This window comes from Schistocerca nitens, chromosome 6 (assembly GCF_023898315.1).
Source record: "Schistocerca nitens isolate TAMUIC-IGC-003100 chromosome 6, iqSchNite1.1, whole genome shotgun sequence".
In the NCBI taxonomy this organism is placed as follows: domain Eukaryota; kingdom Metazoa; phylum Arthropoda; class Insecta; order Orthoptera; family Acrididae; genus Schistocerca; species Schistocerca nitens.
In genome coordinates this window covers 483,928,294-484,000,382 of record NC_064619.1, presented here as the reverse complement: position 1 = coordinate 484,000,382, position 72,089 = coordinate 483,928,294, and the positions used below count along the sequence as shown (strand labels likewise).

The 72,089-nt window shown below is 43.0% G+C and overlaps 3 non-coding genes across 3 annotated transcripts; all 3 read left to right on the top strand.

Annotated features, from left to right (window-relative positions):
• Window positions 1-70,566: 70,566 nt before the first annotated feature.
• Trnal-caa (transfer RNA leucine (anticodon CAA)) lies at window positions 70,567-70,641 on the top strand. Its single transcript has one exon. It is a non-coding gene; the product is annotated as a tRNA-Leu (tRNA).
• A 226-nt stretch (window positions 70,642-70,867) lies between these two features.
• Trnal-caa (transfer RNA leucine (anticodon CAA)) lies at window positions 70,868-70,942 on the top strand. Its single transcript has one exon. It is a non-coding gene; the product is annotated as a tRNA-Leu (tRNA).
• A 226-nt stretch (window positions 70,943-71,168) lies between these two features.
• Window positions 71,169-71,243, top strand: Trnal-caa (transfer RNA leucine (anticodon CAA)). The gene has a single exon. It is a non-coding gene; the product is annotated as a tRNA-Leu (tRNA).
• Window positions 71,244-72,089: the final 846 nt, after the last annotated feature.

Below are 72,089 nucleotides of genomic sequence, written 5' to 3'. Positions count from 1 at the left end.
GAAGTGCTATGTAACAGCTGCAGTTTTTTCCCCATTTGTTAATGAATTACTGTAGATATTAATGAGTTTTGTGATGTAATGAGATTTTGGTATTAGCGTCATGGTAATGTACGAAGTGCCGTTACTGAGTTGATTGCACATGGCGCAAACAAGATGATGTTCCGTAAAATATCAAAATTGTCTCAACAGAAATGATATCATAAATCTGGGCGAAAGTGAGAGGGAATTACTCGTGCAATGGTCTATGTCCCCGCCGCACGTCCTGAACCAGTCCCTCATAACATGTCCATGGTGACTAGGACCATTGTCCTCCTCGTGTTTGTTTTCGTAAACATGGAAAAGAAAAACATGACACGACTGCAGCCTGTTCGGTGGATATTTGGCGATTTATTATTGTTGTAATTATTATTACATAATTTACTCGTCACGCCTGTACAAAAGAGCATCATCGCATCGACTGCACTCTTTGACAATATTTCATCTTCCATTACATAGAGGGCTCTGATGTGAATTTTACTCATTACGGAGAATGGCAAATGCATCGGTTTTAGACAAAGAAGGCTGGCCGGAAAATGTCAGAGTCCAATATTACGAATACCTTATGAGTACGTGTTGTGGAACAACTCATCCAGTGGAATTGTGGAACTTAGAAATTGTTTTTGTTTGCTGGAATAACTGATTTATTCTGCATTAGCTGCTAACATTGATTGACAATCTCGTATACCCTTCATCCCTCCTTAGCATTATAGGTGTATCTGAGATGTGTATTCCCAAAATTGTTTAGTATACACCGCTTTCTTGTGTAGGATTCACCCTTGTGCATGGAACTTTAAGTACCTACAATGGTGTTTGAGTAATTCCGTTAGTTCCCTTAATTGAACGGTGGAAACGGAAAACACCTTAATTTCCATTTTTTCACAAAACGCGTTTTGAGACTAGTTATTTGTAGCATGTCATTGGACAGGTGCCAAACCACCGAGAAAGTGTTTCAAACATACGTTACTAGACGGGGCATGGCCTTTGTGCCAGGCTTTGCTTGCCTCTGGAGTTAAAAGGCTCTGAGCACTATGCGACTTAACTTCTGAGGTCATCAGTTGCCTTGAAATTAGAACTAATTAAACCTAACTAACCTAAGGACATCACACACATCCATGCCCGAGGCAGGATTCGAACCAGCGACCGTAGCGGTCGCTCGGTTCCAGACTGTAGCGCCTAGAACCGCACGGCCACCACGGCCTGCCGGAGTTAAACATTCAGCAGATATGAGAAGTGATTTTTGCTGATCCTAAATCAGGATGGCGATATGGAGTTTTGTACCTGGAAGTGCACCACAGAAATTAAAACAAGGATAGCAATGGCAAAAGAGGCGTTTTATAAGAAAAGGAGAATCTTCTGCAGCGGTCTGGACAGAGAACTCAGAAAGAGACTCATAAAATGTCTTGTATGGAGTGTTCTTATATATGGCGCTGAAACATGGACTATGAGGAAAAAAGACAGATAAAGGCTGGAGGCTTTTGAGATCTGGACTTGGCGGAAGATGGAAAGAATAAGATGGATGGACTGAGTAAGAAATGAAGAGGTACTGAGAAGAGTGGGAGAGAAAAGACAGTTACTAGATGTAATAAAGAGAAGAAAAAGAAATTGGATTGGGCATATATTAAGAAATAATGACGGACTGATACAAACAGTTTTAGAAGGTTATGTAGAAGGGAAAAGGAAGCGAGGAAGGAAGAGATTCCAGATACTGGATGACATGATGGACGGCACAACATACAGCAGCCTTAAGAAGGAAGCAAGGAAAGCGTTTCTGAAGAAGAGAAATTTGTTAACATCGAGTATAGATTTAAGTGTCAGGAAGTCGTTTCTGAAAGTATTTGTATGGAGTGTAGCCATGTATGGAAGTGAAACATGGACGATAACCAGTTTGGACAAGAAGAGAATAGAAGCTTTCCAAATGTGGTGCTACAGAAGAATGCTGAAGATAAGGTGGGTAGATCACGTAACTAATGAGGAGGTATTGAATAGGATTGGGGAGAAGAGAAGTTTGTGGCACAACTTGACTAGAAGAAGGGATCGGTTGGTAGGACATGTTTTGAGGCATCAAGGGATCACAAATTTAGCATTGGAGGGCAGCGTGGAGGGTAAAAATCGTAGAGGGAGACCAAGAGATCAATACACTAAGCAGATTCAGAAGGATGTAGGTTGCAGTAGGTACTGGGAGATGAAGAAGCTTGCTCAGGATAGAGTAGCATGGAGAGCTGCATCAAACCAGTCTCAGGACTGAAGACCACAACAACAACAACAAGAAGGAAGCAATGGATCGCAGAAAATGGAGAGGCAAAGGACCTGCTACTATAGCAGATAACTGATGATGATGACCTTCGTCCTCCCAAACGGAAGCCTAGTGTGACTACACTAGGTACAACTATGCGCTTTGTCGCGAGTGATAGCTTAAACGCAGGTTCAAAAGCCATGAGATACCTCGTGATATCGTATCGGACCACCTTTTGCCCGTCGTAGTGGAGCAACTCCACATGTCATGACCTCAACAAATCATTGGAAATCCTCTGCAGAAATAATGAGCCAAGCTGCCTCTATAGCTGTCCATAACTGCCAAAGTGTTTCCGGTGCAGGATTTTGTGCACCATCTGACCTTTCGATTATGTCCCACAAATGTTCGATACGATCCTTGTCGGGCAATATGGTTGGTCAAATCATTCGCTGGAGTTCTCCAGAATGTTCTTCAAACCAATCGTGAACAGTTGTGGTCGGGTGACATGAGCATTGTCATCCATAAAAATTTCAACGTTGTTTGGGAACTTGAAGTCCATGAATGGCTTAAAATGGCCACCAGGTGGCCGAACATAACCATTGATCGATTCAACTGGACCAGCAGATCCATTCCATCCGATGTAAACACAGCCGACACCATTATGGAACCGCCACCAGCTTACACAGTGACTTGTTGACAACTGGGGCCATGCTTTCGTGAGGTCTGCTCCACTCTCGAACCACCGTCGGATATTACTAACTGAAATCGAGATTCATCTAATCAGGTCACGATTTTTCAGCTGTCTAGGGTCCAACCAATATTGTCAAGAGCCCATGTCGTGATGTTGTGCTCTTAGCAGAGACACTCGCGTCGGTCTTCTGCTGCCATAAATCATTAACGCCAAATTTCGTCGCATTTTTCTAACAGCTATGTTCGTACTAAGAGTTTGATTTCTGCTGTTATTTCACTCAATGTTGCTTGTCTGTTAGGAGTGACAGCTCTTCACAAACGCTGCTGCTCTCGGTCGTTAATAAAGTGAAAGTCGCTGCGTTATCCGTGATGAGAGGTACTGCTTGAATTGTGGTATTCTCGACACATTCTCGACGCTGTGGATGGCGAAATATTGAATTCTCTAACGATTTCTGAAATGGAATGCCCCATGCGTCTGGCTCAGTGTCTGTTGATTCCCGTGGTGAGGCTACAATCGCCTTGGAAACCTTTTCTCATGAGTCATCTGAGTACAAATTACAGCTCCACCAATGCAGTGCCCATTTATACCTTGTGTATGCCATATTACCGCCATATGAACATGTGCATGTCGCTATCCCATGATTTTGTCACGTCAGTGTAAACAAAAGTCAGTCGGTGGGGATTGCACGTCATGCCCAAAAAAAAAAAACTAAGAAATTTTATTTGGTTCCAACGTTAAAATCGAAGCGTCTTGTGACGCTTTACAAAAGTTATAAACAAAATGCATAGTGTAATCGTACATACCAAACCAGACGCACTGTCTGCCCAATATAAGCAGTATCGTAGGATCCGCTAGTGATTTTATACTCGCAGCTTTGTTAATTTGTTCTGCTTATTCTCAACACATGTCCTGCTAAACTGTATTGAGTTTCTTGCGTGTCTACAAACGAATTTGTGCATGACTGGAAGGGGATTTAGCCGGTCGGAGTGGCCAAGCGGTTCTAGGCGCTACAGTCCGGAACCGCGCGACCGCTACGATCGCAGGTTCGAATCCTGCCTCGGGCATGGATGTGTGTGATGTCCTTAGGTTAGTTAGGTTTAAGTAGTTCTAAGTTCTAGGGGACTTATGACCTCAGCAGTTGAGCATAGTGCTCAGAGCCATTTGAACCATTTTTTGGAAGGGTATTTAGACCGTCACCCTGCCCAATGCGAGTCCAGTGTGACTATGCTAGATACATTTACGCAGCTTGTTTCAATTGATAGCTTAGCGCATGCAATTTTTCCATGGACACGTTGTAACTTTGCGTTGCACCTCAGTTACAGGAGCTTCAACCGTGGGTGAATCTGCGTGATGGTGCGCCGCCACACTGAGGTTATTTGTTCGCCAAGTCTTGGATGAATCCTTCCCCGCCAAATGGATCAGTAGAGACGCACCAACATCGTGTCCCCCATGTTCGCCAGACGTATAATCTCTTGACTTCTTTGTGGGGTTACGTTAAGGATAAAGTATTCAGTTCACCAGTTCCTTATGTGCAGAACTTCGCTGCATGATTACAAAATCCTGTAGAGGCGGTGGCGGAAGATACGTTGGCCAAGATATGGAAAGACACTGAATATCGCAGCCGGCCGCAGTGGCCGAGCGGTTCTAGGTGCTACAGCCTGGAACCGCGCGACCGCTACGGTCGCAGGTTCGAAACCTGCCTCGGGCATGGATGTGTGAGATGTCCTTTAAGTTAGTAAGGTTTAAGTAGTTCTAAGTTCTAGAAGACTGATGACCTCAGAAGTTCCATAGTGCTCAGAGCCATTTTTGAAATGAATATCGCCTTAAATTCTATCGGTAACAAGCAGAGCACATGTCGAAGTGTATCCATAAAAAAACCTTATCAGTTGGCTTACCACTTGCCACAAGCTGCTTAGCTGTATGTAGCAGAGTTTCTTGGTAATAAATTTTTGTAATCAGTATATCAGTTGTGGTATGCGTACGGTATAGAGACCAAAGATACAGTTGACTGCAGGTAGGTTTTAAAAGCTGTAGCTGCGTTTCACGTGGTTTTCCACGCAGAAAGCCCGCCCTTTGACACAGTGCCGGCAGTCTCAGCTGTGTGGGAGAGACTCTGTGGGATCTCTTGAAGGCGATGTTGCCGCGCTGTCGCGTCTATTCGGACGTGCCCGAGCCCCCACAGAGCAGGAAGCCGCTAAGCTCGCCCGCTTTGATGTATCGACACCTGCGCCGACCTAAGAAGCTCACGGGCCCCAAGAAGCGGTGCGGGGTGACCTCTTTCGCATCTGACTCACCCTTGCGAGTCGCCTCGAAGCGAGGTGAGCGGCTGTTCCCCTCGCGCCGTGACAATTAGGCCGCGCTGCGGATGAACGCCTGCGCGGATTTGGGGAGACCAGTCGAACGTTTTTTCCACACAGTTCGCCTCAGTTATGTTGGTTGCACAAAGATCCCAACGTGTAGATGAAGAATGTATCGGACTTTTTTGCTGAGGCTCTCGAGCGAAGCTGGAACTCGCTCCGTTTCTCACGTTCAGCTGTTGCTACAGACCTTGAAAGACCTTTACAGAAGCAAAATTGTACACAAAAGGAATCACGTAATTTTCCCATTTCGAAGCCAGAAACCTCGCAAAAAAATTAAAGTACGCCTAGAGCATTCCAATACCTATATCTACATTTTTTGAGACACAATCTGACTTACGAACAGCTCTAACAAGAGTAGTGTTCGATTCGACTGACCAACGCTCGCCCGCTCGGAAAGCCAGAGAGGGGGGAGAGCGCTAAGCCAAAACAAAGCTTTGGGGCCTGATGCATTTCTGTAAGAAAGAAGAGTATATTTCCGCTGATTGTCTTTGCTGTACCAATCCTATTTGCTGTGCCTGATGCCACCGCGGAAATTGCAACATATTCATGAATAAGCAGCCAACTATTTGTGACAAGGAAGAATATAAATGTCGTAAATGTTGCTGGCGCTCATTTGACTTGCATCACTACAGCTGTTCTCTTCGGATCCTGCCTGACCACACTCTCGGAAATCGCGACGTATTCGTAAAAAATTTGCCAAATATTGTAGAACAGACTTGTATTACATTAATGATAACGCCACAGAAACTGAAAAAAGTACTATCCCAAAGCATGACACTTCCTTCCACTCTCTAACTCGACCACTATATCCATAAGACCGTGGCAAATGCATGCCATTGTGAACGTTATTATTGTTCATAATGGATATCCTGAGGTCTTTCACAACCGTTTCGTTATGACCTGACATTTAATGTGCCGAGGTAACATGTTTATAATAAATCTTCAGTGTGCCGTTGTCTTGAAACAGCATACTGCCATAATTCACAAATCAATACGGCGTATCCAAAGTTGTTGAAGGTACGAGTACGGGAAAGACCATCAGCGGAAAAATACTCCTTTCTGAGAGAAATGCATCACGCTCCAGCGTCTGCTTAAACCAAACACCACTGCTACCTCATACCAGCCATTCGGTAAACTCCTATGTAAAAGCACCTGTCTCTCTCCGTAGGTAAATCTCTCTGCCCTTCTGCCTAAGCATCCTATCTTCGTAAAACTGCCCTCGCGGACTAAAAATACTCCATTTAATGACGAGAAAATACACTTGTCTCACACATTTAAACCGGACATACAGAATTAAAACACAGGGTTAGGACATTGGGAAAAGGGCTAGGATAACAAGGCATAGATGCCATCATGAAAGATATAAAAAAAGGTAAACATGACTCTTTCCCTTCTTTGAGGTTCGCTTCCGTTACATACAGGAAACTTCAGGCTTCGAAAACTCAGCAACAACACAACAAAGTGAGACGAACAGATGGAATGGAACCAGCGGATCCCTTTCAACCTGCAACAAAGTATTCCACGCGTTATGCATATGACGTAACCTGGTATGTTTCCGCGTAAAGGATTTCCACAGATAGGATGAGTTTCCCGAAAGTCTCCGAACACGATCGTTGTCTGATATCCTTACTGTAATGAAATATGGGATGTATCCCAGCTCAAATCATGGCCGAGTGGAACCCCGCTTAAAATAAGTAACCCAGACAAAAAGAAAACGCAACGTAAATACAGTTTAACATCACCTCAAGCCTTGATAATGACCTCAAATCGTTGGGTCAAATTTTACTGATACAAGACATGGTTAAAATTGTTAATTATTTATTAAAATGGCCATGGAACTTAGTCGCCCAAGAACACACTAATCCCACTTTACACTGTCTCTATCATAAAAAATGACCTCACTTCGATTAAGAAGAGAATCCACAAGTTTCTCCACGTATTCCATAGCCACCTGCAACCATTCACTGATGTTTAGATCCGTAGAGGTACCATGTTGCGGGGAAGTTGACTGCTACGGTATACGATTCCTTGCAGACACATTAGGCTATCCACGCTGATACACAAACATATCTGGCAGCATCATTCTTGGCGTGATAAAGGACACGTTCAAACACGATTCTTTTATTCGGCAATTTCGTGCTCATGATTTTTTTATTAATTTTATCGCTAATCTAATATATGCTGCTACTCACTGCTTTCGTCTTCCTTCGGTTTACTCTCAATCTACTCATTAACCTGTTCATTCGAGTCAACAGCTGTAATACATCAATCTTTCGTTAAGGAGTATAGTAATGTCATCAGCCACTCTTTTTATTGATATTCTTTTACCCTGAATTTTAATCCCGTCTTGAACCTTTATTTTCTTGTTTCTTCGATGTATAGAGTGAACAACAGGTACGAAAGGCTGCGTCACCATCTTAAACTCTTTTTAATCCTAGGGCGTCGTTCTTGACTTCCATTCTCGTATATCCCTGATGATCCTTCTACTTATTGTATATTACTCCTCTTCCGTTATAAAGCACTCCGTCTTCAGGCCACAAGTAACCCATCGGGACCATCCGACCGCCGTGTCATCCTCAGATGAAGATGCGGATAGGAGGCGCGTGTGGTTAGCACACCGCTCTCCCGGTCCTTATGATGGTTTTCTTTGACCAGAGCCGCTACTATTCGGTCGATTAGCACCTCAAATGGCACCACGAGGCTCAGTGCACCCCGAAAAATGGAAACAGCGCATGGCGGCCTGGATGGTTACCCATCCAAGTGCTGGCCACGCCCGACAGCACTTAACTGCGGTGATCTGACGGGAACCGGTATATCCAATGCGGCAGGGCCGTTACCTCTTTCGTTATAGCATACTATCATTGTTCTTTCAGAATTTTGAACATCCTGCACCATTTCACATTGTCTGAAGCTCTTTCTAGATCGACCAAGCCTGTGAACATAACTGAATTTTTCTTACATCTTACTTCTATTTTCAATCGTAACGTCAGAACTGGTCCTCTGGTGCTCTGGTCCTACATCCAAGCTGACTGTCGTCTAACTGATCTACAGTTTTCTTTCCCATTTTTCTGTTTATTATTTTTGTCAGAAACTTGAATGTGTGAGCCGTTATATTGACTGTTGCGATAGTTGACGCACTTTTCTGCTGTTGCTATCTTCGGAATTGTGTGGAGAATATTTTTCCCGAAAGTCTGTTTCTACACACCGACTTGAATATTTGCTTGGTTGCTACTTCTCCCAATGATTTTAGAAACTCCGAATATTAATATATATTCCATATTCACGATGTACTATCGGCGGAATAGCGATCACCACAGTACTGAAAAAGTACATGCTTAAGTCAATAGCCGCAATTTATTTATCTTGCAGTTTATTTATTTTTTCTTCGGACTATCGTTTTCTGTACACGGTACCATACTCAGGCCGTCCCCTGGCACGGAATCGTCACACTCGAAACACCCGGGAAGCGAGCGTGGCAAATGACTGGCAGGGGATGGTCAGAGGATAGTACTGCCTACCGAAAATGATAGCCGGTAGGCAAAACAAGTAGACTGCAACTGTAGACTTATACTTTTTGAGAGTTATCTATATTTCTATCTTATTCAGTCGCAAATATACCAAATTTTCTAGAATCTGACTGTGGATACTGGATTTCCTATTTCGTTCGTATGTATCCTTCCAATTATCTTGTCGTCAGACTGTTCTTCGCGTACGTAAACGTCCTCAGTATACTCTTCCACCAGTCTGCTCTCTTCTGTGCCTTTAATAACGGAATTTCCATTCCTTAATTGACACACTTGCTTTTAATTTTACGAAATGTTATTTGACTTTTCTTTAAAATCCGGTGACAATTTCTTTCTCCATTTCTTCACTTTTTTGCTGTATCCATTTCGGTTTGGCTTCCGTGCATTTTCTATTTATTTGGCTCCTAGGTGACTAATATTGTTGTATTCCTGTTCTTTTTCCTGAACATTTTTGTACTTCCTTCTTTCGTCCGTCGATCAGTTGAATTATTTCTTCTGTTACCAATGTTTCTTCACAGTTACCTTTCTTGTACTTTTTTTTGTCTGTACGACTTTGTGATTCCTGTTTCCCGAGACGTCCATTCCCCTTTCTGAACTTCCTGTTGTGGTATTCACTATCGCAGCATCTACTTTCTTAGAGAACTTCAAACACATCTCATCACTCTTCATTACTTCAGAAGGGACGGCCCATGCATAGTGATCCCCCACAGTAGTGTGGTACACCTATAATACGTCGTCGATTGGTGGTGCCGTAGCTCGGTGGAATTTTTTATTAAGTCCTGCTCATGTGCCAAGCATCAATTGAATATCTGGTGAGGTGACGTGTGGTTTTGAAGCTAACGGAAAAAAGTCGGTTTTGTGAAGAATTTGAGAAAGGTAAGATCAGTTTTATTGTATCAATAAATCCGATTTACTTGGGATGACTATTATTCATAGTTAGCATTTTCGTTATCTGCATCCTTAAGTCGCCTCTATGCTATGTTTTAAAATGTGTTAAACCTCTTGTATCCATCTTTCCTTAGCCTGAGAGCGTGTGCGTCAAAATGGTCTCCCTTTTCTTCAAGGGGACCACTTCATCGCAAACATATTGAAACGTATGACAGAAACTTTCTCTTTCAGATAACTCTTAAATGGATAGGAATCAACCTCGCAAGACTACACAACAATGGTAGAGTCCAACAAAAATGTGGCACGTTATTAAAGCAGTGAAATGTAGTAAAACGGGCTGTAAGAAATCATGTAAAACATTTAGTCTATTCAGAATGACATTAAAGATATGAGTCAACAACTTAAATCAAAACGCAACGGAACACAAAAAAGTTCTTGGTTCCAAACGACCATTTTCACCCATGAAGAACAGAAGGAACTGAAAATGGAAACAATATTATTTGGCCTAACATTTCAAAAGCCTTGCTTTTCAACTAGCTGAGAATAACAAAATCAAACATCTTTCCAACAACGGATCAGGTCTTGCTGGAGAACATTGGTTCTGCGAATTCAACTCCTGTGGTGTGGTGATAGCAGATTAACCTTGATGTGTTGGTTGCAGAGGCTGTTAATACAGATTGGTTGCTTGATTGCTTGTTTTGGGGGAGGGAACCAAATAACGAGGTCATTGGTCCAACGGGTTTGGGAAGGATGGGGAAGGAAGTCGGTGGTGCCCTTTCCAAGGGACCATCCCGAAATTTGCCTCAAGCTATTTAGGGAACTCACGGGAAGCCTAAATCAGAATGGCCGGACGTGAGTGAGAACATCGTACTCACGAATGCGAGTCCGATGTGCGAGCCACTGTGTAATCATTTACAAAAACATAACACATTAAAAAGTTTATTTACACCTGGTACATACAATAAATGAGCTATACGTAACTTTATATAGCAGTAGCTTCTTCCGTGGCGCTGAGTTATGTGAACTGAAAATAATGGTCTGTATTGTAACAGTTAGTCTTCATTGTTGATACACTTGATGTTCTCTGAAAATTAATAACTTTTAGTAGTGACATGCTACGCCGATACACTGCCCTCACTGCAGTCTTCCGTATAGATGCACTGAATCTGGGGACGAGGTTCTGAGTGTTGTTGTTGTGGTCTTCAGTCCTGAGACTGGTTTGATGCAGCTCTCCATGCTACTCTATCCTGTGCAAGCTTCTTCATCTCCCAGTACCTACTGCAACCTACATCCTTCTGAATCTGCTTAGTGTATTGATCTCTTGGTCTCCCTCTACGATTTTTACCCTCCACGCTGCCCTCCAATGCTAAAGTTGTGATCCCTTGATGCCTCAAAACATGTCCTACCAACCGATCCCTTCTTTTAGTCAAGTTGTGCCACAAACTTCTCTTCTCCCCAATCCTATTCAATACCTCCTCATTAGTTACGTGATCTACCCACCTTATCTTCAGCATTCTTCTGTAGCACCACATTTCGAAAGCTTCTATTCTCTTCTTGTCCAAACTAGTTATCGTCCATGTCTCACTTCCATACATGGCTACACTCCATACAAATACTTTCAGAAACGACTTCCTGACACCTAAATCTATACTCGATGTTAACAAATTTCTCTTCTTGAGAAACGCTTTCCTTGCCATTGCCAGTCTACATTTTATATCCTCTCTACTTCGACCATCATCGGTTATTTTACTCCCTAAATAGCAAAACTCCTTTACTACTTTAAGTGTCTCATTTCCTAATCTAATTCCCTCAGCATCACCCGGCTTAATTTGACTACATTCCATTATCCTCGTTTTGCTTTTGTTGATGTTCATCTTATATCCTCCTTTCAAGACATTGTCCATTCCGTTCAACTGCTCTTCCAAGTCCTTTGCTGTCTCTGACAGAATTACAATGTCATCGGCGAACCTCAAAGTTTTTACTTCTTCTCCATGAATTTTAATACCTACTCCGAACTTTTCTTTTGTTTCCTTTACTGCTTGCTCAATATACAGATTGAATAACATCGGGGAGAGGCTACAACCCTGTCTCACTCCTTTCCCAACCACCGCTTCCCTTTCATGCCCCTCGACTCTTATAACTGCCATCTGGTTTCTGTACAAATTGTAAATAGCCTTTCGCTCCCTGTATTTTACCCCTGCCACCTTCAGAATTTGAAAGACAGTATTCCATTCAACATTGTCAAAAGCTTTCTCTAAGTCTACAAATGCTAGAAACGTAGGTTTGCCTTTTCTTAATCTTTCTTCCAAGATAAGTCGTAAGGTCAGTATTGCCTCACGTGTTCCAACATTTCTACGGAATCCAAACTGATCTTCCCCGAGGTCGGCTTCTACCAGTTTTTCCATTCGTCTGTAAAGAATTCGCGTTAGTATTTTGCAGCTGTGACTTATTAAACTGATAGTTCGGTAATTTTCACATCTGTCAACACCTGCTTTCTTTGGGATTGGAATTATTATATTCTTCTTGAAGTCTGAGGGTATTTCACCTGTCTCATACATCGTGCTCACTAGATGGTAGAGTTTTGTCATGACTGGCTCTCCCGAGGCCATCAGTAGTTCTAGTGGAATGTTGTCTACTCCCGGGGCCTTGTTTCGACTCAGGTCTTTCAGTGCTCTGTCAAACTCTTCACGCAGTATCTTATCTCCCATTTCGTCTTCATCTACATCCTCTTCCATTTCCATAATATTGTCCTCGAGTACATCTCCCTTGTATAAACCCTCTATATACTCCTTCCACCTTTCTGCCTTCCCTTCTTTGCTTAGAACTGGGTTTCCATCTGAGCTCTTGATATTCATACAAGTGGTTCTCTTCTCTCCAAAGGTCTCTTTAATTTTCCTGTAGGCAGTATCTATCTTACCCCTAGTGAGACAAGCCTCTACATCCTTACATTTGTCCTCTAGCCATCCCTGCTTAGCCATTTTGCACTTCCTGTCGATTTCATTTTTGAGACGTTTGTATTCCTTTTTGCCTGCTTCATTTACTGCATTTTTATATTTTCTCCTTTCATCAATTAAATTCAATATTTCTTCTGTTACCCAAGGATTTCTATTAGCCCTCGTCTTTTTACCTACTTGATCGTCTGCTGCCTTCACCACTTCATCCCTCAGAGCTACCCATTCTTCTTCTACTGTATTTCTTTCCCCCATTCCTGTCAATTGTCCCCTTATGCTCTCCCTGAAACTCTCTACAACCTCTGGTTCTTTCAGTTTATCCAGGTCCCATCTCCTTAAATTCCCACCTTTTTGCAGTTTCTTCAGTTTCAATCTGCAGTTCATAACCAATAGATTGTGGTCTGAATCCACATCTGCCCCAGGAAATGTCTTACAATTTAAAACCTGGTTCCTAAATCTCTGTCTTACCATTATATAATCTATCTGAAACCTGTCAGTATCTCCTGGCTTCTTCCATGTATACAGCCTCCTTTCATGATTCTTGAACCAAGTGTTAGCTATGATTAAGTTATGCTCTGTGCAAAATTCTACAAGGCGGCTTCCTCTTTCATTCCTTCCCCCCAATCCATATTCACCTACTATGTTTCCTTCTCTCCCTTTTCCTACTGACGAATTCCAGTCACCCATGACTATTAAATTTTCGTCTCCCTTCACTACCTGAATAATTTCTTTTATCTCGTCATACATTTCATCTATTTCTTCATCATCTGCAGAGCTAGTTGGCATATAAACTTGTACTACTGTAGTAGGCATGGGCTTTGTGTCTATCTTGGCCACAATAATGCGTTCACTATGCTGTTTGTAGTAGCTAACCCGCACTCCTATTTTTTTATTCATTATTAAACCTACTCCTGCATTACCCCTATTTGATTTTGTATTTATAACCCTGTAATCACCTGACCAAAAGTCTTGTTCCTCCTGCCACCGAACTTCACTAATTCCCACTATATCTAACTTTAACCTATCCATTTCCCTTTTCAAATTTTCTAACCTACCTGCCCGATTAAGTGATCTGACATTCCACGCTCCGATCCGTAGAACGCCAGTTTTCTTTCTCCTGATAACGACGTCCTCTTGAGTAGTCCCCGCCCGGAGATCCGAATGGGGGACTATTTTACCTCCGGAATATTTTACCCAAGAGGACGCCATCATCATTTAATCATACAGTAGAGCTGCATGTCCTCGGGAAAAATTACGGCTGTAGTTTCCCCTTGCTTTCAGCCGTTCGCAGTACCAGCACAGCAAGGCCATTTTGGTTAATGTTACAAGGCCAGATCAGTCAATCATCCAGACTGTTGCCCCTGCAACTACTGAAAAGGCTGCTGCCCCTCTTCAGGAACCACATGTTTGTCTGGCCTCTCAACAGATACCCCTCCGTTGTGGTTGCACCTACGGTACGGCCATCTGTATCGCTGAGGCACGCAAGCCTCCCCACCAACGGCAAGGTCCATGGTTCATGGGGGGGAGGTTCTGAGTATGGGTACTGAAAACGCAGCACCGTCGCAGGCAGTGAATTCATGTCAATTTAGCGTCCTCTGGTGGCGTGTGTGCACGGCGCTCCCCGTCGGAGACTGAGCGGCGGAAGAGCCAACTCGCCTGGCACAGCGCTGGCCATGTGCAGGACGATTCTTATTAACGTTTATAAACCTCCGAAGAGACGTAGATGACGCTGCGACAAGTAATTCAATATTGTGGTCATGGCGTCGCAAATGTCAGGAAGTACCACAAAAATGGATAACGTATACTGAAGTACCAGATGACGTACCTCGCCGCACGTCCGGTGTTTGAGAATATCGGTCTGTCGGACATCATCCCAAACCGAGTCAAGTATTCCCGTCGGTGTGGCACTTGCGTAAGCGTCTGACTTCAGCGCTTGTAGTTTAGGGTTCGCTACTTGCGTATGGCAGGCAGTATTTTTTCGTTGCGTTAGACAATTATCTGTTTACAGTGATGTAAGATTATTTATTTCAGCTATCGCTTTCAATTTCTACTTTGAATTATTGAAAAGTACAGTACGAAAAAACCTTCCCTACTCTGTTCAAAAATGGTTCAAATGGCTCTGAGCACTATGGGACAACTTCTGAGGTCATCTGTCCCCTAGAACATAGAACTACTTAAACCTAACTAACCTAAGGACATCACACACATCCATGCCCGAGGCAGAATTCGAACCTGCGACGGTAGCGGTCGCGCGGTTCCTGACTGTAGCGCCTAGAACCGCTCGGCCACCTCGGTCGGCCCGTATTCTGTCACAAATAAATGAGTGTAAATTTCTAAATTGCGTCGTTACGAGTAAATGACGTACGTTGTCTGTACAAAATGTCTATAAACACAAAAAGGATAAAAGGAAAGAAACACAAACTAGAAACAACTTTTACATGGTTGCAGCGAGGACAATAATTTTGTAATATGTATGTTTACAATAGACTACGTTTACAGAGGGTGTTCGAAATTTGGACCGTTTGCTCCAATAGAAGTACTGTAGCGCTCAATCATCCCTTCACGTCCAAGACCAACGTCTGTGCGTGCGACGAGGTACGTCATCTAATGACGTCAAATGTTCAACGTATGTGATCCCCATGTGTGTTACATTAAATTACCTGTCTCAGCGTCATCGATGTCCCGTCGCGTGTTTTTAAACGTTACTATCACCCTGCATTTGAAACAGTCGTCTCTAGCGCAGCTGTGAGGCGCACGCTGGGTGCGTTCGTCAAGGACGCCGTTGATACCGCAAATCTCAAGGGGGAAATATCAGAGGAGGTCAAAGGAAAATGACACGATGAAGCTGTCGACAGGGTTCACTAGAATTTTCCCTAGCTCATTCTACACTAGATACATGCCGTTCCATTGGCCTATCTCATTTTTGCCTTTCCTCTCCTACTTCCATCCCCCCCCCCCCCCACACTTGGTTCACCTTAAACATCACCAAATGACTTCTTCCTCTTTCTTAGATGAAGGTGCTAGAATTCAGACAACAAACAATATCTACACTAAGCAAAATGGTTCAAATGGCTCTGAGCACTATGGGACTTAACATCTATGGTCATCAGTCCCCTAGAACTTAGAACTACTTAAACCTAACTAACCTAAGGACAGCACACAACACCCAGCCATCACGAGGCAGAGAAAATCCCTGACCCCGCCGGGAATCGAACCCGGGAACCCGGGCGTGGGAAGCGAGAACGCTACCGCACGACCACGAGATGCGGGCTATCTACACTAAGCCATCCATCGTTGAGAGGAATGTGCCACACTGAAGCGTGAACATGTGAAGAAGGACTACCAACGAGCATCCTGGCCATAGCTCACCTATTATCGGAGCCGATGATGAAAGTGAATGACGACCCCTTGTATAAATTCATGGTCGCATCAAGTGACACACTCTGATTCAAACGCACATGTCGTCGCCTACCGTAGCCTACGTTAGACTATAATAGAGCCGGCGAATGAAAATCGGACAGCTGGCATCGTTGTTTGACGACTTTCAACTGCGAAGTGCAAAGCGCTGCACGGAAAAATCACAAGTTATCTATTGAGTTTCAACGACACAATGAGGGGTAATGTAGATGGTTTTGAGGTAGAAGCGCGAAGCAGCCGCGCCAGGCCCACTGCAACTGTCAGGACCGCCTTTCACTGGCGCCACTATAAGCTAGCCCACCGCAGCCGCACGCTCTGCTCTGTGTTGCGGTGTGGTGTGATGCCTTCTCGCCTCGGGCTGTGAGTGCTCCGCCTGGATCTAGGTTTCGGTGCGGCGCGGCGCTGCGCGGTGCGGCTGTGCCCCTATTTATAGCAATCGTCCAGCACGGCCTTGTTGTGGGGACCGCGCCTCTGCGACCCCGCCCGCCCATTCCGCTCCATTACCGCCGCGCTGGAAGTTTCGCATGCCGCGGACTTGCGCCCAGGGCCGCGTGGCACTGCTGCTCAAGACTGCTCTGTTTTTCCGGTAGTTTGCGCTCCACTATACATTGTGGTGCATGAAAGCACAAACTATTGTAAACTACATGTATATTCGCTATTGCTCTGTTATTCACCATTGTTCGGCAGATCCTTCATAAAACCTCTTTCTGACTGTGTTTCGAACGTTCCACTCTTGAATAGGACGTGGAAAAAATGGGTAAGGTCTTGTCGTATTTTATTGCGAGTGATGCTTGTCCCTATGCAGGTGAAGGTAGAAAAAGAACACGCTCGAAGGCAAAAGAGGAAGCATCACGGAGGAACTATCCGAATGGTACGGAAATCGGTAGATGTGATATATATCGTCTATGGAATGATTACAATTTCGGAAATGGATGATTTATGCAATTTGAGCAAGCAGTAAGCTTTGGTCCACCTCTGGCCCTTACTGAAGCAGTTGTTACTGATAGACTTTTTGGATGTCCGTCTGAGGGACGCCGTGCAAAATTTTGTCCGATTGACGTGTTAGATCGTCATAGCCCCGAGTTGGTCGGTGGACCCTGTCCATTATGCTGCCAAAGTTCTCAGTTAGGGAGGGGGGGGGGGGTATTTCGGAGGCCTTGCTGGCCCAGGTAAGGGTTGGTAAGCACGAATACAAGCAGTAGAAAATCTCATTGTGTGCAGGCCGGCATTTTTTTTTAATCTGTATTGACAACATCTATAATATTTATACAAAAGGAACCCACCACCTTAATGATTAGTGGGTCATAATAATACTACAATATTATATATTCAGCAGCTATTTTTTGTTATTATAATGGTACTATGTTTATTATTGTGAGCTACAGACAGGTTACAATACAGGGCAATAGGCAGACTACAGCTATTAATCTATACTACTTGCTAATTGTTAGTTTTCTTACCTACTTGTTAATTCCTAACTGCCTGCAGCGTTACAGGAGTGTCAGCGTAGATATAAACGTACTACTTTAGCCTCTGCTCATCGAGCTAATCCCGATGAGCGTGCCCCTGACACTGGGCAGGCCAAGATTGTTTGTCGCTGCAGGTTCCTAACTTAATATCTATATCTAAAGCTACAACTACTGTACTAAACTACGTCAATTCCGGTGCTTTAGTCTAGATCAGTGTACCCCGGTCCCCCCTAGTCCTGCACGTAGCGGATTGCAACTGAAAAGTCGACCTGTCCACGCACAGGCAGTACAGGATCAGGGTAATTGGACACTTTCAGTATTTGTCTTTAGTCGTGAAAGTCCCTCAAGTATGCTGTCAGTACTTTCCGTGATACCTCGTTTGCCAGACTATTTAGAGTTTCAAAAGTCTCTTCATGTCTTCATAGGTCATATGTATTGTTATGTGGAAGCTGTTGTCTTAGTGTCACTGCTACATCATCGAAAAGGGGGCACTCGTAAGCCACGTGGGCGGGAGTGCCCTCCGAAGCGCCACAGTCACACTCGGGTGTAGCCTTTTTCCAAACCGACACAAGTATGTCGGGTTGGGCCCATGACCAGTGAGAAAGTGTATTAGACACCGCGCTGGCTCGAAGTACTTCATCCCTAGCCTTTCTTTTACATTTTGCAGGACCTCAAAGGTTCTTCTGCCAGTTTCATCCGTTTCCCAAGACTGCTGCCATAAGTCCTCTCACCCCTTCTACGTATTTCTCCCTTGTCCCTCACCAGTGCTCCCAGGATATTCTCTATTTTCGTGTTGTTCCCCTTCTTAACCCAATACCACGCTGCTTGCTCCCGTATTTTTATATCTAAAGGACAGAGCCCCATTATTATTAATAGTGCACTTCCTGGGGATGTTCTGTACGCCCCTATAGATCTTAACAGCATGTTTCTCTGTACTCTTCTCACTGCCATGGCAGGCACCACCCTCGTGAGCCTATGTGCCCAGACTCCCGATCCGTGACCCACTATTGATGTTAATATACTATTGTGATACAGCTTGATTAGGTGCGGTGGAAGGTGGAATCGTTTGTGGCCTATGTAAGTAAGGTTGTTAAGTAAGGCCGGCATTTTGTTCAAGTCTTGCCATGATGGGCAACAAAATGGAGTGTCGTCGACGTGCCGTTGTGCTTAAAGGATGCCGCGGATGAATTCCTAAGGGATCCTGTTGTGAAACGAAAAGACATCCCAGACCATCACTCTTGGTTGTCGGGCCGTATGGCGGGTAACAGTCAGCTCGGTATCCCAGCGCTGTCTATGACGTCTCCAGACAAGCCTTAGGCCTGGTCTCATTCACTGGAGTAAAATTATCTTCACTGATGTGTCTTGCTTCGAACAGCCCCGATGATCAGCAAAGTCGTGTCTGGGGCGGCATCGGAGACAGGTGTGGTACCAACCTAACTGTCGCCCACCAGCCGGCCTCTGTAGCCGAGCGGTTCTAGGCGCTTCAGTCCGGAACCTCGCTGCTGCTACGGTCGCAGGTTCGAATCCTGCATCGGGCATGGATGTGTGTGATGTCCTTAGGTTAATTAGGTTTAGGTAGTTCTAAGTCTAGGGGACTGATGACCTCAGATGTTAAGTCCCATATTGCTTAGAGCCATGTGAACCATTTGTCGCCCACCATGTCTTAGAGTGTCAGCCTCGTCGTGTCAACTGAGGAGCTACTCGACCGAATAGTAGCGGCTCCGGTCAAGGAACACCATCATAAGGACCGGGAGAGCGGTGTGCTGACCACATCCCCACCTATCCACATCCTTACCTGAGGATGACACGGCAGTCGGATGGTCCCGATGGCCCACTTTTGGCCTGAAGATGGAGTGCTTTATGTCTTAGAGTGTATATTGTTATATATTTTTCTTCTTTTTTCTTTTCCCTGGCTTTCACCAGATCTGGAACCGTATCCGATTCTACAAGACTTGAAAAATTTTATTTTATTATATTTAATATTTTGGAAGGATGCCATTCCTGACGCCACAGTCATCAAGCTAACCTAAGGGAGCGAACTCGTGTGCACCATCTGGCTGCAAAAGATGTAAACTTGGTTCTGCATGTTATCGAACATTAACTGTTTATGTATCGTATTTTCTGAGACATACTGATCACTGAAGACAATGAGACTCCAGGTCGACGACGTGTCTGTCGATGTCCCTGACAGAGGTAGGATATCTATGTGACTGTCGCCCGCTATACGTCACGAAAACCTGGTGTGATAGCCAGGGCGCCATTTCTTTTCATAGCAGCACCGCTTTTGTGGTCATCCATGGCACCCCTACAGCATAGCGGTGCTTCGACGATACTGTTGGCCCGGTTTTGTTGCCCTTCATGGCAAGCCATCCTGGGCTTACGTTTCAGCAAGGTAGTGCTTTCCCGCACAGGGCGAGATTTTCTAGTGCTTGTGCCGATGCTTGCAAAACCCTACCGCGACCAGCATGATCGTCGGTCGGATTCGTCCCCAATTGAGAACGTCTGGAGCATTATGGGTGAGGCTCTCTGAACGGCTCGGAATTTTGACGATCTAATTCGTCAACTGGACAGAATTAGACGCGATCCCCTTCAAGAGGACAGCCAACAGCTCTACCAATCAATCCCAAGCCAAATAACTGCATTCATAGATTCATAGTGGCCAGAGGTTGACCAACACCTTATTGACTTGCTCAAATTGTAAAGCTCATTCTTTTGAATAAATCATCCAATTTTTCTGACTTTGTAATCGTTTGTTTGTCTGTTTAAGTGCGTCTTACCTACCGATTTCCGTCCCATTCTGGTAATTCCTTCGTGATCCTGAGTTTTTGTCTTAAAGTGAATTACGGCATTCGGAGGTGAAAACTGTTGAATGAAATATCACGAAAATATCTTGTGGCAACGAGAAAACCTTGTTTTAATGGCTGATACTCCGACTCTTTTATCATATCCGTGACAATCTCATACCTATTTCGTGATGACGCAAAATGTGCTGCCCTTTTGTTAACTTTATGTCCGTCAACCGTATCTGTCAAGGATCCCGTGCCGTGCAACAGAACTTCTGAAGAACAAGGACAAATGTAATATAGACATTGTCTCTATTAGATTTGTTGCCTCTTCCAAGTAGGTCTGTTGTCTCTTCCAAGTGCTGCCAATAAAACGGCGTCTTTGGTTTGCTTCCCACAAAATTTAATTTGTGGCGGTTTCAGTTTGAGTTGTTCATAACTGTAATCCCTACGTATTCACCCAAATCGAAAACCTTTAAATATGTGTTCTTTACCGTATAACCGAAATATATCGGACTTATCTTAGTACTCATGTGGAGAACATCACACTTTTTAATTTTTAGGGTCAACTACTACTTTTCGCACTGTACATATATATTTCTAAAGAATTTTACAATTCATTTTCATCTTCTGATGATTTTATTAGGCACCAAACAAAAGCATCATCCTCAAAAAATTCAAGAGTACTCTACAAGTTGTCTACTAAATCATTTATATAGACGAAAAACAGTATTAAATTTTCTTGGGGAATCGCAGATATCACATTAGTTTTATTAGATGACTTCCCGTCAGTTACTACGAACTGTGATCGTTCTGACGAAAATCATGAACCCAGTCGCACAACTGGGACGTTACGCAATGGCCAAACTTTTTAATTAGAAGTCGCTTGTGAGGGAATGTGTCAGTCCTTCTGAAAATCATGAAATATGGAATCAATTTGAGATCCTCTGCCGATAACATTGATTTTTTCGTGTGTCTTTCAATCTGATTATTTACTGAATCAGTGCTGTCTATTTGTTAACAGATCGTTTTGTTCGAGGTAAGTCATAACTTTTGAACACAAAATCCTATTGCTGTCGATGTCAGTGTCATGCGTCTTTCATTAAACGGATTCTTTTTTTTGCGTGTTGGTATGACATGCGCGACTTTCCAGTTTTTAGATAAGAATCTTTCGTCCAGCGCCGGCCGTAGTAGCCGAACGGTTCTAGGAGCTTCAGTCCGGAACCGCGTGACTGCTACGGTCGCAGGTTCGAATCCTGCCTCGGGCATGGATGTGAGTGAAGTCCTTAGGTTAGTTAGGTTTAAGTAGTTCTAAGTTCTAGGGGACTGATGACCTCAGATGTTAAGTCCCATAGTGCTCAGAGCCATTTGAACCATTTTGAACTTTCGTCCAGCAAGCGATTACTAAGTCTGGAGCTATTGTATCAGTATACATCGAAAGGAACCTGTTTGGTACAGAAGCTGGACCACAGGTATTACCTTTGTGGACATTATCTCTGAAGTTAGCAATGCCATAGTCGGCAACTGGCTAATGGTTTCGCATTGTCTGTAACCCTGGAGCTGTGGGATTTATTTCCATTATCCACGTAACGTATACTATAGGTCCGGTAGACAGCATAAATTGAATGTTTTGATCGAACCCAAATTAATCTCGCTTAGGGATTACAAACGTCAGATATATTACATTACGATTTAAATAATTACGTATTGCGTCATTTAACGTTCTTCGTTCACAGCGCACGTGTTTCAGGAATTTGTCTTCCAGAGTGCCGGCCGGTGGGGCCGAGCGGTTCTAAGGGCTTCAGTCTGGAACCGCGCAGCCGCTACGGTCGCAGGTTCGAATCCTTCCTCGGGCATTGATGTGTGTGATGTCCTTAGGTTAGTTAGGTTTAAGTAGTTCTAAGTTCTAGGGGACTGATGACGTCCGCTGTTAAGTCCCATAGTGCTCAGAGCTATTTTGTCTTCCAGAGTGCTGTGGCAATTTACATATATACTGAATCAGATATCTGCGTGTTCGTTGTCTTGCCTCTCTCTTCTAGCTCTCGTCTGTTTATGTTCTCAGTCGGAAAACAGGAAAATATATACCTTGGAATTTTGCTGCTTACGATATAGCATGATAGTTCTTTTCTATGCTACTAATACGCCAGTCTTAAATGTTAAAAGACCTAACGCCTTCACGCGGACTTCTTTTCAACGCCGTACTCTACTCATCTAGTTAGAGTCATCGTATTCAGAGAAATACTTTCATTTACTGATAATGACCTTATTTGAAATAGTGATCAATTGGTATGTGGTTAATTTTGAGCTGACTGTTTACAGATTTAGAAATATAGAAAAAACGAGTATTACATTAGTATTCATGTAATACCAGCGTACAATGTGGAATAAATCCAGTTTGTCTAGCTATGATAAAGAAGCCTATTACTGCAACGTAAACTTCACTACCATAACGTATTTGTACCAGCTCTCTCCGGGATTGGTGTCCGTGAACAAGTGGCCTTGTAGACAGACTAGCAGAGACCTATAAATGCAATTATACAAATTAGCAGTGGTCCTCCATCTTACATTCATACCTGTCGCAGCTAATTTAAGCGACAAGTGAAAACGATAAAACTCTGTATAGTTCTTTGGCGACACAAAAGGAGTCCTTGATTGCCACGTAGTTAAATCCGTCTAATGAAAACCATTCTCCATGACAGGAAGCATGATTACAAACAAAAGAAATTTGCGTTAAAAATAAGGGTAGAGCGCAGACGAATGAAGTGTAGGCTATTACGTAAGAGCATAAACTGTCATCCCTCCTTAGTGGCTATTAGGACCTAGTGGAGGCCTACAAATTCTTACTGCATGTGGAATTAGTGTTAATTTGAAACTCTGTGGTCCACAATTAAACGGTTCAATTATTGTTTGAAATATCAATGGCTTGGTGAGCTTCTGGAGAAATATGTTGGCATGTAGTGACGGGGACATTATTCCATGAATATTTCGGCATTTCACTGAAGTGAGGTTGAAGAAGCACGAAAATGTACTGAAATGTACGTGTGTACTTGTCCAATTGAACACATAAAGGCACACAATAAATCAAAATTTGATTCCGTGAGATAGCCAGTGAGATATTGTTCTCAGTTTTGGGAGCCAGTGTACGATGACGCTGCTTCGTGTAATGATCGGAAGGCCAAGATGGAGAAAGTAATGGGAACCTTCTTCAGTGATGCAATTGGTAAGGCACTATAACTCCGATCTAGAATTACTGGAAGTCCAGATTTTCTGTCGTTGCACCAAATCACTTAAGACAAACAGCAGAATGGTTGTATAAAATCTTCTCGGTGTTCACACCGCGTCAAATCGGAAATAAAACTCGAGCTTTTGAAAACCATGTATATCTTTCTTCGTCAGATGACGATCAGACTGGTTGCTCTGAAAAGGGCATGACCGATATAAGGACATGACCGATATTCTTTCCCACACTTCCCTGAGACAAAATGGTGCTCCATTTCTAATGAGCTCAAAGAATGGACAGTTTTAACATACATTTTGTGTCATGTGACATGTTATGGGCAAAGAGGGCAGCTTTAGCTAATTGACATTGGGAAGAAGTATTTATTTGAAGTAAAGATCAGCCTTATGCAGGTTTATGAGATGTTTCAAATCATTCGGAAATGTTAGAAAGAAGTTAAGAAAGTACCGTGTACATTCAAGATCACGCTTTTCGAATACGGAAGTAGGTGCGGAAACATCGATATAACGATGAAATATTGACTGAACCGTTTTCTAAAGGCAGAGTTCTTCTTTTTGATGAAAGAAAATCTAGAAACCTCTTGAACCATGAATTAATGATTAACAAAGTAAGCCGAGAGTAATTACGGATTGTTAAACGAGAATTGTGACTTGGTTAAGTGAAATAAGACACAGTAGTAGAAGGTTCGCTAGAATTCACCAGTATAAGAAGCAATACAAAGTTTGATGCTTGCAGAACAGAAAACAGCAACCAACCACTTTTAATAATGCTATTTATTCACATAAAAATAAGCGTTACTGGTTTCCAGCCAACATGGTCATCATCATCTATTGTTTTCACTTGTTTCCACTTCTTATTCCCCCTTGTGGTGCAAATGCCTTGAGGTGGTGCTGGTGGTACCCGACAATTCATACACGATGATAAAAATGGCATATTTAACTGCAACTGTATCCAATAACGATTGAAAAAATGGAAACAAATCATTAAAGTGAAACTGTTTTAGCTTTAGGTTACTTGTTGTTGTTGTTGTTGTGGTCTTCAGTCCTGAGACTGGTTTGATGCAGCTCTCCATGCTACTCTATCCTGTGCAAGCTTCTTCATCTCCCAGTACCTACTGCAACCTACATCCTTCTGAATCTGCTTAGTGTATTCATCTCTTGGTCTCCCTCTACGATTTTTACCCTCCACGGTGCCCTCCAAAGCTAAATTTGTGATCCCTCGATGCCTCAAAACATGTCCTACCAACCGATCCCTTCTTCTAGTCAAGTTGTGCCACAAACTTCTCTTCTCCCCAATCCTATTCAATACCTCCTCATTATTTACGTGATCTACCCACCTTATCTTCAGCATTCTTCTGTAGCACCACATTTCGAAAGCTTCTATTCTCTTCTTGTCCAAACTAGTTATCGTCCATGTTTCACTTCCATACATGGCTACACTCCATACAAATACTTTCAGAAACGACTTCCTGACACTTAAATCTATACTCGATGTTAACAAATTTCTCTTCTTGAGAAACGCTTTCCTTGCCATTGCCAGTCTACGTTTTATATCCTCTCTACTTCGACCATCATCGGCTATTTTACTCCCTAAATAGCAAAACTCCTTTACTACTTTAAGTGTCTCATTTCCTAATCTAATTCCCTCAGCATCACCCGACTTAATTTGACTACATTCCATTATCCTCGTTTTGCTTTTGTTGATGTTCATCTTATATCCTCCTTTCAAGACACTGTCCATTCCGTTCAACTGCTCTTCCAAGTCCTTTGCTGTCCCTGACAGAATTACAATGTCATCGGCGAACCTCAAAGTTTTTACTTCTTCTCCATGAATTTTAATACCTACTCCGAATTTTTCTTTTGTTTCCTTTACTGCTTGCTCAATATACAGATTGAATAACATCGGGGAGAGGCTACAACCCTGTCTCACCCATTTCCCAACCACTGCTTCCCTTTCATGCCCCTCGACTCTTATAACTGCCATCTGGTTTCTGTACAAATTGTAAATAGCCTTTCGCTCCCTGTATTTTACCCCTGCCACCTTCAGAATTTGAAAGAGAGTATTCCAGTTAACATTGTCAAAAGCTTTCTCTAAGTCTACGAATGCTAGAAACGTAGGTTTGCCTTTTCTTAATCTTTCTTCTAAGATAAGTCGTAAGGTCAGGATTGCCTCACGTGTTCCAACATTTCTACGGAATCCAAACTGATCTTCCCCGAGGTCGGCTTCTATCAGTTTTCCATTCGTCTGTAAAGAACTCGCTTTAGTATTTTGCAGCTGTGACTTATTAAACTGATATTTCGGTAATTTTCACATCTGTCAACACCTGCTTTCTTTGGGATTGGAATTATTATATTCTTCTTGAAGTCTGAGGGTATTTCGCCTGTCTCATACATCGTGCTCACCAGATGGTAGAGTTTTGTCATGACTGGCTCTCCCGAGGCCATCAGTAGTTCTAATGGAATGTTGTCTACTCCCGGGGCCTTGTTTCGACTCAGATCTTTCAGTGCTCTGTCAAACTCTTCACGCAGTATCTTATCTCCCATTTCGTCTTCATCTAAATCCTCTTCCATTTCCATAATATTGTCCTCAAGTACATCGCCCTTGTATAAACCCTCTATATACTCCTTCCACCTTTCTGCCTTCCCTTCATTGCTTAGAACTGGGTTGCCATCTGAGCTCTTGATATTCGTACAAGTGGTTCTCTTCTCTCCAGAGGTCTCTTTAATTTTCCTGTAGGCAGTATCTATCTTACCCTTAGTGAGACAAGAATCTACATCCTTACATTTGTCCCCTAGCCATCCCTGCTTAGCCATTTTGCATTTCCTGTCGATACCATTTTTGAGAAGTTTGTATTCCTTTTTGCCTGCTTCATTTACTGTATTTTTATATTTTCTCCTTTCATCAATTAAATTCAATATTTCTTCTGTTACCCAAGGATTTCTATTAGCCCTCGTCTTTTTACCTACTTGATCGTCTGCTGCCTTCACTACTTCATCCCTCAGAGCTACCCATTCTTCTTCTACTGTATTTCTTTCCCCCATTCCTGACAATTGTTCCCTTATGCTCTCCCTGAAACTCTCTACAACCTCTGGTGGTGGTGGTGGTGGTTAGTGTTTAACGTCCCGTCGACAACGAGGTCATTAGAGACGGAGCGTAAGCTCGGGTTAACGAGGGATTGGGAAGGAAATCGGCCGTGCCCTTTCAAAGGAACCATCCCGGCATTTGCCTGAAACGATTTAGGGAAATCACGGAAAACCTAAATCAGGATGGCCGGAGACGGGATTGAACCGTCGTCCTCCCGAATGCGAGTCCAGTGTGCTAAACAACCTCTGGTTCTTTCACTTTATCCAGGTCCCATCTCCTTAAATTCCCACCTTTTTGCAGTTTCTTCAGTTTCAATCTGCAGTTCATAACCAATAGATTGTGGTCAGAATCCACATCTGCCCCAGGAAATGTCTTACAATTTAAAACCTGGTTCCTAAATCTCTGTCTTACCATTATATAATCTATCTGATACCTTTTAGTATCTCCAGGACTCTTCCAGGTATACAACCTTCTTTTATGATTCTTGAACCAAGTGTTAGCTATGATTAAGTTATGCTCTGTGCAAAATTCTACAAGGCGGCTTCCTCTTTCATTTCTTCCCCCCAATCCATATTCACCTACTATGTTCGCTTCTCTCCCTTTTCCTACTGACGAATTCCAGTCACCCATGACTATTAAATTTTCGTCTCCCTTCACTACCTGAATAATTTCTTTTATCTCGTCATACATTTCATCTATTTCTTCATCATCTGCAGAGCTAGTTGGCATATAAACTTGTACTACTGTAGTAGGCATGGGCTTTGTGTCTATCTTGGCCACAATAATGCGTTCACTATGCTGTTTGTAGTAGCTAACCCGCACTCCTATTTTTTTATTCGTTATTAAACCTACTCCTGCATTACCCCTATTTGATTTTGTATTTATAACCCTGTAATCACCTGACCAAAAGTCTTGTTCCTCCTGCCACCGAACTTCACTAATTCCCACTATATCTAACTTTAACCTATCCATTTCCCTTTTTAAATTTTCTAACCTACCTACCCGATTAAGGGATCTGACATTCCACGCTCCGATCCGTAGAACGCCAGTTTTCTTTCTCCTGATAACGACATGCTCTTGAGTAGTCCCCGCCCGGAGATCCAAATGGGGGACTATTTTACCTCCGGAATATTTTACCCAAGAGAACGCCATCATCATTTAATCATACAGTAAAGCTGCATGTCCTCGGGAAAAATTACGGCTGTAGTTTCCCCTTGCTTTCAGCCGTTCACAGTACCAGCACAGCAAGGCCGTTTTGGTTAATGTTACAAGGCCAGATCAGTCAATCATCCAGACTGTTGCCCCTGCAACTACTGAAAAGGCTGCTGCCCCTCTTCAGGAACCACATGTTTGTCTGGCCTCTCAACAGATACCCCTCCGTTGTGGTTGCACCTACGGTACGGCCATCTGTATCGCTGAGGCACGCAAGCCTCCCCAGCAACGGCAAGGTCCATGGTTCATGGGGGGTTAGGTTACTTACACTTCGAAAATTTCAAGTCACTAGGTTGCAATGGTGACAGCAGCCATGACTAAGAATGGGACGCGAGTGTTTGTATTTCAAAAGTGATATGGAACCATACGAAATACACGCGCCTCGCGTTCTCATTCGCCAACTCCGGGAAAACCTTTGGCCTCACGGTAAGACACACATGCACTTCCTCGTTTTACCAGAGATGAGTCGTTCTCGCGGACAGGGGTGACTTTGCCTACGAATCAACAAGCGACTTATGCAGAGCACTGTTCTACCACGCATTGAAGAAGATCGCAGTGGAACGGCCGCCTTTCAACATCTTTTTTTATTATTATAAACCATTATAATAACCAAAACTAGAACTTAGCGTCGTTAGATTGACGTTTAATAATAGAAGTGTCAGCACGAATCAAAATGGTTCAAATGGCTCTGAGCAGTATGAGACTTAACTTCTGAGGTCATCAGTCCCCTAGAACTTAGAACTACTGAAACCTAAGGACATCACACACATCCATGCCCGATGCAGGATTCGAACCTGCGAGCGTAGCGGACGCGCGGTTCAAGACTGTAGCGCCTAGAACCGCTCGGCCACCCCGGCAGGCTGTCAACACGAGGGTTATACCACAAGGTACTTCACTAGGCACGACCCTGTTGGAGAGGCTTCTTCCTTTGATTTTTCAGACCTTTAAACTGACATATCCAGCAAGCTATAAGGCGATTACTATTTATAGTGGATCACGGCTCTCATTTCTACTCGACGTTTTCCATATTAACAAACACTGACTGCGACAGAAGTAATGAGCTATAGATGAAGATCATACTACTAAAGGAAGCTCTAGTTCCAGACCCTTCGATCATTAGTGTGGCCCTTGACCACTAAGGTTATCTGTGACACAGTGTACTCAATAGCTGTGGAAAGACCTTTCTGAAACAGAAATGGGTGAATGAACAGAAATTTAACCTTAAGTAGTACGAGTGAGACGGTGGAAAGCCTGTGTCGTTATCTCCAACATCCGATGGTTTCGGAAGCTATCGTCTTTTGAAATGGAAACTTGGTCATGTGGCACACTACACGGATAGAGAAATTCGAGAGAAAATCATTTTATTTGAACATAGCTTAATTCATTCTTAAGTTTGGAGTACGGAGCTTCTTTACAGGTGACATGGAGGCTGGCGGCTTTCAAGCCGAACGCATTGGGATAGTTTTGATATCTTGAGAGAGGAACAGTCGTGTAACGGCAGAGGATTTCAAGTAACGCCACCGAGACCGTTATTGCATTACCCACACTGCGGCGGTGAAACTTCTCGAGAAATTCCATTAAAGTGGCTCTCTCGTAGACAAACGGAAGATGGAAGATGGATAGAGGTTACGTATGAAATGTTGCCACCACCCCGAGACAAAGTTGCTCATATAATAAAGAGAAACTGAACATTGAATACAAGCATCGGAAATGCGATTCCTGGTTCAAATGGCTCTGAGCACTATGGGACTCAACTGCTGTGGTTATCAGTCCCCTAGAACTTAGAACTACTTAAACCTAACTAACCTAAGGACATCACACACATCCATGCCCGAGGCAGGATTCGAACCTGCGACCGTAGCAGTCGCACGGTTCCGGACTGCGCGCCTAGAACCGCGAGACCACCGCGGCCGGTTGCGATTCCTAAAACATGCAGTTGTGCAAACAGTATACGACAGGAGCAGGAATACTGACTTGAGGGAGGAACTAGCAGTAAAGAGCCAGAACTTGCAAATGAAGGAATAAAGAAACAACTGGAAGCACTACGGTACAAGAAAAGAATACAACAGAATAACAAAATAAATGAGTTATTACCGAAAGGACAGAATATCTTTGTGAATACTGAGAAAAGACCAACACAGTGAAGTGACAAAAGTCACGACATATCTCCTAATGTCGTGTCGGACCTCCTGTTCCTCTGCATAGTGGTGCAAATCGACGTGTCATGGACTCAACAAGACGTTCAAAGTCCCTTGCTAAAACACTAAGCCAAGCTGCCTCTATAGCCGCCCTGACACTGTCTGTCTTGGAATACTGAATTCCCTAACGACTTCCTAATTGGAATGTGCCATGCGTTTAGCTCTAACGACCATTCCGTGTTCAAAGTCTGTCAATTCCCGTCGTGGGGTCCCAGTCACATCGGGAACCTTTTCACATGCATCAGCTCAGCACAAACGACAGCTCCGACAATGCATTGGTCTTTTGTACCTTGTGGTTTGCGATACTGCCGCCGTCTGCGTAAGCGCATTTCGTTATGCCACGAATTTTGTCGCATCAGTGTAGTTTCAACCAAGAAGGCAAAGCAGGCAAATGCCTTTTACAGACAGAATGAAGAAGAAGAAGAAGAAGAAGAAGGAGGAGGAGGAGGAGGAGGAGGAGGAGGAGAAGACATGAAATTTAAACACATATGCACGGAAGAAAACTGTGCAAACTGTGCTCGCGTGTGTCTGGTGTGTGTGTGTGTGTGTGTGTGTGTGTGTGTGTGTGTGTGTGTGTGTGTGCGTGTGTGTCTGTGGAGGGGGAGGGTTCTTCGCGTGCGTGGGTGAGCGCACTTGCGTGATCAGCGAGAGTTGGTGGCAGCGCGATGTGTTGCGGAGCGGAGTGCGGCGGCCGCTGAGAGATGAGCGATTACGGACTGTTGGCTGCCGGTGGCTGGAAGAACCGCCAATTACTGCCAGCGGCTACCGGCGCAGCCGCCCCCGACCCGTGGCCTGCCGTGTTCGCCACCGACCTTTACGAGTCGTTATAGCCGTGAAAACTACCATCTTTCCTGCTGCAGTTGAGACAGCTAAAACATACTTCCGCTTGAAGGATTTTAGTCCATCGGCGACACTAGTCATGCATTCAATCGATGCTCAGCCGTCAAGCGGTTGTAATATTACAAATAAAGTTTCCTGGGTTGTGCTCTCACTGAGTTCTAGTACCGCATTACTTTTTCGTCTTCAGTAATGACTGATATGAAGGGTGGAGGAAAGCAGCGTAATAGTAAGATCGGAGTACGTTGAGCGACGTCGACTGAGCTACAGTTTCCCAATAAACGTGACTTGTTCGCCCCATGGACTGAAATATTCCTTTATGAATCGCGTGGAAACAAGATACCGGGGCAGTGGAGGGTAGCAAAGATAGTAGCAGTCTTCAAGAAAGGAAATAGATCTCACATAATAGCTTAGAGCCAAATAAATATCTTGAACACAGGATGCAAAATATAAGCTAACATATTTGATACTCATTTGCAACCAATAGCAGAGGCCTCGTTATCTGAACTTCAGAACGGGTTTAGGAAAGAATATTTTGATCAAAAGACACATACAATAAATGGAATCTCGGATAAGTGGAGAGAATGTAACTTTTCGATATGTATTGCCTTCGTCGATATTGAAAAGATGCTCGACATTGTAAATAGAAAGTACTACAGAAATAGACGGCTATAGAGCAGTAAAGAGCCTGTATTTGAACAGAGAGATAGTTCTGCAAAAAATGAAGAGAGCAGATATTTAATATATACTTAGACGATGCCACTCGTATGTGGCAACGTACACTTTCAGCACGAGGTAATGGAAATGTAAATGTCGTGTGACTAGGGCCTCCAGTCGGTTAAACCGTTCGCGGGTGCAAGTCTTTCGATTTGACGCCACTTCGGCGACTTGTGCGTCGATGGGGATGAAATGATGATGATTAGGACAACACAGTTAGGACAACACAACACCCAGTCGATGAGCGGAGAAAATCTCCGACCCAGCCAGGAATCGAACCCAGGGCCTTAGGATTGACATTCTGTCGCGCTGACTATTATTATTATTATTTCGTGGAACAGGAAGGCAGGGTAAACAAACAATCTTTATTCGTTCAATTGTGCTGTCCTAGGGATAAGAGACATATCGAGACAGCAAAAACAATTTGGAAACCATAAAATAAACGTAAAGGCCGCCCCTTTTTTTACACGATTAAAGTAAATGACAATCCTAGTCACGGGCAGGACTGTAAACGAAGTTGTTATCTGCATCACAATCCTCGCAGCACGCGTTGTCGCATCATGAATCTGGCATCCAGCCATATAATCTTCACCATATCTGCCATTGTGGGCGGCATGTATTTCTTCTGCGTACACCATTCGAAGGACCATTATCTGAGGCGGTTTCGGTGTTAACCATTTTTTAAAATCACGTTTACATAATCCAGTTATAACCGGCGCCAACAGGTGGGGGCCAGTTGTCTTCTCAGTGTACAATATGCCAATATATTTGAACCGTGCAATACTGTCTCTAATTGTTCTGCTGCAGGAGTCTTCTCATTTCTGGGATACTCCAGCTGTCGGGCGGGTTGTGAAAAACACTTCCTAAAAAATTGGAAACGTAAGTCCTGTATTTCCTATAACTCCGTATGAGCTCGTGTTGTTCTTGTAAATACATCCAATACATTCAGTTACCGGGGGCAGACAGTACGAAGTATTAAACTTAGGACAATGCGAAATTATTACTAAGCTGGTATGTGCAGGTAATCTGCTGCTTATAGATAAAACAGAAGATGAATTACAAAGAGCATTACATAATGATAGCTGTGCTCAACTTAATAAAATCTAATCATCTCCATAAACAAAATAAAGTTCATGGTTTTTGTAGAAATATACCTCTAAGAGCCAAAGTAACGACCAATGACCAACTGGCTGAACAAGTCTCTAACTTAAACTACCTCGATATAGTATTGGCGACTATAGAAGCAAAGGTATTAAATAAGTTCTTTATGGTAGGCGGCACCATAAGGAGAACATTAAGAATGAAAACCAGAAGGGCACCCAGCTCAAGCTATATAATATCCTTATACTGTTTTATGAGAGCTAGTGATGGATAATGAGAGAGGGAGGGAGGGAGGGAGAGAGAGAGAAGGAGAGAGAGAAAAAAAATGGTTCAAATGGCTCTGAGCACTATGGGACTTAACATGTATGGTCATCAGTCCCCTAGAAGTTAGAAATACTTAAACCTAACTAACCTAACGACATCACACAACACCCAGTCATCACGAGGCAGAGAAAATCTCTGACCCCGCCGGCAATCGAACCCAGGAACCCGGGCGTCGGAAGCGAGAACGCTACCGCACGACCACGAGCTGCGGACGGAGAGAGAGAGAGAGAGAGAGAGAGAGAGAGAGAGAGAGAGAGGAGGGGGAAGGGGCGAAGTTGCATAAAAACAGCGAAAACAAAATTTATAAGGTCTGTAACATTATGTTCTAAGGAAAACTGCTTTAGAAATGAAGAGATCAGGGAAGAGTTGCAAATATAAAACCTGAATGATTGTATACAGTTACGTATAAAGAAATGGAAAGACAATCTAGAACCCAACAGTGAAAGAAGACTACCAAAAGCAACAAGTAGGTACAAGTCGGTCGGAAAAAGAGGTGTGTGGCGACGGTCGTTCAGAAGTTTGTCGGATAAGCGAATCTGTTTGGGTAGTTCTAGCACTGCGGATTTTTCCGACTATGGAAGCCGCAGTGTTTTTCTGTGACTGTTGTCATCAGTTGGTCTCTGGGCGTTTACAGTAAAAAATATTGAGCTGTGCGTGGCTCATGCTAGTGCCATCTTTATTTAACATCTTGTTTTTTACCGTACGGCCGCCTCGTCATTTTAATTTCAGTTACTGGTGTCACTGAATTGCTGTCTTGTCTGCCCGTGAGCGGCAGCAGCAGCGCGTATCGATAAGTGAACTGTCGTACTATCTCTGGGCGACCGATAGTATTTCCGGGTCGTCGTGTGTCTGGCAGTGGGTAAGAGATCGGACTTGAGGTAGTTGGAGTCGGAACGCGGCAGAAGTGCAGTCGGGACGTAGCAGCAGTCGGGGACGTAGCGCTAGCGAGGCGCGGACAGCCAGTACTCGCCGACCGCTCGTTATACAGGATGAACTGTCCGACGGACGAGACGGCAGCGGGATCAACCGTTGGTTGGTTGTTGAGTTGTTCGCCTCTCTGGGTGACGTGTGTTTGATCTTTTGACCGTTTCTGGGACTCGTCACTGGGTCGTCTTGCTGGACGTGGTTCGGTTCCTTCTTGTGCGGAGACGTCGTGGCCCATGGGCAAGAGTTACCACTGCATGATTGGGTCCGAGCCAGTGTGCCCGAATCGCTGTGTCTCCCAGTTCCCGACGGACAGCGGACGCACATGGTGTGAGTGCCAACGACCTTTGTTGGTTGCTGGTCCGTCGTCTGGTCAGACGACGTGTGTTTAGTCACCAACAGTCCTTCGGGTCTGTGTGTGTGTGTCCGCCGGTGATTTGTTCTAGTTGTTCTTAAAAAAAAAATTGTTCAAATGGCTCTGAGCACTATAGGACTTAACATCTGAGGTCATCAGTCCCCTAGAACTTAGAACTACTTAAACCTAACTAACCTAAGCACATCACACACATCCATGCCCGAGGCAGGATTCGAACCTGCGGCCGTAGCGGTCGCGCGGTTCCAGACTGAAGCGCCTAGAATCGCTCGGCCACTCCGGCCGGCTGTTCATCAGTGATTCGTTTTACGAGTGTTCGAGTTTCCTGTGGCAGTGTTTCGTGCAACACTGTGTACCCTGTGTCATTTCGACTGAGCAGTACTTGAAATACTGTCTCCGTACTGCAGTAGCCAGTTGGTCGGCTGCGAGAGAGCACCGAGTGAGTGTTTTCTTACCGTGTTGATGCTGTCCGCCACGGCGTGTAGTTCCACAGCCGTTGCGATGTTCATTGTTTTTGGTCTGGTGACCGAAATCAGGTAGTTTGTTGGCTCGTCGGCTGTCTGTCGGTTGGGTTGCCTTCCGATTTAGAAGTTGTTGGTCTGGCTGCCTGTCTCGTGTAAACGGACGTTAGTCTTACAATTCCAGGCCGACCCTTGAAAATTTCTGAGCGCCGTTCCATGTCTGTTATATAGTAACTTTCCTATTCAAGTTTCAGTTATTTGGTTGACGTGTGGTCTTCAGCCGAGGTTTTATATATCCTGAATTTATGTTCGTGCCTTGCCCTTTAGAGATAAGATTGTTATTCCTTATATTGGGCCGCATCTCGTGGTCGTGCGGTAGCGTTCTCGCTTCCCACGCCCGGGTTCCCGGGTTCGATTCCCGGCGGGGTCAGGGATTTTCTCTGCCTCGTGATGGCTGGGTGTTGTGTGCTGTCCTTAGGTTAGTTAGGTTTAAGTAGTTCTAAGTTCTAGGGGACTTATGACCACAGCAGTTGAGTCCCATAGTGCTCAGAGCCATTTGAACCAACCTTATATTGGGCTTTCAGCCGAATTTCACATCAATATTTTAAATTATTGTGTTGATGTGAGGCCTTCAGACGAGTTTTAATATCTCTCAAATTTGAACATGAAAGAATTTATCATAAGGCCTTCTGCCTTTTAAATTGAAATTATTTTTTCTAGGCCTAAGCCGTTAAATTATTGATTAATGGCTGGCCTTCAGCCAAGTTCCATTAAAATTAAATTCCTGAAGCCTTCAGCCTGTTGAGATTGAAAATTTAAAAAATAAATTTGTGTCTTAAAAGGTTGAACCTCCAGAAGAACCTTGTTGAGACCTTGGCGTTGGATTTTGAATGTGGCCTTCAGTCGATCTAAGGTTAATCAAGGAAGTCGATTAAAGTTTAGAGTGTTTTGCATCCTTGTTGTAATATTGTGTGTTGATAATGAAGTTTGTATATTGAGTGCAACTGACAGGAACTCATTTTGACCCCTTTCCACAACCTAACCAGCTCTGGTCTGCTAGCCCAGGCATTTCAAATATAATTAAAATCATAGTTTTTAATGTTTAATTTCCGTTTCCTTTTTCACCCTTGTCTAAGTTCACACTTAACTGATCTACTGTATTTGCTACAATAGAAGTTCGTTCATTAACAAAAACGAAAACTCGAAGCCTTTACAGTTCGTCATTAATACCATTTCACATTACAGTCCCGCTTGACTGGTCGCTGGCGGACAGTGATACATTTGATCAAAAGCTACGAGTACACATACGGTCTTGGCCCGTACTTGTTCTGTCACACTAAAAGTTTCGATCATGTAAGCCACAACAAATCCATAGCTTGTAACCAGGCCACCAACTTTGCAATGGCTTTGACTTCTTGCTGAATTGGAGATATTTAGACACTGCTCTCTCTGTCACACCTGGCGCAATGGTAAATGCCAGCCATCGTAATGACAGTTCAAAATGGCTCTGAGCACTATGGGACTCAACATCTTAGGTCATAAGTCCCCTAGAACTTAGAACTACTTAAACCTAACTAACCTAAGGACATCACACACACCCATGCCCGAGGAAGGATTCGAACCTGGGACCGTAGCAGTCCCGCGGTTCCGGACTGCAGCGCCAGAACCGCACGGCCACCGCGGCCGGCAATGACAGTTCCTGTTGTATCAGCAAACAGTCCTCCAGTGTAATAACTTTCGGGCTGCTCAGGTATGACCCACTTATGCGGCCTCTTGTATTAGCCGTGGCAGATGTCTTAATTTTACTCAGCTGTATCTAATCAGTTACTTACAGCGCAACACGGCCGTGCCTACACTGACCTTCGGGTCGAAGGCAACATTATTTATGTAGAATATAAATAGAGTCCTACAGGTTTAAGTATTTTTTTAAAAAATGGGATGTAATAGTTTACTACAGTCTTAATTCTCCATCGAGTGTCGTATAAACATCATGTATCACTATGTACATTGGCGCAAGTTTCCGTGGAGTGTGGTAACTTCGAGGCAGAGCGTAATTCAATCGGTCGCAGTTACAATACGTAAACGCCCATCCTCCTCTCCGTAATTCGTTGTCGCATCTCCAATGGAACTATGCAACTGAATTTCTCACACACAAATGTAGCATTTAAGTGCAAAAAGCACAACAGGCCCCCTTAAAAACATTCTGCTGCATTAAGTATTTTTTTAAATATTTCACCTGTTATTTTCCGTAGCGTAAACAGAAAGGGCTTTTCGAACCAATCATCGTTTGTCTGAACTATTTTCTTCTCATTTCAGAAGTAACATGATTGCTGAAAATGGTAAAGTGGCTCCCAAGTATATTGCGACCAGAATCCATCATATCACACGACTTGTAGAAGGGCGGATGGTGTCTTCGCTACGTCAGTCTTTTGACTGGTCTCATGCGGCCCGCCATGAATTCCTCTCCTGTGTCAAATTTTCTAACTCAGAGTACTAAATGCGATCTACGTCCTCAATTTGCTGGAAGTGTTCCAGCCTCAGTCCTCCTCTACCTTCTTTATCCTCTAAAGCTCCCACTAGTACCATGGATGTTATGCCCTGACATCTTAACAGCAGTCTTACGATTTCGTGCCTTCTTCTTGTCAGGTCAGTGTTATCCATATATTCCGTTCCTTGCCGATTCTGCGGAGACCATCTCATTTCACACCTCATCTGTACACCTAATTTTCAACACATTTCTGTAAGCACCAATCTCAAATTCCGTGTTCCCTTATTTCATTTAGTACGCGATTATAGGGAACTCTATCGAAGGCTTTGTGAAATAAACGCAACTTCAGACGAGCTTCTCTATCTCCTGATTTTCTCGTAATCGGTGCTTCCGGTAACGGTGTTATGCGGTTGCCAGAAAAGTCATCACAAGGGAGCACAACATAAATTTCGTAATCACACGTACATCATGGTAGGCGGAAAGTCATCGAGTAAATCAGAAGGTAGTGTTATAGGCCCTTTGCTGTTCCTTATCTATATAAATGATTTGGGGGACAATCAGAACAGCCGCCTTCGGTTGTTTGCAGATGATGCTGTCGTGTATCGACTAATAAAGTCATCAGAAGATCAAAGCAAACTGCAAAACGATTTAGAAGAAATGTCGGAATTGTGCGAAAAGTGTCAGTTGACCCTAAACAATGAAACGTGTGAGGTTATCCACATGAGTGCTAAAAGGAACTTGCTAAACTTCGGTTACACGATAAATCAGTCTAATCTAAAAGCCGTAAATTCAACTAAATACCTAGGTACTACAATTTCGAACAACTTAAATTGGAAAGAACACATAGAAAATGTTGTGGGGAAGGCTAACCAGAGACTGCGTTTTATAGGTAGGACACTTAAAAAATGTAACAGACCTAGAAGGAGACTTCCTACACTACGCTTGTCCGTCCTCTTTCAGAATACTGCTGCGCGGTGTGGGATCCTTACAGGATAGGACTGACGGAGTACATCGAAAAAATTTAAAGAAGCGCAGCACGTTTTGTACTATCGTGAAATATGGGAGAGATGTCACAGAAATGATACAAGATTTGGGCTGAAAATCATTAAAAGAAAGGTGTTTTTCGTTGCGATGGAAACTTCTCATGAAATTCCAATCACCAACTTTCTCCTCCGAATGCGAAGATATTTTGTTGACACCGACCTACATAGGGAGGAAGGATCGCCACGATAAAATGAGGGAAATCAGAGCTCGTACGGAAGGATATAGGTGTTCATTCTTTCAGCGCGCTATACGAGATTGGAGTAATACAGAATTGTGAAGGTGGTTCGATGAACCCTATGCCAGGCACTTAAATGTGATTTGCAGAGTATCCATGTAGCTGTAGATGTAGAAACAGGTTCACATTTTCGTGCATCGTTCTTGCTGAAATTCTGATATAACATGTATCTGTACCATAAGCACGGATCCGTAAACCAGCCATTTGCAAGGTAACCGCCACTGACTATAGCATGAAGTGTTGTCCGTATAAGTACAAACGTAATGTAAACTTTTTGATACAGAAGTAGGCGAAGAACAGCCATAGATACTTTTTTCGGTCTAATATTGTGCAGAAGTCCGTAAAAAATGAGAATTGAAACAGGAAGGAATAACAGATGAAGCTGTAATTAAATAAGGAGCTTCATCTAAATTAAAGACCACATCACTGATTTCGTAAGAAAGAAACTAGTACATAAAATAGCAAATATTGTATGTTATGCTGATCCTGTCCTGGTAGCAAATAATGCGGATAATTGACAAAGGTTATTGCACCAATTCAGTAAAACAGCTAAGCATCTAAAAACCAAAGAGCACGGTAATATAAAATACATTTGTAAGAAGTAGACTAGACAAGTTCAACAAGTTATGTAGTTTAATTATCTTGGGATTGTTACCACCAGATACAGAGACTTACACATGGAAAAGCAAATGACAAAGGCAGTAAGGGTAGATGGACGCCAGAAAAATGCTGTATGTAGAAAATAATTTATGACAACCGAGAGGACAATATATATATAAAATGTAACGCTAATGGAAATGAAAGTACGCGAAGACAGATCTGAGGAGTAACCACGTGCAACAAGGGAACAGAAGTATCGATAAGAAATCAGTGCGAAATGGAGGAGTACATAAAAGAATTGGATCATGTGGGAAGGATGGACCCCACGAGACCAGTTAAAATTCGTAAAGGCGGACGACCGGATGATCAACCATATTTCCCACATGGCCTACTATAAGAAACAATACCACATCAGCACATTACATGTTCAAGAAATTAAGCCACGTGTTTTGCTTGTGTCTCCAATGGTATACGAAGCATCTAGACAAATAGGTTTGTTCCATTGGCTGAGCTACATAGGATCAGAACTTGTTACGTTTTTGTAAACAACTTAGGAGATACGAGCTTTCTGTCGGGTTTACTGAACGCATTTTGCTTAGCTGTTCTTATGCCTCTGTCGATATATATTTTTTTATCGGTAAGGGTTAGGCGTGGTTTACTCCAAGCTGAATTTCATGGAATAGAGTCATTTCTCAACCACTCTATCTTTAAGTTTACAATTTGATATGCGGTGTAACAGGCACATAGCTGAAATTCAAGATAGGAACCAACCTAAAATCAGTAAGACACCCCAACAGGCGCATTTGTGATAACACAAATGTAGCCTGCTACTTGTGCAACTCTTCAGTCTTCTCACCTAAGGCTCCTTTTTCTTTCGAAAGTTCATCCTCCCGTTTGGTCTCTTTGTCCTCCTGCGCCACATTTTTCAGAAGCGTATACCCACGACAGATTACGAGCACATTCAGTAGGCACACGATCCGAACCTTCGTCACGATGGCGTTCATCACAGGCTGGGGGCGATCGGCCGTCTAAACGGCTTATGTCTTCGTCACGACGGCCATCTGCGGTGACTGACGAAGCCTTCGACCGCTCCTGGCTGCAGGTATCACGAAAGCAAACCGCCTCTATTGTGGCATACATTCACCTAAACTGTCTCTCCGTGAAGTGATCCTACGTTTAGAAGTATCTAGGACTGTTACAAAATAAGAATACAATGCTCAATCCCATGCTCCCATCTGTAATCGTTTATTGCAACCGTAGTACGCTGAGTAAGCGCAGACAGTGAACTCGCAAACCCACAGCTAAAACTGCCGCGGAATGGGGCTGCAAGATTACAGTCTGTATTTCATTCCCCAGCCAACTCAACCCCAAACCACCACCCCACACGCTCCAAACACGACCACTCCCACCCCTCCCCGACTCCCGCAGTTAAGTGTTCTTAAAATTTTAAACTACTTTTTTTTGGCTCAGTATTCCGGTAAATGTTTTGTAGGTATTCTATAAGTCTACCACCATTCGTGATCTCAGCAGCCGAAAAAAGAGAAAATTATGGTAACAGTATACAAGATCGTGTTTTTTTATGCGCGACGGTCACTGGTGCACAGTGTTGTGCAACGAACGGCCAACGGTGGTCCACGCAAATTAGTACCAATTAATCATCCTGCTATGATGAGAACGTGTTCACACCATCTACCGCACCAAATCGGATCCACATAGTATGTCATTCAGTTCAGTATAGTGTGTTGGCCTGTCCTGGTGTGGATTGAGACTGTAGAGGAGTCAGAGGCGAGCAGAAAAATGCAATGCACTATGGAAGAGACCGCCACTTCCGTATTCCATACAGGAGCACAACATATAGGTGGATAAAAAATGGCATGAAATGGTTTGTGTAACCAATGTGACGTATAAGAGACCTGAAATGATAGGTCGAATGTCGGAAAACATTCGACGAGTTCGTGCTGTTCTGCAAAGAAACCCACAGCGATCAGTTTGCGCCATTCCAGAACATTACAAATACCTGGCACATCTTTGCAGAGGATAATCAAACAGCAGTTAAAGTTTCATACCGATAAATTGCAAGTGTCTCAACAGTTACACCGGTTGACGAAATTAGAGGGGGCAATTTTTACACAACATTAGTGGACAGAATTGACCAGGGTGATGCATTTCTGACAAATCTCCCGATGTCTGATGAAGCGGTTTTTCATCTGAATAGGTTTGGCAATGAAGAAAAGAAACTTCAGATATTACTCAGACACAAACAGGCAGCTCATAGACGCTAAGACCGATGGTAACCAAAAGATCGTCGTTTGTTGTGCTACTGATGAAGTCCCATAGTAACGGAGCATAGGGGACGATGCGGGACACCTGCACCGCCGTACTAGGCAAGGTCCTAGTGGAGGTGGTTTGCCATTGCCTTCCTCAGACCGTAATGGGGGTGAATGATGATGATGAAGACAGCACCCAGTCATCTCGAGGCAAGTGAAAATCCCTGACCCCGCCGGGAATCGAACCCGGGACCCCGTGCTCGGGAAGCGAGAACGCTACCGCGAGACCACGAGCTGCGGACTGTTGTGCTACTGGATAGTCCATTTGAATCGTCGCTAATTCTTAAAGGAAAATTGTTTTGATATTGTGTAGTTCTTCTCATGTTCTCATTCTTTAACAATTCCAGTGCCTTTCATACCAATACCTGTCTTATAGCGGTGAAAAATATCCAAATGTGTGTGAATACCTAAGGAACCAAACTGCTAAGGTCATCGGTCCCTAGACTTACACACTGTTCAAACTAGCTTAAACTAACTTATGCTTAGAACGACAAACACACCCATGCCCGATGGAGGACTCGAACCTCCGGCGTGAGGTGCCGCGCAATCCGTGACAGCGCCTCAGACCGTGCGCCCACTCCACACGGCTTATTGTATCGAAACGAGCAAGGTAGTGCAGTGGTTTGCACAATGGACCAGCTTTCGAAAGGACGAGAATAAAACCCGCCACCAGCCATCCTGATTTAAGTTTTCCGCAATGACCCGTGGTATAGAGATAGGGTCTTTGATTAGTGATCAATACGTTCTTGGCCCCGTGTTAGAAGCCCGCCACCGCTTAAATATTGAATTAAAAAAATTATCAGCTTTGGCGGTCGAAGCCTTCCAGCGTAAGAAGTCACCCCTCTTTCAGCAAAGGGCCTTGTCAAGGAGGCCGGAGGATCTCCGCCAGAAGATGATGGGTACGAAACTCATTGAAACGTTGCGACAAGACGACGCCACCACTCGGCTGATAACCCGAGAAGAATTCATCAATGATATACTCAAGTCCTTCGCTATGGTATGTGTGTATTCTTATTTCCTGTGTAGGATCTATTGCACAATGCTACTGTGTCATATCTGGTTCACCCATTTACCCGAACTGCTCGGAAGATTAACATTTTTTATGTATTTATGGATTTGCTTATCCTGGGACGGATGGTGTCACATGGACTTCTCCCTCAAATCTAGATAAACATTTTTCATTCAGCAGATTAATTGTGTCACGTTATACGCAACCTACTTGCATTAAAATAGGGTTCTCTGCTCTTAATCTAACACTTAGGTAGATTAACAAGAAGAAGTAGTAAATGTAATATCTTCCATATAAACAAAAAGAGTTCACAATTTATTTTGAAAAGGAGAATAATGTTGTTGTAAATATACTAGAAGATATACAAAACTCTATGTAAAGTATAAAATATCAGTAATCCTCCAGGAATTCCGTATTGGAGAATTGAAGAATAAAATAGACAGTGATCCAAGAATTGACTGAATTCGTTATATGACTGATGTAACAATTTCGCATTTTTTTCTCTTAATACACAAGATTTAGACATGTTAGAAGCATCAGTCATTTGTTACATAACTCGTGTACTACTCTATTTTGAATATAAATATCCAAGTAGTAAATAATCTCGTAAACACTGAACAAAGTAACAGAAGCGGGCAGTGAAAATTTGTTAACTGCCATGTGCACTGGAGAGATCAACGAAGAGGACAGCACCTACTCTGAGAGGGGGAGAGAGAGAGAGAGAGAGAGAGAGAGAGAGAGAGAGAGAGAGAGAGAGAGAGAGAAGAGAGAGAGAGAATCTTAAACGGTTCCTAAATTTGTTTAAATCTTGACAGAGATGCTGTCGAAAAACCAACCTCTGTACGTAATTAGCGTAGACGATGTGTAGCATTTTCCACCATGCAGTAGAATCTAACACACCCAGCGCCATAAGTAGATAAATGGCATTAAACATTAGGCTATCTCTTCTCCCTTTTTATGGGTTTCAATAATTCGAACGTCATCTTTTTTTAAAATAATTATTGCATTTCCCGGCATTACCTGTTGCTGCATCATGCTTATTTCAGTAATTAACAGTTACGTCCGCTTTACCTGAATTAATTTCGTTAATTCAGTTCATCTGACGTCACTGCACATTATCTTCTTCTTTATTGACGACTGCAGCTTGGACTGGTCCTTCTCTGATTTAAGATCAATCCTTGAGTGGTGCATCTTCAATTCTCCATAATGCCCTGTAATTACAACTCCAAAGATGCTGGCGTAAGACGCATCACCGTCAATTCTTGCGTCTGGACGGCCGTGTTATTATATCCTTCTCTCGATTCTCATCCTCCCATCAATTATTTAATGCTCTTAGCAATAAGGCACGCAGTAGTAAGCAATCTCGATGGAGGTTCCAACGTTAGCGCCCTCCATATGATTAAGGTCGGCTGGTTAATCCGCGGTATTTACCAATGCTTTTACCTACGCAGCAATAAAATTTTTAATAGCGACACCATACTTTGGTTCCATTAGGATCACTTCTTTTGTTCTCTACACGACTGCGCGCGTGTGCGCTTGAGCGCCCTTGCCATTACGTGCAAAGTGAGCAGGGCTCCGTCGCAGAACGCGCCGTTCCTTGCAAGGTGGCTAAGTTGTTTGGCGATGGTCTCCATAATACGGTAGACCTCACTCACAACTTTGGATTACAGAACCCGAATAATTTTTAGAAGAGTTTTCTTTCATTCCCGTTATCCTCTGTCTCTTTGCCTGTAAAATGACATCTACATGATTACTCTGCAATCCATAATTAAGTGCTTAGCAGAAGGTTCATCAAACCACCTTTAAGCGACTTCTCTACCGTTCCAGTCTCGAGCAACGCATGGAAAAACGAACACGTACCTTAATTCTTTCCGTGCGAGCTCTGATTTCTCTTATTTCATTATGATGGTCATTCCTCCCTATGAGGTGGGCGCCAACAAAATACTTTCATTCCCTGAAGAGAGGGCTGGGGCGAAAAAGTCTTTGTTTTAATGAGAGTCGCCCTAATTCGTGTGTAATATAAGCGGTAATCTTCACCTGTTTCGTGATAATACAAAATGCCCTATTTTGAACTCCTTCAATCCTATCTGATGAGGATCCCATACCGCACAGCAAATTCCAGAACAGGGCGGACAAGAGTAGTTTAAGCAGTCTCTTTAGTAGACCTACTCCATTTTCTAAGAGTCCTGCCAATAAATCGCAGTCTTTAGTATTATCTATGTGATCGTTCCAGTTTAAATTATTCTCGATTGTAATCCCTAAGTATTTAATTGTGTTTGCAGCCGTTAGATCCATGTGATATATTGTGTGACTGAAATTTAGAGAGTTAGTTTTGTTCCCGCGTAACGAAAAGTGTCTGCACGAAGATGAAGAGCGCAAGGCTGTGATACGACGTGAGCTAATAGTTCACTGACTAGGACCGCACCATGACAGGAGCTGCCCCTACCCAAAGAGAATATAAGCGCCGCTCCTGCCAGCCCCGGCCGTACAGTAGAAGACGAACACTAGCAGACCCGGCATTAGAAGAGCCCTCATCCTAACTGTTATACTGACACCTTATATTAATTGCTTGTATGGACATTGTATGTAGGGAAGGACTTTGATTATTTGCACGTCGCCCATCGCTCGCGACACCATTGTAAACCAAAGTTAAGTATTGTCAATTTACTTTATTGTAATAAAAAACCATTTAATGTGATTTGCTTCAATTGTTGTGTAGCTATCGGAGAAAGCCGCATCCGTAAGGCACCCTGTAAGAGCCAAGTGGGCAGGAACCCACAATTTTTAGTGCTCATATGGAAGATTTCAGCCGGCCGTTGTGGCCGACCGGTTCTAGGCGCTTCAGTCTGGAACCACGCGACCGTCCTTAGGTTAGTTAGGTTTAAGTAGTTCTAAGTTCTAGGGGACTGATGACCTGAGATGTTAAGTGCCATATTGCTCAGAGCCATTTGAACCATTTGGATGATTTCACACTTCTCATAATTTAGAGTCGATTTCCACTTTTCGCAGTTTACAGATGTCTTGTGTATATCATTTTGCAATTCTTTTTGATAATGTGGTGACTGTACATTACGGTTAAGGACAGCATCATCTGCAAACAATCTAAGAAAGCTGCTCAGACTGTGTCCTAAATCGTTTATGTAGATCAGGAACAGCAGACGACCTATAAGTTATTACTTTCGTTTTACTCGATGATTTTCTGTCAGTTATTACGATCTGTGATCTTCCTGATAGGAAATCACGCATCCAGTTACTGAGACGATACTCCATAGGCAAGCAATGTAATTACGAGGGTAATCCCAAAAGTAAGGTCTCGTATTTTTTTTATAAGTCATAGACCTGTTTATTTCTACAATGGTTTACATAAGTTTACATCTTGAACATTTAGCTGCTGGCCGCAGTGGCCGAGCGGTTCTAGGCGCTGCAGTCTGGGACCGCGCGACCTCCATGGTCGCAGGTTCGAATGCTGCCTTGGACATGGATGTGTGTGATGTCCTTAGGTTCAAGTAGTTCTAACTTCTAGGGGACTGATGACCTAAGATGTTAAGTCCCATAGTGCTCAGAGCCATTTGAACCAACTTTGCAATGGCTTTGACTTCTTGCTGAATTGGTGATATTTAGACTCTGCTCTCTCTGCCACACCTGGCGCAATGGTAGCTGCCAGCCATCGTAATGACAGTTCCTGTTTTATCAGCAAGCAGTCCTCAGAAGTTAATTCCCATAGTGCTCAGAGCCATTTAAACCTTTTTTTTTTTTAACATTTAGCTATTTTCCGACATAATCATCATTTCTGTCGGTGCAGTTTTGTAGACGCTGTGGCAGTTTTTGTATGCCCATGTCATAGCAGCTCGCCGCCATGCTGTTCAATAGCTTATGAACCTCTTCTTTCAACTCGTCGTCGGAGCTGAATCGCTTTCCAGCCAAATGTTCTTTTAACTTAGGGAACAGTCACCGGGCGCCAAGTCAGAACTGTAGGGTGGCTGGGTGAAAATGTTCCACTGAAACTGTCGCAGGAGAGCAACGGTTTGCCTAGCGATGTGTGGGCGAGCGTTGTCATGGAGAATGTGTACGCCCTTGCCCAACATTCCTCTTCTCCGGTTCTGAATTGCACGTTTGAGTCTGTCAGTACCTGTAATTGTGGACCCAGTGCCCTCTGTGTTCAAAAACCGAATAACTGCGCGCAATTCGCACTTGGCGGTTAACATTCGACGGGAGCTCCATTCTCAACGGTTGCCAATCCAAGATGGAGCGCCTCAGCGCGGGGTGCGCATGTTTACACACAGCGCTTGAAGCACTCTTCATAACAGTGTGACCAACTGCCACACAAACAGAGTTCTGTACTTATAAAAAAATGGATGACTTATACTGTAGTCCATTTTCCTTGACATAATGCTATTATGGCGGCAAAAGTCGTTCGCTGATGGGCTGTCAGCTAGATACCATGTAATAGCATGTTGTCTACGACGAGTGCCTCTTACGTTTGCTTCTTATCCATTGTGATGGTACGTAAAATTCCTCTTCATTGCTTTTCGCCCTCCCCCATAGGTTTCACGGGAGCATTGTCCACCATATTTTATTACTTTTAGGATATACAACTTCTTTGCTGATAATATAATGCATGGAACGGACTATAAACACTGGGTCTTCTCGTAATATATTGCATATCATGATTTGACTCCAGTGAATACACTTTTCATTATGATTTCATGTTAGGTTTGGAATTATTTATTTTTCTACATGGCTGTTTTACCATTTGTATACAGGTCTCCACCTGAAGATGCAGCTGTAAGTACTCTGAAACCGGTAGGGCTTAAGAATAAAGCGGTTTTAATTATCAACATATTGATTTATTAATTCAGTTACGTGCGAAATGGCAGTAATGCCACATCACTCCAGAGACAGAATCAAAGCTCTCAGCAAAAGAAAAAGATGAAAAATAATAGAAATTTAATAAAAGTTAAAACGTTGTCTGGTGGCACAGAAAGAGGTGCAAGGCATGCGTTCAGAGATCACAATAAACGCTCTGTGTTATTACGAATAAAGTGGTTAAATTTGCTTGTTACTGAAACCGAATCCTCGTAGGTTATCCCCGGCGTCCGCCCCGCATTTTTGTGTGGTAGAAAGGTCTGGAGCAGAGTCTGTGACAGAGGAGAATGGAAGCATTATAACAGTGAATGTCTCACTGGGACAGTAATGTTGCAGATCCGTACGAATTCCTTAGATTTCCAGCGTTTTACTGGGTCAAGGATGGGTATCAGGCCTTACTCCTCATGACACTGCCAGAGAGCCCAATAGCTCAGCGAGGACATAGCGAGATAAGAACGAGCTTAAGAGCTGTTAAGGGTAAGATGAAGCAAGAAATGTAGGAGAAAATTATTTGAAGGAGTGCATTTGCAGCAGTATGTTGAAGATATTCGGAAGTATTTGCACAAAGGTAACTCAGGAACTCTATTTAGTTCGTAAACATGTATTTTAATACGTTTGTTTTCTCTTCCGATTAAAAAAAAAGCTCAGCCTCGTGATGCTAAATGAAGAGAAATTCACACGCAAGTTGCTGAAATGGTCTCAAATCATGAGGCATGAATGAAACTGGGAGCTACAGGGGATTTATTTATGTTATTTAACCTTACATTTCACAGTATTTGAACTTAGATGAAATATCAATTCAGATTTTATGTTCGTAGATTTGCTACAATCGTAGCACGATTTTTGTATCTAGAAGAACGAGTTATGTATTTCACAGCAACGTAGACTAGTCGGGAGATCGGTGAGCACTTCTGTACCATAACTATGGGGAAATGACTGTAAAGTCCACTTCAACTCTTAGGGTGCTGTTTACAAGCTCATACAGAAGATTTTAAGTACATAATACACTACGATGAATTTAGAGGTGTGGAATTTCTCAGTTTATCTTGCAAAACATTCTAACTCCACTTATAACACAAAGTTAGTTGTATCAAAACCAAAGACTAATATCAAATCACTAGATTTGAGAGCATAAGAATCTCGTACGGTTATTTAAACACTTATTCATCATTATCAGTGGCCGGAACGAAAACGCTCTTGGATCGGTTAAAAATAGACATGGCTACTGTGCGCACAGTCGGTGAATGTCCTAACAATGGATGACCAAAAAATTCGACTGCGTTTGAGAAGGACATTTTTCGCACGCCGTGTGTAATTTTATGGTTAAGGGAATAGTACAACAGAAGGCTATCACAGGATGGTGAAATGTAGGAAGGGAAAGTAGTATCTAAGAGCGCTGTTGGAACATTTATAAGACTTTGACCTAAAAAGTCTAGCACTTAGTTTCACAAAACAAATTCACATCAATGACGATTGAATGAAAAATTAACAAAAAAAGCGAAACGAAAGAGTAATGGCAGAGAAGCACAGTGAATTCTATGGAAAGATTATTTTCGGAGAAAGCAACCTATTGTTGGAATTTGTGTGAAGAAATACAGTTACCATCTGGTAAGCGAAAAACAAGAAGCACAAGAGCTTGAGATTTGGTTATATAAAGCTGATTATCGCGAACACTAAGGATGGTAGCTACACGCTAAAAAGTTGAATTCACTCGAAAGACTGATGACTATAAAACGAGTGCATTGTCTGCGCGAGACTGACAGTTTGAATAGCTTCTATAAATTATCTGGTTATAGCGAATAGGCAAGCTCTTAATAATCTTTTCTTTTCTTTACAGGTAAAATTTCTTATAACGGATATCGTGTGCCCAGTCTGAATCCGGATTGATTGAAAAAAACCTCTTAGCTTGTGAGTATTAATAATATTTCTCTTTTCTGATATAGGATTATGCGATACTGTTTGGATCTCTACCTCCTAGCAGGGTTATAGTCTAATGACTAAATATGTAAGGACATACATTCCCTAGTTGTGAGCGAATATTACTGCTGATTTCACTGAGAGGATGCTCAAAGATTTGTACATTACAACATATTCAGCGCTAATTCCAGTTTCTTTATTGCACGATACATGGTAGCTACTTCATCTCGCTGATCGGCGCCCAAGGCATACAACTCATATAAGTCAACAGTGTTCGCTCACGAAATATTTTTCTTTACCTAATGACCAGTTTACGTCAAGCCGATCATCATCAGCTGCATCCAAAACAGACAAAAAATGGGCGAACTTATAAACGAGAGCACTACGATAGCGTACGATAATATTGGTTGTAGCATTTACGTACATGATCTGAGAAACAGCAGACAACATCTCTGACTTCCTAAACTAATAAACAAAACAAAATAAATTTGCAGCCAATACAGGCACCGTCAAATGTTACAAGAACATAATAAATCTACGATAACACATATGATCCAGGTTGCTGGTCTGGGTGATGCGTTAAAGACAAAGACCTCTAAGAGATGACTCCTGCTGTTCTAGACTTGAGGCCGTTGCGTCTAGCTAACTCCCGATACAGCGGAATGCTTCCCGAAAATAGTACCAAGTACAGAACTAAATTATCTGTGTAGCAGGTCTTACTTTGTGTCTTTTAAGATTAGTCGCTGAGAGCTGTCAGTTTGATCCGAATAAAGAATTTTGATAGGGAGCCATTTGTTTCCACCCAACTAGTTGAACATCGTAAACAAGATGCTGCTAGCTGACGATGGTAATTATTACATGTTTCCGAGAAGGACGGAAAGCCTCCCGCGGAAAACACTACTCGGTATGCTTGATGGAAGGTTTTTCATCGACAGCGAAGTAATTTTTTATGTGCCCCCAAAAGAAGTATGTAAGTTCATAGCACATGTTATTGCCGTACTTTGAAAGGGTACAGTACCGCCCGACATTGAAAATAGGTACAACATACTTCATTATTTTTGTCAGAACGACACATTTTTTTTGTAAAATAACTCAATTTAAATTAATACAGCGAAGCCGGATACCAGTGTGGGAAAGAGTGACAATTTATTTATTTAATTGATCACATGTGCACTCCCACAAAATAAATCCCTACATCCAGTTTGGTGAGATCTGTGAAATGAATGAATGTATGGTCGTCTGCTAACCGCAGATAGTGAATGTGAATATATGATCATCTTTGAGACGATCCTTCGGCCACCTTTGGTGGGACCAAAGAGATGAAATTTACCTGAGCTTTGAGCGCCTGAAATGTGGCTGACCAATACGGTACCATGGTCTTCCCCCACCTCGACAGAGGTGCGAGATGACCTAAAGAACGGCCATGTTTCAGCACTCTGCCGCTGGATCTTGTGCTGTTGAGACCTTTTTTAGTAGTGCTCCGTAATGACAAAAGAGTGGAGACATGGTATGCATGTGGAATATTTAAGAGTAGTTTGAAATAATAATTTCTCTATTTCAGGAACTTTTGTGGGGAGAATTAAATGTCAGGCAGGTAATATTAATGGGATTGTAGTAATCTTCGGAAGTGACCAACGGTCACAATGAAACCGGGTGTAGCAATAAGTTGAAATACTTCCGTGTGCTTAAGTTAAGCTGAATTACTAGCGTATGTACAATAAGTTGAAATATTTAAGAAATAGCGTGTGTATCATAAGTTGAAATATTTAAGAAATGGCGTGTGCAGGACTTGAAATTAGAGACGAGTACTTCCACGTGGTGAGTACTGTGTGAGTCTCAAACTGTGTATGAGACAAAAGATAAAGAGAAGTACTCGTCCATGGTATCAGTTGAGGACTCGCGTGTGTGATGAATACGTTCTTAATATTACTTTGCGTGATATGATTCCGTGTGACGCTAGATTCAAACTCTGAGAGAGAAGCAAGGTGAGTCGGCCGTCTATCCAGCAACGCCACTTGGCTTGCATTGCACAGGAAGACGTGCATATATCTCCAGAGCTCATAGTAGGAAAGTAGAATTACGAAGTGGGGCAGTGTCGTGTGAAACTGGGATAAATATTAATTGAAGTGGGAAAGCTGAAAGTGATAATGTTGTGACTATTCTCTGTGTAGTATTTCATATGGTAGTGTGGTGTATGTCATGTAATTTGGGTATGTGTGGTTTGCATGGGAGAGTAGCAAGGTAGTTGCAAAAGATTAGTGGGTTATGCTTGTTCCTTCTGTACTGCTCGGTCTGGAGGATAGTTTTGTGATGATGATTGTGCGAGTCGAAGTGTGAGAAATAATAAAAGATCCACCATCCTATCCAGAAAGTGCACTGTAGCGTTGAATAATTACGAGACCATAATATAGAGATTCACCAATGTAAAGCCATGCCCACTGGGCGGAATTTCTCATGTGTTATTGTTGTAGGTTATAGAATTTGTGTGTTTAGGTTAGAGAATTTATCGGAATAAATAAGATAGTGAAAAGAAAAAGATTGGTGGACTTTTCCTTCGAATTGTATGTTGTCATAATGTCCCGAATTTATAATGTGTGTGCCATTCATATTCAGTGCGGTGGCCACGTGTTGACAAAAGCCGTTAAATAAAAAAAGAAAGAAAATGTGGTATTGCCAGTGCGTAGTGTACAGTCAGAGTTCTGTAAATTACTGATAGTCAGATGCGTGTTTCCGTTGCGTATTATTCATACAGAAGGATAATTTGTAACTTAATTGTGAGTACGAGAGTTCATGTTACTCGATAAATAAGAATGAATCCACTCGCTTGGCAGACCACTCATCTTGCAGGCCTGACTGCTTGATGCCACAGTATGAGCAAGGCACGTGGGTGCCTCTCAACTTTCGTACATACAATCTTTTAATTATACGGAAGGAAATCCAGTTTTGTTGTGCACTTAACAGCAGCCTCTGTCTTAAACGTGTTAGTTATTTACGGAAGGTATTTGCGGTTATCACAATTTTTCTTCAGTGTCCACCTAGCGAAACGCAGCAACAAGTGCAATACAGTCAGATCTATAGTTATCAACAGATAAAAGGATAATAATCTTGTTTGTTTAAGAAGTAGATCATCTGATAACGTAATTGAAATATCTTACATTATTGTGCGCAGAGCATTATGGAACTCTCAGCAATATGTCACATCAAAACGTGGATTTGTAATTTCGTTACCATTGTTTCCAAGTCAAAGACGAAACGATCGACTACTGAACAGCGTCATTTCTGTCGTACGGAAAGTTCACCTGGAATTCTTGCAGAAGTTATTCCAAACTTACTGAAACATCGACATTAGCACCTATTTAGACTAATGAAAATATCTAGGAGGATAGAGTATTACGAACATTTGAAATTTTTGCGTAATACTTAGCGTCGGAAATGAACATAGTGAAAAGCAGATAAATTTTGGAAAATGGTATGTTGCATACATCTGGCCATAAGTTGAATGCAAATTTAATTTGGTCTGAAAAAACCAATCTCCCTGTTTATATAAAACTACCTTCATTGTTTCATTTAGTGCTGTTAATCTGGTGGTGGATTCAGTGACAGGAAGGTTGGTACCGGAGATATAATTTCTAAGAGTATTCATTTGTCCTGTGTAGCATCTTTGGTTACAGTTCTGCACATTTGCCGATGTCTTTATAACTGAAGATCGCATGCCACTTCATTATTGCCATGTGCATCATCACGTTACCTACTGTCTGCTGTATGAACTCCAATACTGTAGTTGGATTTAGTGTGTTAGTCTAGGGCGCGAGGCTAGTCAATATCTATGACTTCTCTCATATATTGTTAATAATGTCGCACTGTAAATACACAACAGATCGCGAACGGAGATCAGTATATTATCTTTTTATAATTATAAACTGTGGCTTGTCGGAAACGGTCCTATTATAGATATCTACATAACCACGAAAATGACAAAAAATTATCCATAGTTTGTAGTTAGAAGAACATAATATACCGGTCGCCATTCATGAACCGTTTCGACCGAAACTGGTTCTTTAAAGAAATGAACATATAGCTGTTTGAAAATGATAATTTTCCATATATTTCAAGAATCTCTAAATCATCACTTCCTCAACATTATGTAAATTTGTTTAAAATTTAAAGAAGTAGGCACATAGCCAACGTAAGTGACTTATTACAAAAGCAGAATAAGGCATAACAAAATATTCCGTTAAATTAAGCGAAAAACTCTCGCAACAACGTAGACATATAAAATGCTTTGCACAACCCTCGCTCCAGGCGATGTTACTTTTAAACTCCAAATGAACGTTCATTTACGCCAGAATTCTACAGCCCTTATCAATTTAAAGCAATTCTGACTTAGGGCGAAATTCGTATAAACCTCTAAATTTACCTCTTTCCCCCCTACCCCCCCCCCATTTTTTTTATTTTTACACGTGTTTCATTAATACTCTGTCACCACTGTTTGAACATGAAATCTATGTTAATGAAAAATTCAAACTCTTGCACGAAGAGTTCATTCATACTGCGTTTGATGTAATTAATTATGAATGCATTAGTACTTTGTGTACAGCCGTCCCTGTATTTTTGTTCCTGATATTGGTAAGTATGCTGTAATTGGAAAACAGATTATTACTGAAAATGTGAAGGGAGTGGTAACACGCGTCACGATCCTAGTTTCTCAACGGTTTTTTATGTTTACTTTTAGCGTCTTACTACCAAGCTAGTATTGTTATAACATGTCAATATTAAATGTGAACGAAAACACTGAATGTAGTAATAATAATGGATCGTCGACGAAAATGTGAAGGGAGTGGTAACACGCGTCACGATCCTAGTTTCTCAACGGTTTTTTATGTTTACTTTTAGCGTCTTACTACCAAGCTAGTATTGTTATAACATGTCAATATTAAATGTGAACGAAAACACTGAATGTAGTAATAATAATGGATCGTCGACGAAAATGTGAAGGGAGTGGTAACACGCGTCACGATCCTAGTTTCTCAACGGTTTTTTATGTTTACTTTTAGCGTCTTACTACCAAGCTAGTATTGTTATAACATGTCAATATTAAATGTGAACGAAAACACTGAATGTGGTAATAATAATGGATCGTCGACATTTGTCTTCCAGGCGCGAGAGGAATTGACGAAAAACAGTTGGGAAAGCCTACAAGATGTGAAAATCGAGTTTAGGCGTCTCTAACGTAGGAATGAGAAAAACTGACATGTTAAAGTCGATACCGGTATTCTAGTTCTGAAAAACCGCTGTTTTTCGGTATTTGTTTTCTGTCCGTTATAATAGCGATTTTTTTACTAATGGCAGACTGAAAAAGGAATATAATTAGCCATAGCAGCAGTTCTAAAGGTTTTTTGTTTCTGCATAAATATTTTTTTAAAAATGAGGCAAATTTTATTCGTAAAATTTCTATTGGTTTGATATATTACTTTATTATATTAACAGAAAATGGGAAAAGCGACTAGTGCTACTTTAATAGCACTGTGGACAGAAAGGAGTGACAAACACATGGCAAAGACTATCGGTACAGCACTGCTGAGACAATAATGTCCCTGTTACATTGAGTCGTGGCATTGTAGATGGTACGTCTGCATGCAGCGTGCGAGACCTGCGCCCACCTAGTCTCTGGTTGTCAGTGTCGTCGCCGGACATCCGTTGTATTGCAGAATGGCATCAACGCTGGTCTGCAGAAATGAAGTACAATGCTTCATTTGCTTTAAAAGATTGAAGATCTGTCTGTAATTTCTATGAAGTAATAAAAGAGGAAGGAAATTGGGATAATAGTAATAAATTAAAAACTTAACTTGTCAGCCATTGCATACAACAAAAATAAAAATTAGCTAACGTGCTGCCTGTGTCTACATAATATGCCTTTATCTGTTTACAAAATTAAAAAGAAAACCTCAGTTTTCATTCTTCCGGACTATTCTCAGTTCTCAACTAGTGGTATGATCCTCATTTGCAACTTGAGTCTTAATGAGAGCTTCAAAAAAATTAGAGTCTTTAGGGGAAAACTGGTGATTTTTTATAGTATTCAAGCATTTTCACTTTCCAAAAAAAGCAGAGAACAGTGGAAGGACCCAGGCCTCGTTTTTTCTTCCCTATTGAATTTAATATTTTGATTCTTTGCGTCTTGAAACTAAGTAAAAAGTTTCAGTCTTTCTTCGATTTGTACGTTCAATGCGGGAAATAATAGAATAAAAAACCGAAAATCGATTACTTCAAAAACCGGTTATTTCGAGCGGTTTTAACGCTCAGGTTAAACTGACGTGGAAAAAACCGATACAACCGAAAACCGATTATTTCAGTCATAACTGCCACTCGTACTCTAGCTCGAAATAGTAAAAGTAATCCTAGTACTTATTGGCACACTGAATACTGTCTCGAAAGACCTCGGTGCTGAAAAGCATTGACATCGGTAAAGATAGTCAAGAGTCATGTGGGCAACCGCGAAGGAAAGGGGGGGGGAGGGGGAGGGAGGAATGTGACCTTTCTTTGTTGACATATTGGCATCGTCTGCCAACGACACAGCTAAGCCAGAACAAACTACCTTGGAGTACGCTGCGGTGGCAGCAGTCAGTTTTATTCCTGACTAACATCTTGGAGATAAAATTCAAAATGACGAGTGTTATTTCGCAACTGACGCTGCCAAGGCACTGAGAGTACCATATACAATACCGCAATGAAATTTTCCTTTAAGTTAGGCAATTTATTAATATTTTGAGTGCATACGTTTCTTGTATTATCTTCGTAATTTGATAAAGAAAAGATAGGTACTGGATGAATTTTTATGAAGTGTTGGGCATTTCGTTTTTCAATACATTTTGACATAGCCCACTGCTTTTTGTGTCCACTGACGGAAATGGGAAGTGTACCAGTCCTATATTTATTAAGCATTGCGGCAGTGTTCAACATGTAACAGGGGATTGTACTTGTGGTGGCATAGAGGCAAACAGCCCTTGAATGACATCTTGATCAATTACTTATCATAACTGTAACGCATGTTGTGTCAATTTATGTCGAAGACTAAAAGTACATGGATTCTCATCGCATTATAGACATCAGGGAACTGGATAGACCAGTCAAGGACCCACACGATTCTGAAAGCATTCCTGGTGCGGGATCTTGCAATACCCTTCTAGACTATACCTTTTGCATCCAGACGATGAAATGTACGGCGGCAGGTTTCATTCAGTCTTTCTTCAACAATTTCCGAATCAGTCGTGATGTCAGATGTTAGACCTACAACTTTGCTTCTGTCATTTTTTCTTCGAATTTCGAGTTTTTATTGAGAAAACTTACAAAAAGTTAACGATTCAGGGTACTGACCGTCGCTGGGCACTGTTCTCTCCCATATTTCGGGCAGTATACGAACCTCGATACAGTGGACTTGTCTTTCGTGTCAATTACTTTCGATAACAGTATCCTTTGTTTGTTTCCTTCAGTTTCAATAGCTCGGAAAACCTTCTCCCTTGTACCGCCACTTCGGCCTTCGACTTCAAAATCACCGTTTTTGAAGCGTTGAAACCATTCTCAATACGATCTTTTACTAATAGGTGCACAGCGCTTTTATATGGACTGTGTTAGGACATGCTGTTATGACATATATGTTCTACATTTGGTTGTCTCATATATGACAAAAATGTATGTCTGATCCATTTATGTACTCTGTTTTCCTCCTGTGAAGATGATTGCAGTAATGGAAACCGGTAGACAGTAAACATACAATTGTACAGCTGACGGCACAAATACGATTTCTTCAAAGAAGTCCAGTAATCTGATGCCGATAGTTCGTGGTGACAATCTGTAACATCTACCCGTATTTCTCCTGTTGTCATCCGTCTATTCGTCTGAGGTAGCCGTAAAATTTTATGTTCTACTAGTGTTGTGGTACTTCTGGACGGACCTTCGTCGGATCTTTCCTGCTAAACAATTGTCCTGATTCTATTTCGTTGCCACTCGTTCTCATGTTACAGCATCAGCCAACCGGCTGTGCGATATGTCTGTATGATACGAAAGTGCACATGTTCTGTGCATGCTGCGTTGCGATTTCCATTTCAGAATGACACACTCAAAAACCATCATTCACTTACACCATTCTTCATCTGTAGGAATGACTTTTTCTACATTGGAAATACAGAAAATAAGATCGCATAAAGATGAAAATTTGATCAGCGTATTTGTTACGCATGCAAACGCGGAGTGTCATATTAACATTCGGTCAAGGTGGCCAAGCTGTGATCAGAGGTGTACACATTCCGCTTTTAACCTGCCCACGCTTGCCTGTTAGCCAGGCAGGCAATTCCCGCACGTTATCAGGGGAACGGGCAGGCTGCTTTACTCCCCTTCAAGCCAAGGTTCGCCCAACCTGAGCAGCCGAAGGAGTCTTGCATGCCTGTCCGTCTTCCCGGTGTGCTATGCTACGTAGCAGTTCATTCTGTACGCCTTCACTATAGTGTTATGGGTAGGGATCGGAAGTTGATGAGAAGTCTTTTCTTACCCCCGTATCACAAGACGAGGCTCATTGAAGTCTTTGTAGGCCAGAAATAATGGATTTTTTGTCCTTTTTTTCCTTTTCGGTGTATTTCGGGCTTATTCATTTATTTCGATACGAACGTTTTTCTCTGCAACTGCACGCTCTATCGACTAGACTGGCTATTTTCAGCTGGAACATCATCTCCTCTAATACACTTTTCTGTAGTTAGCAGAACAATTTCTGAAAGTCGAGATCTTTTGTATCTATGAACTTTAAGATGTCTATTACAGGGAAACGCCAACTGAAGTGTTTTCCAGCCAAATACAACCCCAGTTGTATCAATTTTGATTACTTCTTCCAGGATGTGTATTTGGGTTAGCTGAATTCATTCCAAGTGGCGAAAATAGTTCATTCTGAATTTCCCAAATGCGCTTAAGCAAACACGAATTTCGTTTTTCATGTTACGTTAACCTCAAAATGTACTTGCCTGAAGGAAGAGGCTTTTCTTTCACGTTCAGATTTCTTCGCACTACGTTGCCCATCACCAGAATGTGGTTTTTAATATCTACTGAGCAATATTTTTTTCGTAGTTCAATCAAATTTTGTCCTAAATTTAGAAAGCCTGTATGCTGCTAAATAGCCTCAAGCCTTTAGCAGACATTTCGACACAGTTGTCAGCCACGAAGTTTTTGTCATCATTCAAAATATTTATCGAGTTGGTCAAATTTACAAACACGTCGTAACATACTAGAGGCTCTCAAATGAGTATTTCGTAACTTTCTACACAATTTGCACTGCGAGACACCTACTGTTTTATTTGAAGATGCGTCATAAACACACGACAGGTTTTCCCCTTCTGGGCTCTGTTTTGTGACTGCTATATCTACGTGTACGTGATTAGTTATTCACAATTAAGTGCCTGGCAGACGGTTCAGTGAACCACCTTCAAGCTGTCTCTCTACCGTTCCACTCTAACGGAGCGTGGGAAAAACGAGCACTTAAATTTTTCTGTGGGAGCCCTCATTTTTCTTATTTTATCGTGATGATCATTTCTCCCTATGTAGGTGGGTGCCATATTCCTCAATTCTTAATTTCTTTTAGATCTGTTTTAAGTTTGGTTTGTTTATTTCTTGCTCCCACCGATATCATACATGAGCTACAGTGAAACTCTCTACGTAAACAAACACATGGCGAGTCACGTTGAACTGATAGTGCATCCTGTTGTCAGGTGCAGCCTGAACGCGTACCGTGCAGCTTACTAGGCATGAGGAAACCTAAGTTGGCCAGCTTCAAGCGTTGCGCTTCAGCACACGTACTTCTTCGAGTTGCATCAGTGGTTGCATCGGGCAGGAAGGCTGTAAGGAGGATTTGCTCAAGTCTATATGAAGATGGTATCTGTTCTTTCGGACATGTCCGAAAGAACAGATACCATCTTCATATAGTTAAGGCTAACCGGCGACTGACCTCCTTCTTATGTGCTGCATGCACAAGCATTGCCCGAACTCTTACCAAAATCTGTAAGATTGTCTAACGCGAGTAATGAGTGTAATGGGCAGGGGCACTACGAATGTAGTGTGTGGACATTAAGTCGGTAATGTGGGCCTCACGGTGAGCGTGCAAGGGATAAATCCCCCAGTCGCACTATCCTCCGTGCCCTCGGTGGCTCAGATGGATAGAGCGTCTGCCACATACGCAGGAGATCCCGGGTTCAGGTCCCTGTCGGGGCACACATTTTCAACTGTACCCGTTGATGTATATCAACGCCTGACGACAAAAAAATGGCTCTGAGCACTATGGGACTTAACTGCTGAGGTATTCAGTCCCCTAGAACTTAGAACTACTTAAACCTAACTAACCTAAGGACATCACACACATCCATGCCCGAGGCAGGATTCGAACCTACGACCGTAGCGGTATCGCGGTTCCAGACTGTAGGGCCTAGAACCGCTCGACCACTCCAGCCGGCGCCTGACGACAGCTTAGGGTCTTTATTTAATTATCATTTCATTTGTTCACCTTTGGTTGCGACACGGCCCGCTTCTTTCAGCGTAGATAAGTGCTTAGAAAGTTTTCATTATGAGCCTTTGGAGATACAGAAGTGTCCTATGTTGCTAAACCAAACAAATTCACAGTTCTCCGGTAATTACTCTTGAAAACAGCGGTGTGTAAGACAGAAGATATTACGAGTGTTGTGTCGATGGAACGTTCTATCGCTAACAGTTGGAGAGACAGCCGTTCTGGAGGGGGTTGGATGGGAGGGGGGTGGGGGGAGGATAGGGGGGGGGGAAGGGAAGCGCTGATTGATCCCGTTCTGTGAGCATTTTCTTCCCCTCCCCCCCCCCCCCCCCCCTCTGCCGGAATTAAGCTGTCACTCAGCAATGGACCCTGATGTCGACCGAGGGATCACGCGATGCCATCGTAGCCAGATGTTCGTGCTACCGTGCCACTCCATCACGCGCCTGTCAGCCCTCACTGAACGAGTACAGAGGGGCGACGAACCGGGTTTTGTTGATTGCCACTTCCTGATTACTGCTGGGACGTCAGAGACCGAACTCGCAAGGCGGCGTTTCCGTTGTAGTTTCGGTTTTCGATCGAAAAATGGAAAAATAAAACAATAAAAAATAAAGAAATTTTCTGTATGTGACCGTGATCATACGAAAATATTGTGAATAATACCATCTAGATCGCTATGTGTTTCTGTACTTATTAGCTCGTTTCGGCTGCTGCCACAATCAGATCAAAGTTCAGAACCTGTAGGACAAGGTTTAGTGTCTGAATAAAAAGCTTATGCGAAATCCGGATGTCTTAATATTTGTATGCCAAAGTACTCGTAAATGCTGAACTCGTTCCAGTTAGTAATTCCACGTTCAGGTTGGCTGGGTCGCATTGGTAAGACAGACATCAGGCACAGAATGACGCGTTTCGGAATTTATCCATCGTCAGATATCCATGAGCCACTGCTGCACGCGGATATAGCGTTTTCAGTTGTATGTGAAACAAACATTCGCAGATTGATAGACTCTCAATCTTTTGAAAATTACCATCCTCTTAGTTATGTGTTGGCAACTTGAAGCAAAAATTTCCTCCTTTGTAGTGGCTTTGACGCTTGTCTTTTGTCAGGAGATGTTGCTTCTTGTTCTTCCTTCTGTTGTCGGTGTGACACAGCCTGGAGGGCGGGATTCGCATGCGCAAAAGCAGGAAATCGGTAATGAGTCAGTAGGTTGATGTCTTTCCAACGCACCACTGAAGATGGACGGAGGTGCAAGCCACCCGTCTCCCAGCGAGCCGCGATTGAGTGTCATATCTTTTTTTTGTTTTTTTTGGTATGTCGGAATGAACAGACGCCATGTATATAAGAGTGGTATCTACGCTTTGACGGCAGGTCACGATATCTTCAATGTGGAAGCCCCCTATGGTCGGCACGATGTAAGAAGCTCAGTTGCCAGCTACCAAATGCCAAGTACTAACGACTGCCGGGGAAAACAGTAACCGTCTACGGAGCCCTGACAAGACTGGTGTGTTTTCATAGAGATGTTCACGAAATCGCTTTACATTATTGGTCGATGTAACCGTGCAAAGCTGTCGTGCCCAGCCCGCTGCAACTCAGGGATCAACTAACGGCAACTCAACTGCAAGTCCGACATTTTGAGGGAATCAGGCGAGGTGCTGCGAACAATAAGGAAAACTAACAGGGGAGGATGTAGGGGGGAGATGATCATGGCAGTAGGGTGCGATAAACTGGGATATTGGGTCGAACGTGAAGTGTGCTCGGATAGCCAAAGTTGTTACCACAGCCACTCACGTAAAGCAGGAAATTTGGGTTCGTCCCAGTCCGGCATAAATTTTCACTTGTCGCCATTGAATTATTTGACTGATCTCATGTGGCTGACATCTGTATTTCTCTTTCATCACAAATATATATGATGATACACGCACACAACTTGACAATGTTGTTGGACGTTCTTTGTAAAATTTTATGAAGTATTGTATCAAAGTTAATTGTTCTGACGCAATGAAATCCATACTAATATTATAAATTCGAGAGTAACTCTGTCTCTTACGCCATCAAGACTAATTCGCTGCACCGATTTCGTTGAAGTTTGGTATGGAATAGTTTGAACACAAAGGAAGAACATGAGTTACTTTAGAAAATGTAAAAGATACTTATTGACTTGAAGAACATCGCCTGAATTACGGAAACCTATTCGTTCTTTGAAAAAGCTGTTTTCTTTTTTACTTTTGACGTATTTGTGAAAATGCTTTTATTGGTTGATATGTTCTAAATGGTATGATACAAAGTAATGGATACAAATTCGTTCAAATGGCTCTGAGCACTATGGGACTTAACATCTGAGGTCATCAGTCCCCTAGAACTTAGAACTACTTAAACCTAACTAACCTAAGGACATCACACACATCCATGGCCGATGCAGGATCCGAACCTGCAACCGTAGCGGTCGCGCAGTTCCAGACTGAAGCGCTTAGAACCGCTCGGCCACTCCGGCCGGCTAATGGATACAATCCTTATGTTGTTGTTGTTGTGGTCTTCAGTCCTGAGACTGGTTTGATGCAGCTCTCCATGCTACTCTATCCTGTGCAAGCTTCTTCATCTCCCAGTACCTACAGCAACCTACATCCTTCTGAATCTGCTTAGTGTATTCATCTCTTGGTCTCCCTCTACGATTTTTACCCTCCACGCTGCCCTCCAATGCTAAATTTGTGATCCCTTGATGCCTCAAAACATGTCCTACCAACCGATCCCTTCTTCTAGTCAAGTTGTGCCACAAACTTCTCTTCTCCCCAATCCTATTCAATACCTCCTCATTGGTTACGTGATCTACCCACCTTATCTTCAGCATTCTTCTGTCGCACCACATTTCGAAAGCTTCTATTCTCTTCTTGTCCAAACTGGTTATCGTCCATGTTTCACTTCCATACATGGCTGTGCTCCATACAAATACTTTCAGAAACGACTGCCTGACACTTAAATCTATACTCGATGTTAACAAATTTCTCTTCTTCAGAAACGATTTCCTTGCCATTGCCAGTCTACATTTTATATCCTCTCTACTTCGACCATCATCAGTTATTTTACTCCCTAACTAGCAAAACTCCTTTACTACTTTAAGTGTCTCATTTTCTAATTCAATCCCCTCAGCATCACCCGAATTAATTTGACTACATTCCATTATCCTCGTTTTGCTTTTGTTGATGTTCATCTTATATCCTCCTTTCAAGACACTGTCCGTTCCGTTCAACTGCTCTTCCAAGTCCTTTGCTGTCTCTGACAGAATTACAATGTCATCGGCGATCCTCAAAGTTTTTACTTCTTCTCCATGAATTTTAATACCTACTCCGAATTTTTCTTTTGTTTCCTTTACTGCTTGCTCAATATACAGATTGAATAACATCGGGGAGAGGCTACAACCCTGTCTCACACCTTTCCCAACCACTGCTTCCCTTTCATGCCCCTCGACTCTTATAACTGCCATCTGGTTTCTGTAAAAATTGTAAATAGCCTTTCGCTCCCTGTATTTTACCCCTGCCACCTTCAGAATTTGAAAGAGACTATTCCAGTTAACGTTGTCAAAAGCTTTCTCTAAGTCTACAAATGCTAGAAACGTAGGTTTGCCTTTTCTTAATCTTTCTTCTAAGATAAGTCGTAAGGTTAGTATTGCCTCACGTGTTCCAACATTTCTACGGAATCCAAACTGATCTTCCCCGAGGTCGGCTTCTACCAGTTTTTCCATTCGTCTGTAAAGAATTCGCGTTAGTATTTTGCAGCTGTGACTTATTAAACTGATAATTCGGTAATTTTCACATCTGTCAACTCCTGCTTTCTTTGGTATTGGAATTATTATATTCTTCTTGAATTCTGTGGGTATTTCGCCTGTCTCATACATCTTGCTCACCACATGGTAGAGTTTTGTCATGACTGGCTCTCCCAAGGCCATCAGTAGTTCTAATGGAATGTTGTCTACTCCCGGGGCCTTGTTTCGACTCAGGTCTTTCAGTGCTCGGTCAAACTCTTCACGCAGTATCTTATCTCCCATTTCATCTTCATCCTCTTCCATTTCCATAATACTGTCCTCAAGTACATCGCCCTTGTGTAAACCCTCTATATACTCCTTCCACCTTTCTGCCTTCCCTTCTTTGCTTAGAACTGGGTTTCCATCTGAGCTCTTGATATTCATACAAGTGGTTCTCTTCTCTCCAAAGGTCTCTTTAATTTTCCTGTAGGCAGTATCTATCTTACCCCTAGTGAGACAAGCCTCTACATCCTTACATTTGTCCTCTAACCCTGCTTAGCCATTTTGCACTTTCTGTCGATCTCATTTTTCAGACGTTTGTATTCCCTTTTGCCTGCTTCATTTACTTCATTTTTATTTTCTCCTTTCATCAATTAAATTCAATATTTCTTCTGTTACCCAAGGATTTCTATTAGCCCTCGTCTTTTTACCTACTTGATCCTCTGCCGCCTTCACTAATTCATCCCTCAGAGCTACCCATTCTTCTTCTACTGTATTTCTTTCCCCCATTCCTGTCAATTGTTCCCTTATGCTCTCCCTGAAACTCTCTACAACCTCTGGTTCTTTCAGTTTATCCAGGTCCCATCTCCTTAAATTCCCACCTTTTTGCAGTTTCTTCAGTTTCAATCTGCTGTTCATAACCAATAGATTGTGGTCAGAATCCACATCTGCCCCTGGAAATGTCTTACAATTTAAAACCTCGTTCCTAAATCTCTGTCTTACCATTATATAATCTATCTGATACCTTTTAGTATCTCCAGGATTCTTCCAGGTATACAACCTTCTTTTATGATTCTTGAACCAAGTGTTAGCTATGATTAAGTTATGCTCTGTGCAAAATTCTACAAGGCGGCTTCCTCTTTCATTTCTTCCCCCCCAATCCATATTCACCTACTCTGTTTCCTTCTCTCCCTTTTCCTACTGACGAATTCCAGTCACCCATGACTATTAAATTTTCGTCTCCCTTCACTACCTGAATAATTTCTTTTATCTCGTCATACATTTCATCTATTTCTTCATCATCTGCAGAGCTAGTTGGCATATAAACTTGTACTACTGTAGTAGGCATGGGCTTTGTGTCTATCTTGGCCACAATAATGCGTTCACTATGCTGTTTGTAGTAGCTAACCCGCACTCCTATTTTTTTATTCAGTATTAAACCTACTCCTGTATTACCCCTATTTGATTTTGTATTTATAACCCTGTAGTCACCTGACCAAAAGTCTTGTTCCTCCTGCCACCGAACTTCACTAATTCCCACTATATCTAACTTTAACCTACCCATTTCCCTTTTTAAATTTTCTAACCTACCTGCCCGATTAAGGGATCTGACATTCCACGCTCCGATCCGTAGAATGCCAGTTTTCTTTCTCCTGATAACGACGTCCTCTTGAGTAGTCCCCGCCCGGAGATCCGAATGGGGGACTATTTTACCTCCGGAATATTTTACCCAAGAGGACGCCATCATCATTTAATCATACAGTAAAGCTGCATGTCCTCGGGAAAAATTACGGCTGTAGTTTCCCCTTGCTTTCAGCCGTTCGCAGTACCAGCACAGCAAGGCCGTTTTGGTTAATGTTACAAGGCCAGATCAGTCAATCATCCAGACTGTTGCCCCTGCAACTACTGAAAAGGCTGCTGCCCCTTTTCAGGAACCACATGTTTGTCTGGCCTCTCAACAGATACCCCTCCGTTGTGGTTGCACCTACGGTACGGCCATCTGTATCGCTGAGGCACGCAAGCCTCCCCACCAACGGCAAGGTCCATGGTTCATGGGGGAAGATCTTCATTGTGTTAAATTCATAGTTTCACACCATTTGATGAATAATGTACATGTTATGTGATGTACAGCTAGTTCAGATGCACGCTCCTGCCCCTGCCACTGCTCGGTGGAGACGCTGGGCATGTCTATGCATCGTGCGTAGGGACAGCTGCGGAAGGGGTGGGGGAACGGGTTGCAACTCATGAGCTATGCTGGCTGAACAGGCTGATAGTCCGATACGTGAGGGCAGCTGATGTTGGTGCACATACAGTAGCTTACTCACCATCACTCATCGTAACGAAACTATTGATATGTGATCGCAGCTGTGAGTAACAACTAGTGAAGGAATGAAACGACAAGAATAGGAACAATAGATATAGAAATATTCTATGCACAAATTGAAATAATTATAAACCTAAAAAAAACATGAACATGGCACAGTGCTTAACATAGTTCCCAGCTCGTTATGGCTACAAAGATATGTTGCAGTCTGAGAAAATTTGGAAACCTCTTTATTATACGTGGGGTTGCTCAACGAAAGTGTAATGGCGGAACTCCTAGGAAACTGTACTTTTAGACGACGTAGTTGTTGCACAAACAGTTGTCTGTGCCTCTGTGTCTTCACATGTGAAGAGAATGTGGTTGATTTCGTCTTATGTAGCGCTGGTGGAGACACGTAATAGAGCTGGAGTAATTCCAGTCTGGTTAAAAGTACATCAGAAAGCTTCCGCAGTTCGGTCGCATGTGGCATACACTGTCTATTCGCTATCTGCGTAGGCAGACATAGTGAAACCGGGGTCTACGTGGAACAGCAGGCTGAACACACGCATAGTATCTTCTCCTGAAGAAGTGAGACACCCTCCAGTCCTCTTGCCATTGTTGAAAGACATTCTGTCTGGCCAGACGGTACAGTTCAGAAGGTCTAAGTTTCAAATCGATGAAAGATCTGGATTTCGTGGCTTCTTTAGCAACAATATCGACTTCTTCATTACGAATGATGACGCAGTGAGGTTTAAGCGACAGGATTCAAATTGTCTGATTAGTCGAAATATTGTAGATTTAAAGTTACGACGAAAATTTTTAGTAACGTTTCACAGCATTTAAATTATCTGAGCGCATTTCGCATATTTAAATACTGCCGGTCAACGCTTCTGTAGCTGTTGATAGTGATGCCACGAGATGTTTTCGAACAGGTAGTAGCTAATCTTAAGGCTGAGGCTTGAAATCTCGCTTAGCACTATGTAGCAGAGGTTTGGGGCGTAGTTTCTCCAGAGTACAGCTGTTACGGACGTCCCAAAGGCTCTGGTGTTTCGATGGAAAGGGTGTCCTACCAACCTGCACACAATTTTCAGGTTTCACTGCTTACACGAAAAGGAAATGAACAGAGTTGCTGAAACTTCGCTTCGAATCCCTGTCTCTGTATATCTCTATTAAGATTCTTTGGTGCGTCTTTAATCGACGTTTTGTATTATTGTTTTGACAGTGTTTTAGAAAGTTTTTTGTTTTTTTTCCCCTATTCTTTTTGATTCTACCATTGGCTATTACAGCCAACTCTGAAATAAGTTTGAAAATGTCCCGCCAGAGTGCAGTAGAGTGCGGTAACGTAAGTATGACCACCTAGCGAGAGTTTCACGAATGATACAGGAAAACGTTTTTGCGAGTTTATTATTAATATGTGTAGTGAGTTTTACTCTCTTGCAAATAGCAGCAGCATACCACGAGTTGGAATGCAACACAATATGAATTCAGTGTCCAATTTATCAGGCAAAATTTTGAAACACGTGATTAGGAAGAAAGGGAAGGAACTTGGTGCGCCCAGCTTCGATGTAAATAAGAATCAATAACAAAAACAATCTAAATCTAGGAGAGGGTATAAACCCAATGTTGACAGAGCTGTGTACAAAGCAGATGAGTGTCTGTGTGCGTTGTAACACTTAAAATGTATGTTTTTGTTATGAAGAAGCGTCAATACGACGGCCGGCTACTGTGGACCAGCGGTTCTGGGCGCTTCAGTCCGGAACCGCGCTGCTGCTACGGTCGCAGGTTCGAATCCTGCACCGGGCATGGATGTGTGTGATGTCCTTACGTTAATTACGTTCAAGTAGTTCTAAGTCAAGGGGGCTGATGACCTCAGATGTTAAGTCCCTTAGTGCTTAGAGCCATTTGAACCATTTTGTAAATACGACAAATCCGGTCCGGAACCGCGCTGCTGCTACGGTCGCAGGTTCGAATCCTGCACCGGGCATGGATGTGTGTGATGTCCTTACGTTAATTACGTTCAAGTAGTTCTAAGTCAAGGGGGCTGATGACCTCAGATGTTAAGTCCCTTAGTGCTTAGAGCCATTTGAACCATTTTGTAAATACGACAAATCCGGTCTGCGTATATCATGGAGCTTGCTCAGGTTGCTCATGTCATCTAATCACGGCACAAGATCCGTGACCTCATAGAAGCACCACTGTTTCTTCATGCGAAATGATAAACACCAGAGTTTGAGTGCACAAAACATTAAACGTCTGAAGTTTAGACATGAAAATAGCAAAATTATAAGCATGCAACGAATCTAACGTACACCACATTAAAGAAATCTCCAAAACGTGACTTTTATTACGATATTTTGGGAATATGGTGGATGTTCATCGGACGTGAGGATATCATCTGGAGTGCCCCAGGGAAGTGTACTAGGTCCGCTGTTGTTTTGTATCTACATAAATGATCTTTTGGATAGGATGGATAGCAATGTGCGGCTGTTTGCTGATGATGCTGTGGTGTACGGGAAGGTGTCGTCGTTGAGTGACTGTAGGAGGATACAAGATGACTTGGACAGGATTTGTGGCTGGTGTAAAGAATGGCAGCTAACTCTGAATATAGATAAATGTAAATTAATGCAGATGAAAAGGAAAAAGAATCCCGTATTGTTTGAATACTCCATATGTAGTGTAGCGATTAACACAGTCACGTAGATTAAATATTTGGGCGTAAAATTGCAGAGCGATATGAAGTGCGACAAGCATGTAATGGCAGTTGTTGACAGAGTGTACACAGCAGCTGAGTGGCTGTGAGCGTTATAGCACTTAAAATGCATGTAATTGTAATGAACAAGTGTAAATGCGACAAACACGGTCTGTATATTTCATGGCGCTTGCTCAGGTTTCTCATGTCATCCAATCGCGGCACAATATCCGTGACCTCATAGAAGCATCACTGTTTCGTCACCCGAATTCATAAACACCGCAGTTTGAGTGCACAGAACATTAAACGTCTGAAGTTTAGACACGAAAATAGCAAAGTTATAAGCATGCAACGAAGCTAATAATCACCGCATTAAGGAAATCTACAAAATGTGTATTGTATGTTAACAGGGGCCCAGAAACGACGGAGAGGCTCCGTCCCCGCCGCAGCCGCAGTGGTCCACAACCCCACGATGATTACCGCAGTCCACTTCACCCCTTCTCCGCCCCACACCGAACCCAGGGTTATTGTGCGGTTCAGCCCCCGGTGGACCCCCCCCCCCCCTTCCACCTAAGGAACGTCTCACACCAGACGAGTGTAACCGCTATGTTAGCTTGGCAGAGTAATGGTGGTGTACGCGTACGTGGAGAACTTGTTTGTTCAACAATCGCCGACATAGTGTAGCTGAGGCGGAATAAGGGGAAACAGCCCGCATTCACCGAGGCAGATGGAAAACCGCCTAAAAACCATCCACAGACTGGCCGGCTCACCGGTCCTCGACACAAGTCCGCCGGGCGGATTAGTACTGCGGACCAGGCGCTCCTTCCCGCTCCGGAATCAAAACGTGACTTTTACTAAGATATTTTCGGTAAACTGTAGGGAAATGTGACGTTGGGGGATAATACGCCACCTATAGATTTTATCTTAGAGTTAGCTATTGATGCAATTGAGTAGTTGATTGTGAAACTGAAAGAAGATACAGAATGTAAATGTTTGGCTAGAGTTTTATATTTCGCCCCCCCCCCTTCCACACCCCAAAACCCCCCATCCCACCCTCCTGAAATCTTCGCTGTGGTGACAGACTCTTGTGTAGAGTAGCCTCAGGTTTAGGTTAGTTCCGATCAACACATTTCACCCCCTTCCCCAGAATGGAAACCACTAGCTGCACCTGAATTACATACAACATGAAAATCACGGAACAGCAGTGGAAATGAAGTACACGTCTAGCAAAGGCATGGACGCGGCCGTAACACCCCGAGAACTCGTGGCTGTGGCTGGTGGGGACCATGAAGGCCAGTATGGCCGACGCCAAGGCCGGGCCCGGAGACAGCGCGTCTCGCGTAGCGCGGTCGCCGCTCCCCGCCCTCCACGGCCAGCGGAGGCACGGCGCGGCGTCGCGACGCGAAGCGGTGGGGGGGGGGGGCGGGGGGGGGAGGCGTGGCGAGGCGAGGAGGGTCAATTGGCAAGAAGAGAAGAGCACTCTCGCAGCTGCCTCGCGACGCAATCGCGGCTCTGTTGTCTGCAATCTGCCCGCCTGACGGCCGGCCACGCCCCCACCCACTTAACTGCAGCCTCAACTCGCATCATCTGGAGACTTCCATGGCCATTGGCATGCGTCAATGTCGCGTCACGAGTAAAGGGTACGAAAGACAACTGCGGAATTCTGGGAGAGTGCATTTCGTCTCCTACATGGAGTATGGTCTGCACTGAATATTGCCTGTTATCCAGGGCGGCGCACGAAATGTGTTACCATTTTGAAACTTCCTGCCAGATTAAAACTGTGTGCCAGGAAGTTTCATATCGGCGCACACTCCGCTGTAGAGTGAAAATTTCATTCTAGAAACATCCCCCAGGCTGTGGCTAAGCCATGTCTCTGCAATATCCTTTCTTTCAGGAGTGCTAGTTCTGCAAGGTTCGCAGGAGAGCTTCTGTAAAGTTTGGAAGGTAGGAGACGAAATACTGGCAGAAGTAAAGCTGTGAGGACGGGGCATGAGTCGTGCTTGGGTAGCTCAGTTGGTAGAGCACTTGCCCGCAAAAGGCAAAGGTCCCGAGTTCGAGTCTCGGTCCGGCACACAGTTTTAATCTGCCAGGAAGTTTCATATCGGCGCACACTCCGCTGTAGAGTGAAAATTTCATTCTAGAAACATCCCCCAGGCTGTGGCTAAGCCATGTCTCTGCAATATCCTTTCTTTCAGGAGTGCTAGTTCTGCAAGGTTCGCAGGAGAGCTTCTGTAAAGTTTGGAAGGTAGGAGACGAAATACTGGCAGAAGTAAAGCTGTGAGGACGGGGCATGAGTCGTGCTTGGGTAGCTCAGTTGGTAGAGCACTTGCCCGCAAAAGGCAAAGGTCCCGAGTTCGAGTCTCGGTCCGGCACACAGTTTTAATCTGCCAGGAAGTTTCATATCGGCGCACACTCCGCTGTAGAGTGAAAATTTCATTCTAGAAACATCCCCCAGGCTGTGGCTAAGCCATGTCTCTGCAGTATCCTTTCTTTCAGGAGTGCTAGTTCTGCAAGGTTCGCAGGAGAGCTTCTGTAAAGTTTGGAAGGTAGGAGACGAAATACTGGCAGAAGTAAAGCTGTGAGGACGGGGCATGAGTCGTGCTTGGGTAGCTCAGTTGGTAGAGCACTTGCCCGCAAAAGGCAAAGGTCCCGAGTTCGAGTCTCGGTCCGGCACACAGTTTTAATCTGCCAGGAAGTTTCATATCGACGCACACTCCACTGTAGAGTGAAAATTTGATTCTTGTTACAATTTTGTTTTTGAATATAAACTTTATTGTCAATACAATCTGAAAGGAACATATACTACAATGAAGAGCCGTCCATGGAGATTTGTTCTAACTCAGCACATACTCGATATGTCCCCCATTTCGTTTCCTAACTTCCCTCAAACGAACACTGAAGTTAGTGTTTACCCTACGGCACATGACTTCCGTAATTTCACTGCAAGCTTGAAGAATAAGTCTTCTGAGCTCCATTAAATCACGTGGACGTTTCGGGAAAATCTGTTCCTTTAGGTACCCCAAAGAAAAAAGTCACATGGATTGAGGTCTGAAGTATGGGGGGCCAATTTTGGCCGTCATTGAAGCGACCGGGAAACCTGAGTGAAATGATCCGCATGTCGAAATGCTCGTGTAAAAACTCCAACACAGTGTTTGCAGTATGTGGCCTTGCTCCATCTTGGATGAACCACTGCGTGTTGAAGGGCAAGGCAGTAGCAAGAAGCTGTGGAATGAAGCATGCTCAAATAACGCTCGCTGTTCACAGTTTCTTCAAAGAAAAAGGATCAAATAAGTCCGTGACTGGAAATTGCTGCCCACGCTGTAAGCCCCGGAGGATAATGTCGTTCACGAAGCACTTGTGGGTTTTCAATGGCCCAAGAGCGTAGAATTTGTTTGTTAATCACACCGTCTAAATGAAAATGCGCTTCGTCTGAAAACCAAACGTTGTTCAGAGTTTCTTCCCTATCCTCCGCCCACTGAGCAAACAGTAGTCTCTGCTGCTTATGTTCTTCAGTGAGCTT